The sequence below is a fragment of the Salvia splendens genome, chromosome 13 (assembly GCF_004379255.2).
Source record: "Salvia splendens isolate huo1 chromosome 13, SspV2, whole genome shotgun sequence".
NCBI lineage: Eukaryota > Viridiplantae > Streptophyta > Magnoliopsida > Lamiales > Lamiaceae > Salvia > Salvia splendens.
This window is the reverse complement of record NC_056044.1, coordinates 34,139,649-34,209,473: the sequence shown is the minus strand read 5'-3', so window position 1 is coordinate 34,209,473 and position 69,825 is coordinate 34,139,649. Positions and strand designations below refer to the sequence as shown.

General features: G+C 36.2%; 9 protein-coding genes and 1 pseudogene across 27 annotated transcripts; 6 read left to right on the top strand and 4 right to left on the bottom strand.

Annotated features, from left to right (window-relative positions):
* Nucleotides 1-3,302: 3,302 nt before the first annotated feature.
* Nucleotides 3,303-4,436, top strand: LOC121760951 (receptor-like protein 48). The gene has a single exon (XM_042156538.1). It carries the CDS (start codon nt 3,303-3,305, stop codon nt 4,434-4,436), a length of 1,134 nt encoding a protein of 377 aa, XP_042012472.1.
* Nucleotides 4,437-7,815: 3,379 nt separating this feature from the next.
* LOC121761059 (receptor-like protein 7) lies at nt 7,816-10,732 on the top strand. 2 transcript variants are annotated; one of them, XM_042156644.1, is made up of 2 exons: nt 7,816-7,873; nt 7,960-10,732. In XM_042156644.1, coding segments are annotated over exons 1-2 (2,583 nt in total). In that variant the 5' UTR covers nt 7,816-7,871; the 3' UTR covers nt 10,541-10,732. The 2 variants fall into 2 exon arrangements, with proteins under 2 accessions (XP_042012578.1, XP_042012577.1); XM_042156643.1 differs by having other exon boundaries at nt 7,818-10,732.
* Nucleotides 10,733-15,097, bottom strand: LOC121761060 (receptor-like protein 7). Of its 8 annotated transcripts, none has more exons than XR_006041910.1 (3): nt 11,807-15,097; nt 11,136-11,253; nt 10,733-11,045 (listed from the first exon to the last, which is right to left on the bottom strand). XR_006041910.1 is itself a non-coding variant. In XM_042156648.1 (3 exons), exons 1-3 carry the CDS (start codon nt 14,796-14,798, stop codon nt 10,963-10,965), a joined length of 390 nt encoding a protein of 129 aa, XP_042012582.1. In that variant the 5' UTR covers nt 14,799-15,097; the 3' UTR covers nt 10,733-10,962. The 8 variants fall into 8 exon arrangements, 3 of the variants coding, with proteins under 3 accessions (XP_042012582.1, XP_042012580.1, XP_042012581.1); XR_006041911.1 differs by having other exon boundaries at nt 10,733-11,253; nt 11,807-11,868; nt 13,001-15,097; XR_006041913.1 differs by having other exon boundaries at nt 10,733-11,253; nt 11,807-13,997; nt 14,073-15,097.
* Nucleotides 15,098-20,077: 4,980 nt separating this feature from the next.
* On the top strand, nt 20,078-23,103 carry LOC121762139 (receptor-like protein 7). Of its 8 annotated transcripts, none has more exons than XM_042157928.1 (3): nt 20,078-20,139; nt 20,226-20,482; nt 20,545-23,103. In XM_042157928.1, exons 2-3 carry the CDS (start codon nt 20,276-20,278, stop codon nt 22,909-22,911), a joined length of 2,574 nt encoding a protein of 857 aa, XP_042013862.1. In that variant the 5' UTR covers nt 20,078-20,139; nt 20,226-20,275; the 3' UTR covers nt 22,912-23,103. The 8 variants fall into 8 exon arrangements, with proteins under 8 accessions (XP_042013862.1, XP_042013858.1, XP_042013863.1 ...); XM_042157929.1 differs by having other exon boundaries at nt 20,081-20,126; nt 20,203-20,482; XM_042157930.1 differs by having other exon boundaries at nt 20,125-20,139; nt 20,203-20,482.
* Nucleotides 23,104-23,435: 332 nt separating this feature from the next.
* LOC121762140 lies at nt 23,436-27,239 on the bottom strand (annotated as a pseudogene).
* Nucleotides 27,240-31,015: 3,776 nt separating this feature from the next.
* On the top strand, nt 31,016-41,229 carry LOC121759922 (homeobox-leucine zipper protein HOX9-like). 2 transcript variants are annotated; one of them, XM_042155497.1, is made up of 18 exons: nt 31,016-32,614; nt 33,293-33,452; nt 33,905-33,993; nt 34,079-34,169; nt 34,227-34,337; nt 34,598-34,711; nt 34,807-34,890; nt 35,098-35,250; nt 35,344-35,418; nt 36,238-36,344; nt 36,864-37,026; nt 38,170-38,352; nt 38,500-38,580; nt 39,162-39,284; nt 39,593-39,897; nt 40,172-40,277; nt 40,447-40,596; nt 40,832-41,229. In XM_042155497.1, exons 1-18 carry the CDS (start codon nt 32,376-32,378, stop codon nt 40,985-40,987), a joined length of 2,490 nt encoding a protein of 829 aa, XP_042011431.1. In that variant the 5' UTR covers nt 31,016-32,375; the 3' UTR covers nt 40,988-41,229. The 2 variants fall into 2 exon arrangements, with proteins under 2 accessions (XP_042011431.1, XP_042011432.1); XM_042155498.1 differs by having other exon boundaries at nt 31,017-32,614; nt 34,239-34,337.
* Nucleotides 41,230-42,327: 1,098 nt separating this feature from the next.
* Nucleotides 42,328-48,704, top strand: LOC121760009 (endoplasmic reticulum metallopeptidase 1-like). Its single transcript, XM_042155609.1, has 14 exons — nt 42,328-42,439; nt 42,630-43,011; nt 43,408-43,646; nt 44,081-44,237; nt 44,499-44,576; nt 44,799-44,873; nt 44,965-45,084; nt 45,652-45,804; nt 45,899-46,424; nt 46,523-46,679; nt 46,991-47,100; nt 47,239-47,351; nt 47,666-48,023; nt 48,107-48,704. The coding sequence occupies exons 2-14, from the start codon at nt 42,670-42,672 to the stop codon at nt 48,412-48,414; spliced, it is 2,736 nt and encodes a 911-aa protein (XP_042011543.1). The 5' UTR covers nt 42,328-42,439; nt 42,630-42,669; the 3' UTR covers nt 48,415-48,704.
* A 535-nt stretch (nt 48,705-49,239) lies between these two features.
* Nucleotides 49,240-51,811, top strand: LOC121763061. Of its 2 annotated transcripts, none has more exons than XM_042159116.1 (3): nt 49,240-49,608; nt 50,296-50,614; nt 51,373-51,811. In XM_042159116.1, exons 1-3 carry the CDS (start codon nt 49,458-49,460, stop codon nt 51,641-51,643), a joined length of 741 nt encoding a protein of 246 aa, XP_042015050.1. In that variant the 5' UTR covers nt 49,240-49,457; the 3' UTR covers nt 51,644-51,811. The 2 variants fall into 2 exon arrangements, with proteins under 2 accessions (XP_042015050.1, XP_042015048.1); XM_042159114.1 differs by having other exon boundaries at nt 49,243-49,608; nt 50,296-50,689.
* Nucleotides 51,812-54,618: 2,807 nt separating this feature from the next.
* On the bottom strand, nt 54,619-57,728 carry LOC121762411 (auxin response factor 18-like). Its single transcript, XM_042158288.1, has 4 exons — nt 57,332-57,728; nt 55,672-56,783; nt 55,015-55,589; nt 54,619-54,919 (listed from the first exon to the last, which is right to left on the bottom strand). Exons 2-4 carry the CDS (start codon nt 56,734-56,736, stop codon nt 54,847-54,849), a joined length of 1,713 nt encoding a protein of 570 aa, XP_042014222.1. The 5' UTR covers nt 56,737-56,783; nt 57,332-57,728; the 3' UTR covers nt 54,619-54,846.
* Nucleotides 57,729-65,094: 7,366 nt separating this feature from the next.
* LOC121760257 (GATA transcription factor 8-like) lies at nt 65,095-68,161 on the bottom strand. Of its 2 annotated transcripts, XM_042155903.1 has the most exons (4): nt 67,900-68,159; nt 67,210-67,252; nt 66,609-66,861; nt 65,095-66,186 (listed from the first exon to the last, which is right to left on the bottom strand). In XM_042155903.1, exons 3-4 carry the CDS (start codon nt 66,855-66,857, stop codon nt 65,470-65,472), a joined length of 966 nt encoding a protein of 321 aa, XP_042011837.1. In that variant the 5' UTR covers nt 66,858-66,861; nt 67,210-67,252; nt 67,900-68,159; the 3' UTR covers nt 65,095-65,469. The 2 variants fall into 2 exon arrangements, with proteins under 2 accessions (XP_042011837.1, XP_042011838.1); XM_042155904.1 differs by lacking the exon at nt 67,210-67,252 and having other exon boundaries at nt 67,900-68,161.
* Nucleotides 68,162-69,825: the final 1,664 nt, after the last annotated feature.

Genomic DNA, 69,825 nt, shown 5'->3' with positions numbered 1-69,825 from the left:
CGCCGCCCAACCCTAATGGCGATCTGGACGAAACCGCAGTCGCCTGCGTCAATACCGCACTCTGCCGACCAGAATCCTCTCTCCCACGCTGCCACTCCGCATATGGTGGATCCGGGTCAGGTCGCGGTGGAGGTCGCGCGACCGCCGAGCGTCGCTCCGTCGCTTCAAGCCTTGCCTCCAACCTTGCCAACGAAGCAAGAACGTGTTCGAACACCAGCGCTGGTGTATCCAACGCCGGAGTCGACGCAGAACGTGACTCCCCCGACGATGACACCGGCGGAAGAACCCGTCATCGACTCTGTGAGTCCAGTCGCACGATTCAACATGAAAAGTGAGTTCGACAATGAAAGCGCCAGTTGTTAAGGATGTATTCCTTAACCTCGCACAAATTCCTCCGTGAGGTCGCGGGAACGTTTGCCCGTCGATCGCACACGACAAGAACTAGGATCAATTCCTCCGTGAAGTCGCGGGATTCTTTGCCCGACGATCAACGACGATAGAAACTAGGGTTTTGGATTGTAGAAGAAAGGAAAATAGCGTGAATTATATTATTTCATGAATTGAATAGTGAGAATGACAATAGTTCTATTTATAATACTCCTATGAATAACCTAACTTGGTGAACAAGATAATAACGATATGGAAAAATATATGATAATATAATAATAGAGATATAATAGATATTTCCGAAGATATACTTGTATCACACCACCACCGGAATTAGCACGACGGCGGCTCAACTATCAACAAGGAGGATATCCTTATCATCTGGTGGTGCTTTCACTTTTGTACTCATGTCACGTCCAAAATCGAGGAACCAGGGACCGATGAGCATGTCCTCATATCGAAGATGTTCGGGATGATCCCGAGATGCCAATGTTGGAGGAGGTCCACGCAGGGGAGCTACCGGCGTCTTAAATGATTCAAATATTGGCAGCGATTCATTATTTCATAATGACTTTGGCAGCGATCCATTATAAGGATCGTTTTCTTGATAAAACTAGGAAACCAAAATAATCTTTCACGTAAATCTCGTGTTACGTTTTTACCCTGTCGCAACAGAAATCTATGTAAATTGTGTAACTGAAAGTAAACCTATGATATGAAGCCGAAAGAGTAACGTATGCACATAGTAAAATTGTTTATTAAATGGCATAATTTTATAAACAAAATTGTTTATAAAATAGCATAATTATAATGATAGGATAAACCTCCTATCGGGCTGATCGGCGTCCGTGGATCGACGATCAATAAATGTCCGTCGCGAGAAAGTGCCTGTCGAGTAAGACGGTTTTCTCACTTTGGAGAAGAGAATGAACGATAATATTGATATTCTTAATTGATTTCTCAAATGATTACAATGACTCCTATTTATAATGCTAATAACTAACTTGATGAACAAGAAAATAAAAATATTGAAATACACAAATCCCTAATTTTACTAACTAAATAAATGCTCGTATCATATAATTGGTCAAGTCTTCATAGCATAGTCATCTTTGAAATGTCAAACTTGGCTTCTTATCTATACTTGTCACCTTAAATAGCATTGGCCCAAACCCTCTTATTAAATCAACACGCTATAACTAATGTACAAATGCATGGACTTTGAAATTATAGTGAAGTATACATTGTTAGTTTCATTTAAAGCAAAATGGTTACATGTCACAATTGTTTCAAAGTCATGGTCGTTGTAGACAAGGGTGGACGCCCAAATTAATTTTGGTATGGACTATATTTACTCAATTTTGAGATAATAATTTCCCTTATTTCATTATGATGATAGCTCATTGGGTCTGTGTGGAGATCATTTGTCACCTCCTCACAGAAGAGACTAATATGGATTTAGGCCTACACTCAATATAAATAAAATATTGAAAAATTCGACGATATTATATGTATAAATTTTTTATTTAGGGTTGCATAAAAGATCATTTGTCACCTCCTCACAGAAGAGACTAAGTCTTTACTAGTAGACCACTGCGATTTTTTATTTAAAGCCACCTGCACCTAATCCTCATTTGTTTGGTAGCCTTAATAAGGTCAAGACATCTGAATTATATGGACTTGTTTGACAGTTTGGTAGATAAGATGATGCACATGTTAGGCACTTAAAGCCCATCTATTTTATTCAAGAACTATCTATTTGTGAATTAGCTGTGTGAAGCAGTGGCGGTTTCTAACTTTTCTTAGTGAATACTTGGTGAATTAGTTGTGGCCTCTTTTTTATTCAAGAACTATCTACTTTCTGAAATGTACTTTACAATATGGTGAGGCCTCTTTTTTCAAGCAGTGTGTTCACTTAACGTTATTCTTATAACTTTTTAATCGAATTTAATTATTTTATATACGCATGGCGCGCGGATGATTTTGATCTTTTACAATTCAACTATTTAGAAAACGATCCTACAAAATGTAAATAAACTAAATGAAATGGTGGAAGACCTCAACTATTTGGAAAATGATGCTACAAAATGTAATTAAAGTAAATGAAATGCCTCAAGTCACCACCACAATGAGTGAATAAAATAGTGGAAGACCTCAAGTCAATTGCTAAGTCTTTCCAATTCTATAAAGCGAGTGCACTAAATAACATGCTCCCTCCGCTCAATGTTATTTAAATAAAATAACTTCGTCCTATGGTTCAAATAATTTGGGATAGAGGAGGTAATACAAGTTACGATTCTAAGCTTTAATTTAATTCACTCCCTATTAATAAAAATATAATTTTTTTATAAACATATAGGCTAACAATATAAATTTAGCGTCCTATAAAAATTGACTATTTTTGGTATTTTTGTCCTCTCCATAAAAATAGAATTTTCTATTTTTTGGTAAAATAATTTTTCTGCTCTCTGTTTGGTCTCCCTTCATTGGTGGGACTTCAACTTGGACCCAACCAATTTAATGGTACTTTTCAACTTGACAACTTGAGAAGCCTTCCCAATCTCACATTCCTTGATCTATCTACCTTCTCAGTAGATATTGGCAACGTCAATTCAAGTTCATATGGAGGTCTCCGATTAAAAGTGTTACTCCTATCTTCTTGTAACTTGTCTCATTTTCCTGATTTCATCAAAGATTTGGATCTGCAAGCGTTGGATCTCAGAGCCAATAGTCTCGCGGGGGAGGTACCTAGTTGGATTTGGGGAACACATCTTTTGTTTTTGGCTCTTTACTTCAATCATTTGACAAATTTGCAAAAGCCTTACCATATTCCTTCTTCTCTTCAAACCCTATTCTTGCACTCTAACCAGTTTAGGGGTGAGTTGCATCTGCCCATTCCCCTTGATTCTAGACTCATGGCCTTGACTCTTGATAATAATAGTTTAAGTGGATCAATTCCAACCTCCTTCTGCAATGCTAGGCACCTTACTTATCTTGACTTGTTTAGAAATAAATTGAGTGGTTCCATACCCCCTTGCCTATTTGAAAACATTACGTTTCTCGATCTGTGTCAAAACAACATCAGCGGCCCCATTCCAGATAGTTTTCCTTTGCATTGTGGTCTACAATTTTTTGATCTTAACAACAATTCTTTAGAAGGAAAGATCCCAAAGTCCATTGAACATTGCAAGGGGTTGAGGTACATGAATGTTGGCAACAACATGATCAAGGACACGTTCCCATGCAGGCTATCGTCGACCTTGAATGTTCTTGTTTTGCACTCCAATAGATTCCATGGGGATTTAAGATGTCACAGCATTTGGCCAGGTCTCAAAATTCTTGATATATATTCAAATCATTTTAGTGGAAGTCTGGAATCAATCAACTTCTCCAGTTGGACGGCTATGGTAGTACGATGTGATGAAAGATCGGCACAGGGCCCTTATCATCGATTCTCGAGCTCTGGCGTCACATTAATCATGAAAGGGAAAATGGTAGAGCTTTACGAGATTTGGTTTGATTTTAGTACCATTGATTTTTCTTCCAATAGTTTCTATGGGAAGATACCAAATGCAATTGGTGATCTTACTTTACTCCATCATCTTAACTTCTCCAACAATGCTCTCAATGGAAGCATACCAGAATCGTTTGGTCGGTTGAGTAATCTCGAATCGCTCGACCTCTCTGTGAATGAACTAGCAGGGCCGATCCCAGAGGAGCTTGGAGAACTCACATTCCTTGAAGTGTTGAATCTTTCATACAATAATCTGGTTGGAGAGATCCCCAAAGGCCGTCAAATGCAAACATTTTCAGTTGAGTCCTTTGAAGGAAATCCAGGGCTTTGTGATTTCCCTCTCAGCTCAAGTTGCAGTCCTCGTGATGACAACCACAGTGGCTTATCAACACGAGAACATGATGATTTGGAAGAGAAGAGGGAGATTGAGTGGGAATATGTATGTGCTGCAATCGGATATGTTGTGGGATTTGGAGGCATTGTGTGGCCACTTTTATTCTGTCGAAGCTTCAGAGAGAAATACTACAGCAAATAGATGAGGTTGTTGAAGAAGTATTGATTTCCAGAGACATGAGAAGAAGACGGGCAGCAGAAAAGAATCAAGTAGGGAGACATTAGTGTTAGAAATGTTATCTATATCATGTAAGAGCATCTAACTGTGTGCATGCTTTTCATCTTTAAGTTCGTGGGTTTGTACAAGGTAATAAATTTGGAATGGAAGTTCATTAAATATACCACTTTTACCAAATTCCAACACTAACAAAATCTCAATCTTACACAAATTTTTGCAACATTAACTAAAATACCCCAAAAGATGCAATGAAAACTCACATCATTCACACACATAAATGGAAGTGAGTGCTTGCATAACTGAATATGTTGTGCCTTCATGTTCATGGTGAATAAAAGCAACACAGTAAGAAACCAGTGATCGATGCCAAAGAAACAGAATCATCAAGAAAGAAATTTGATCATCAATATACCCATTTTGTAGCACCAATTACATCCAGTTCTATCAGCAGCTGCATCGGAAGACATTATCCAGAAAAGGATAAATGATGGTTCGTATATTTACCCTTTTTTGTGCCTTTTATGAGTTGGGGGAGATGGATTTTTTTTTCATTATTCTTTGACAAATATGGGCTTGGCCCAACTCCAGAATTTCGAACGAGACTAACTAAAGCATAATCCAGCCCCATCCAAAATATATCCACATAGGCGGTGTTCGGTTTCCAAAATAAAATAGCACCAAGATACAATCTAGGATTGAGTTGTGAGATTATTTTAGTCATAGGGGGTTAGCTATGACTAATTATCCCATGATTATCTATCTAGGATTGAGTTGTGGGATTGAATCTCATGAACCAAACACACTACAAATTTAATCCCGGAAACAATCTTGCAAACCGAACACCCCAATAATTTACCAAGTTAGAAGGGATCAGGCCGGGTCCACTGGTTAAATGAGGTAATTAGGGCCAATCCAGTTGTCTGATACAGACCAAACGGGAGAACTCATCCCAAAAGACTAGCCTGGTAGGAGAGAGAGTCCATTTAGTCTATATACCCCACATCAGTTGTTCTCACAACCGATGTGGGAATTGAGTCCGTAACATTCGACCCTCCTTTTAAGGGCCAACGTCCTCACGTTGGTCACGGCTGGTTCTTTGCCAGGCCACCACTCCGTGGGCCACCTCTCCGAGTTCTCGTTGGTCACGGCCACGTTGGTCACGGCGGATTCTTTGCCCGGCCACCACTCCGTGGGTCACCACTCCGAGCGGCCCCAAACGTACTCGTTGGTCACGGCGAGTTCGTTGCCCGGCCACCACTCCGAGCCGTTTGAGCTCTCAATGAAAGCACCAATTGATACAGACCAAACGGGAGAACTTATCCCAAAAGACTAGTCTGTTAGGAGAGAGAGTCCATTTAGTCTATATACCCCACATCAGTTGTTCTCACAACCGATGTGGGAATTGAGTCCGTAACATTGTCCTAAATCCTGTCCGGGCCAATGCACTTTCCTGCCCGACCCAAAATCGACCCAATAATTTATAGTGGAATTGGCTTTAGTAACTGGGATAATTCGAAACCTCAATTTATTATACCAATTAAGTCATGTTTCATCGCTAAATATTTAGAAAAGCTTAACCTCACTTATAATTATCACTCACTCTAAATCGTCTCCTTCGAGCATTTCATCGAACAGTCTCGTTGATTAAATCCAAAGGCTACTTTACTTGTAAAGCCTTCCCAATCTGACATTGCTTTCTCTATCCTGGAATAGCTTGTCAGTTTATACTGGCAACGTTAATTCGAGTACATATGGTGGTCTCCAATTAAAAGTATTATACCTAGGTTCATGTAACTTGACTGATTTTCCTGATTTTATCAAACATTTGGATCTGGAAGAATTGAGTCTCTCAATCAATAGTATCGCAGGGGAAATACCTAGTTGGATTTGGGGATCAAAACTTGAGCATTTGGACCTCTCCTTTAATCTTTTAACAAATCTGCAAAAGCCTTATTACATTCCTGCTTCTCCGTCTTACGCTTGTACTCTACCAGCTTAGGGACAAGTTGCATCTGCCCATTTCATTTGAATCTAAACTCGCAAAGTTGTTTCTTTCTGATAACGATTTAAATGGACCAATTCCAACCTCCATCTGTAATGCCACACAACTCATTAATCTTGACTTGTCTGGAAATAAATTAAGTGGATCAATTCCAACCTTCCTCTGCAATGCCACACTACTCAGTTTTCTTGACTTGTCTGGAAATAAATTAAGTGGCAGCATACCCGCTTGCCTATTTATAAACCTTCAGTTGATCGATCTGAGTCGTAATAACATCAGCGGCAGCATACCCCTTGTCCCACTTGAATGGATTAGAGTGCTCGATCTGAGTCAAAACAACATCAGCGGCAACATTCCAGATACTTTTCCTATGGATTGAATGGACACATGGACATTGGATTCACTTTGCAGCTCGATGTTGAGTCCATTAATACTTTAATCCCTCAATCTTTTATTATATACTATAAAGGGTAGTATGATCCATCTCAGTTCTATCTAAGATTTTGTTTTGAGAGCTAAAACAACATCTTATATGATTTTGATCTTATTTCACAATTGAACACATGCTACAAATTGTAAATAAAGTACTATGAAATAGCTTAAGTCATCATCGCATGTAATAAATGAATAAAATATCTCAAATTATGGTCGTATATCACAAGTCTTTCTAATTTTCTTTGCTTTTTTTCGTGGAAAACCGCATGCCATCTTTTAAGACATTGCAAAGTTTTTCTCCAATTAAGACTACTAATGTTTCAAAATCCATTATTCCAAATTGACTGACCTAGAAGACCTCAAGTCAATTGCTAAGTCTTTCCAATTGATTGCACCAAATTTACAAGTAGTTCAAAAATTTGCTAAAGTAATACAAGTACTTATATATCCTTTTGTTCCATGTTATTTGAAGGAAATGAATCAAGTTATTTGGGATAATTCAAAATAAAATACGACTCAAATAACTTATATAAGTTACTATTCTAAGTTCCAATTTAAATAACTCCATATTCATTAAAAAATAAAATTTTCTATGAACATTTAGGCTAACAATAAATAATGGTAATAATATATAGAAAAAATTGTTTTCATGTATATAGCCGTGTTTGTGGTCTTGTAGAAATTAAAATATTGAAATATCGTTGTGTCATTAACCACTAATCTCTTATGGCCAATTAAAAGTTGTAATCGTGTTTGTGGAAATTCCTGGATTAAGACTTAAGGACCTCAAATCAACTCAGTATTGTGACCCACATATCACTTCTCTATCATTGTGGAATTTACTGTTTACATATGGATTGTCTATTTAAACCCACATTCACATATCTTCATTTGTGCACAAAAAAAAAAAGAATTATCAATATCTTCTTTGACAATGCTTTCAAACTTCTGGTTGCTCATTTATGTACTAACTTCGTCCTTCTTTTTCACTTCTCATTCATATAATAACAAATGCCTTCGTGATCAGGAAATCTTGTTGCTTCAACTCAGGGATGAGTTGATCTTCAATCCTACTCTTTCGACAAAACTGGTGCGATGGAATGAAAGTGGCAAGTGCTGCTTGTGGCATGGTGTGGAATGTGATGCTTCTGGCTATGTCGTTAGTTTGCAGCTTGATGATGAGGCCATCTCTGGTGGAATTGGTGATTCATCAAGTCTCTTCAGATTTAAATATTTGCAGAAGCTTAACCTCGCCTACAATGACATCTACTCGACTCTTCCCATTCCAAAAGGTATCGGCAATCTGACCTATTTGACTCACTTGAATTTGTCAGATTCTGGTTTTAGTGGACAGGTACCCTTTGAAATTTCATTGTTGAAGAGATTGGTTAGTCTCGATATCTCGGACAATTTTGTGAATCTTGAGCACCCAAATTTGGAGATGCTTGTCCAAAATCTAACAGTGCTTAGAGAGCTCTATCTTGATCTTGTCAGTATCACTTCCTTGCATGAAAGGAAAAATTGGGGCCATATTCTATCATCACATTTACCCAACCTCACCTCTTTGAGCATGGTTGGTTGTGATCTGATTGGCCCTTTGCCTAAATCCTTTTGGCAACTTCATTCCCTTTCTATTCTTCGACTAGATGTGAACAATCTTTCAGCCGTTGCACTTGATGACTTGTTCATTAATTTTCCAAGTCTGACCACCTTGACTCTTCGTGACTGCAGTTTGAAGGGTTCTATACCATCCACCTTTGGTAACCTAACAGAGCTGATTCATGTCGATTTGTCATTTAACTCCTTGACAGGCTCACTTTCTCCTGCTATATTTGAAGGTCTTTCCGAACTCGTTTATCTAAATTTGGGGTCCAACTCATTCTTTGGTAACATTCCCCGCTCTCTTTTTGCTCTCACTTCATTGTTGGAACTTCATCTTAGTGACAACCAATTTAATGGCACTTTTCAACTCGATAACTTTCGAAGCCTTCCCAATCTGACATTGCTTTCTCTATCCGGGAATAGCTTGTCAGTAGATGTTGGCAACTTCAATTCGAGTTCATCTGGTGGTCTCCAATTAAAAGTGTTACACCTAGCTTCATGTAACTTGTCCAAGTTTCCCGATTTCATCAAATATTTGGATCTTGAAAGATTGGGTCTCTCAAACAATCATATTGGAGGGGAAATACCTAGTTGGGTTTGGGGAGCACAACTTGAGCATTTGGACCTCTCTTTTAATCTTTTTACACATATGCAAAAGCCTTACCTCATCCCTGCTTCTCTTCGATCTCTAAGCTTGGGCTCTAACCAGCTTAAGGGCAAGTTGCAGCTATCCATTCCACTTGAATCTCAACTTAAATACATACACATTGCTAATAACAGCTTAAGTGGCGAGTTGCAGCTACCCATTCCATTTATGTCTAATGTACAGGACTTGGTTCTTGCTGATAACAATTTAAGTGGATCAATTCCAACCTCCCTTTGCAATGCCACACACCTCCGCTCTCTTGACTTGTCTGGAAATATATTAAGTGGCAGCATACCCCCTTGCCTACTTGGAAACATTTTTGCACTCGATCTGAGTCGAAACAACATCAGCGGTAACATTCCAGATGATTTTTCTATGGGTTGTACGCTACTATATATTAATCTTAATAATAATAGTTTAGAAGGGAAGATCCCAAAGTCCCTCAGTAGCTGCCTGTTGTTGTACATGGATGTTGGGAACAACATGTTGAGCGACACTTTCCCGTGCATGCTAGCACCGAACTTGCTTGTTCTTGTTTTGCACTCCAATAGATTCCATGGGTACTTAAGATGTCACATCAATTGGCCAAATCTCCAAATTCTAGACGTATCATCAAATAATTTTAGTGGAAGTCTAGAATCAATCAATTTCTCTAGTTGGACGGCTATGATGCTACCTAGCGATGGAAATTTGAGAGGCGGCACTTATAAGTCTATCGTGACATTAACTATGAAAGGGCAAGTCGTGGAGCTTCCCTACATTCGGTTCGACTTTTGTACCATTGATTTGTCTTCCAATAATTTTTATGGAAAGATACCAAATGCAATTGGTGATCTTACCTCACTTAATCAACTCAACTTCTCCCACAATTCCCTCAATGGAATCATCCCAAAATCATTTGGTCAACTGAAGAATCTCGAATCACTCGACCTCTCAGTGAACCAACTAGCAGGCCCGATTCCGGAGGAGCTTGGAGGGCTGACATTCCTTTCAAAATTGAATCTCTCCTACAATAAGTTTGTTGGAGCAATCCCAAAAGGGCGGCAAATTCAAACTTTCTCAGCTGATTCATTTCAAGGAAATCCGGGGCTATGTGGTTTCCCTCTCGACATAAACTGCATTAATACTAATGTGCCACCACCGGGATTTGATGAAAATGGGGAAGAGAAGAGGGAGATAGAGTGGGAATACGTGTGTGCTGCAGTTGGATATGTTGTGGGAGTAGGAAGCATCGTGTGGCTGCTTTTATTCTGTCGAAGCTTCAGAGAGAAATACTTCGGCAAAATAGAAGAGTTTGTTGAAGACATGTTCATTGCTAGAGACATGAGAAGAAGACGTGCAAGAAGAGCAGCAGCAGCAATGAATCGAGTCAGGAGGCAGTAGTGTTGGAAATGTTGCATGTGTTTTATGTAAGAGAGTGAAATAAAAAGGGTTTTAGCTTAGCTTATGCGGCATCCTTTGTGTTTGATTGTGTGCAAGTTTTTATCTTAAAGTTTGTGGGTTGTAATGATATGAAGAATGGAATGAAACTTCAAGTCATTCCTATGTATTGAATATCAGCCTTTTTTGAGTTAATTTCATGGGATCAAAACTAACTTCACACAAACTTGACGTAACAAATGTAATACCTAAATCTCCATGCAACAATCGAGCAACAGAGACAAAGGCAATCTGGCCTCATTAGTCCTCATTCTAAATGTGCTGCCCTTCATGTAAATTGTGTAATCTCTGCCACCATCAAAGAAATGCAAAAATTATTCCCTAAAAAACTTCCACCAAACCTCTGCCACAAAAAGAGTCTCTCCTTAAGAGGAAGGATTGAAGGACCAAAACTGTACTCTCATCGAGCTTTGAAATTTTTCAAAAACTTCTTGTATCTTCGTATTTCCTGCACCCAAAAACAAATACGCGACCATGAGGCAAGATAAACATCACAAGTGACAATTTGGGAGAAATGTAGTTAATGAGAAGAAGGCACCTTGTCCGACACAGACGGGCGAGATTTTCTCCAACGCGCTCATGAAATGTACGTCTTTGATCGTCCGTTGTCTGCTATTACTTGTATCTTCTATCTCAATTTTAGCAGCTTTGTTCATCTAATGTTGGTTTAAATCGAAAAACACTTAGTTAAAATGATCTCTCGTCAAGCTATTACATGAAGATAGACATAATTCTTTTAGTTTGCGACCACCATATGAACTCGAATTGGTGCTTCCAACATATACTGACAAGCTATTGCTGGATAGACGAAGCAATGTGAGATTGGGAAGGCTTCGAAAGTTGTCAAGTTGAGATACTAAAATCATTCCTTTAATAAAATAGTGCCTGCGCAGGCAAACATCATCCCCCATCATGTACCATATCTGAACCATCATGTGAAACGAGAATGTGGCCACAAACTCGATCACTGGACAGGCCGACCTAGGGGACGGCTCACGATCCCCATCAGTGCACTAGTCCGAATAGGGACTCACTCCCTAGTCAGACCCGAATTCGTTAACCATCAAAGTCTAGTAGGACATTATCCTAGTAGACAATCAGATAGGCAATTTAAAACATAAAATACGGCATGACATACTATTTAAAACCACCCTTATCTCACCATAAACATATTATTTCAATTAAAAGAGTTTAAGTAATAAAGCCCACCTCAAAAGCTTAGAATTCCCTTAACAGCTTCTCGTTCTGACTTTAGCGGCCGTGCGAACCACCTTTTCGGAAAATACATAAAATTCATATTAAACTCGGAAACGACGATAATTAGAATGTATGCACTCTAATCAAATTCCTTAAATCTTCTTTCTCGGTTTCCGTGCATTTTCGGTTATTCAGCGGCTGCCCAAGGCGTCGCGTGCGACGCCGGTCGGCCGCTTACGCTAGTTCTTTCCCCCGTTGGCTCCTCGTATTTTCCATGACGTCCAAATAAATTTTCAAAAATTACTTAAGCGCATAATTAATTTATCGCAACTATATTCCCTCGGACTATATTTATTTCGGACTTAGGATAGAATCATTCCTTAAAAAAAAACTCTCGGGAATTAACTAAACATTGTTCCCAATTTACCTTTAATTACCGGCCCAAAAGATTAACTACTTAGCCCACCTTATTCCTCCAAAATTAATTAGGAAGCCCCGACAATTTAAAAGTGAGCCCAATAATTTAACTTAACCTCCAATTTTAAAAAGGCCCAACAATTAACAAATTAATCCAAGGCCCAATTAACTAAAAAAACAACATGGCCCAATTCTCTCTATCTTCTTCTTCCACTATACTCTCTCTCTCTCCCTCCTTCTCTCTCCCCGTCTCTCTTTTCCCCTGCCGTCGCCACCCCACGACGGAGGCACACCGCCGTCGCCTTCTCTCCGGCTCGACGCTGCTGATCCGGCCTGCTGTTCGCCGGCGTCTCCACTCCTCGACGGAAATCGCCGCTGCAGCGAGGAGGGAGGACGCCGTTTGCTGCCATCGCTGCTCACTGCCGTCGCTGTGCGGTCGCTGCCGCCGCTGACCGCCACTGCTGCTCCGTCACCGCCTGAAGTCAGCCGCCGCTGCTGCTCCGTCGACAGTTGCTGCTGCCACGAGGAGGAGCCGCTGCTGTCACGGGCAGCTCGCCGCTGCCGGCTGCTTCCTCTTCTCCGGAAACACTCCGAACCACCCCGAATCAACCCACAACACGTGTTATGAATATAAAGCTAAGTTCTTTCTAAGCTTCGGTTATGTACGGCGATCGTTTGGAAGGTTCTACGTTGATTTCTACTTAGATGGTTATGGAAGAAAAACAAGGCTATATGCATCATGCAAGGCTATATTAAACTCATGCTTTGAGGGTGGAAAAGATAATATACCTCAAGATGGTTGAAAATGGTGGAAGAATACACAAGATGGTGGCTCAAGCTTCCTCCTTCCCTCTCGGCACTCTCTCTCGCCGCTTCTCCTTCTCTCTTCTCTCTTTTTTTTTCGTTGAGTGTAAGTGGTGAGTGGGTTAGAGGGGTTTAAGGAGGGTGTAGTGGGTGACTCTTGGAATGGTGGAGTAATGGTGGGAGATGGAAGGGGTGAGAAATTGGAGAGTCTCCTCCAAGAACTCACAAACCGTCGGCCATAAAGGAAAAAGAAGGAAAAGGAAGAAGAAAAAGTTTTGGGCTTGGTCCCACTTAATTTAAAATTAAAACTATACTTGGGCTCTACCAAAATATTTTAGTTGGGCTCAAGAATAAACTAAATTGGAAGCCCAAGTAAAAAGAAATACTACTATTTGATTGGGGTTTAGAGAATAATTAGAATCCAAATTATTTTGCAAATAATTGGACTCTAATTAAATATGAAAAGCCCAAAATGAAACCGTACTTAATATTTTTCGTATATCTTCTTCGACCAAACCTCGATTTACGTGCATCAAGCACTATAAAAAGTGCGGGCGTTACAAGAGGTCCAAAACATCAAGTTGTGTTCCCCAAATCCAACTAGGTATTTCTCCCTCAATAAGGTTTTTTGAGAGATCCAGTGTTACCAGATCCAAATGTTTGATAAAATCAGGAAAACTGGACAAGTTACATAAAGATAGACATAATTCTTTTAGTTTGCGACCACCATATGAACTCGAATTGGTGTTTCCAACATATACTGACAAGCTATTGCTGGATAGACGAAGCGATGTGAGATTGGGAAGGCTTCGAAAGTTTTCAAGTTGAAAAGTGCCATTAAATCGGTTGTATCTAAGATCAAGTTCCAACAATGAAGGGAGAGCAAAAAGAGAGCAGGGAATATTACCAAAGAATGAATTTTGCTCTAAATATAGATGAACGAGATTGGAAAGACCTTCAAAGAATGTAGAAGGAAGTGAACCTGCCAAGGAGTTAGATGACAAATCAACATGAATCAGCTTGGTTAGGTTAGCAAACAATGCAGAAGGAAGCGAACCTGTCAAGGAGTTATATGACATATCGACATGAATCAGCTTGGTTAGGCTAGCAAAGCTCGTTGGAATAGAACCCTTCAACCGGCAGCCAGAAAGAGTTAAGGTGGTTAGACTTGGAAAATTGGTGAACAAGTCATGGAGTGATACCGCTGAAAGATCGGTCTCATCTAGACGAAGAATAGAAAGGGAATGAAGTTGCCAAATGGATTTAGGCAAAGGGCCATAAAGAATACAACCAACCATGCTTAAAGTGGTGAGGTTGGGTAAATGTGATGATGTAATATTGCCCCGATTTTCCCTTTCATGGAAGGAAGTCATATTGGCACCATTAAGATGGAGCTCTCTAAGCTCGGTTAGATTTTGGACAAGCATCTCCAAATTTGGGTGCACAACAGATATGGTCTTGAAATAAAAGGCATCACGGCTGGAGATATCGAGACTAACCAATCTCTTCAAGAATGAAATTTCATAGGGAACTTGCCCACGAAAACCCGCATACGACAAATTCAAGTGTGTCAAATAGGTCAGACTGCCAATACCTTTTGGAATGAGATCAAAGTGGAAGTCATTGTTGGCGAGATTAAGCTTCTGCAGATATTTAAATCTGAAGAGACTCGATGAATCCCCAATTCCACCATAGATACCCTCATCATGGAGCTGCAAACTAACGACATGGCCAGAAGCATCACATTCCACACCAGGCCACTTGCAGCACTCGCCACTTTCATTCCATCGCACCAGTTTTGTCGAAAGAGAAGAATTGAAGATCAACTCATCCTTGAGTTGAAGCAACAAGGTTTCCTGATGGAGAAGGCATTTGTTATTGTAAGAATGAGCAGTGAAAATGAAGCATGAAAATAGTATACAAATGAACAACAACAAGTTTGAAAGCATTGTGATTTGTGAAAGAGGATATGGATAATTCTTCTTTGTACAAATGAAGATTAGGTGCATGTGGCATCAAATAGAAAATCTCAGTGGTATACTTGTAAAGACTTAGTCTCCTCTGTGAGAAGGTGACACATGATCTTTTATGAAAACCACTACGTTTAGATACCCTAAGTAAAAAAATTATTTTTTATACGTATAATATTGTCGGTATTTTATTTATATTGAGTGTAGGCCCTAAATCCATATTAGTCTCTTCTGTGAGGAGGTGACAAATGATCTCTACAAAGACCCAATGAGCTATCATCATAATGAAATACTACAAGAAATTATTATCTCAGAATGCCAAACTCAAAATTGAGTAAATATAGCCCATATATTAATATACCAAAATTAATTTGGGTATTCTACAACGACCAAGAATTTGAAACAATTGTGACATGTAACCATTTTGCTTTAAATGACAGACTAACAATGTCTACTTAACTATAATTTCAAAGTCTATGCAGTTGTACATTAATTTTAGCGTGTTGATTGAATAGAGTTTGGGCCACTGCTGTTTAAGGTGACAAGTATAGATAAGAAGCCAAGTTTGAAATTTCAAAGATGACTATGCAACAAAGACTAATAGGTTTACTTTAAAGTTTAAACTGTTTCTAGCATGATAAAGTGAGAGAAAATTGAAATAAATTCCAAGAGTATATATGTTTGGAACAACAAACCAAATGATCAAATCAGCCCTAAATGTTTATCCTAAGTTACAAGTAACCCTTTGGATTTAATCTTTCCCACAAAAAAGAACATTAGTGTTGCACAAAGTAATCAAGTGATCTTCACCAAACGCCAATTCTTCCCACTTAACTAAAAATAGTAGAAACTCCGGAAGCATTGAGAGCAGAGAGTAAGCTCCTGCTCATCAACGATACTGTTCGATAATATGAAATGCTCGAAAGAGACGACTTAGAGTGATAATCATAAGTTAGGTTAAGCTTTTCTAAATATTTGCTGATAAAACATACTCCCTCCGTCCCAAGATATTAGACTCATTTATCTTGGCACAAGAATTTAGGAAGTGTTGTTTAATGGTGTAAGTGGGGTTGGTAATAAAGTAGATTTTTACCGTAAATAGAAATGACTCAAATATGTTGGGACACCCCAAAATGGTATACAAGTCTAATATCTTGGGACGGGGGGAGTACTAACTTAATTGATACTAGTATAATATTTTTCTATAATACTATCTCCATCCCACAATGTTTGTCCTAATTTGATCCGACGCGAGTTTTAAGATAAGATTTCAAATGGGACAATATATGGGACAAACGAAAATGGTAAAATGAGACAAATTTTATGAGACAGATGGAATAATAAACTGAGGTTTCGAATTATTCCGGTTACTAAAGCCAATTCCACTATAAATTATTGGGTCGGGTCGGACCATATCTTTGAGGTTGGACAAGTGTATTGGCCCGGACAAGATTTAGGACAACTGGGTTGGCCATAATTACCCCATTTAACCCGTGGACCAGGCCCAGTCCCTCCTAACTTGATAAATTATGTGGGTAAACCATATTCTGGATTGGGCTTTATTACGCTTTTGATAGTACTGGTTGAAATTCTGGAGTTGGGCCAAGCCCACATTTGTCAAATGTTTAATATGAATCATTATTTTAAAAATAACTTACTCAAAAAAGTAGCAACATTTGAATTTTGGGCTAAAAAATCTAGGGATATATTTTGGGCTTTAAAAATGGAAATATGTAATTGAGTATGAAATACGTGATCGTCATATGTCACAAGGCATCATATCAATTTCCTTTGTTTTTTCTAATGGAAAACTACAAGGAATCTATTAGTAAGATTTTTCCTTAAGCAGGACAAGAAAAGATTCTAGAAAGAAAATGAAGTGATATTGTCTTTACTAATTAGTCCATCAACTTAGCAAAGATCCAAAACTGACTGACTTAGCTAGAAGACATCAAATCAATTGCTAAGTCTTTCCAGCTCTAAATATTAGTTGCACTGAATTTAGGTAATTCACGATATTTGCAAAATAACTATACAAGTTCAGTGCAATAATTTATAGTACGATTTTCACGATAATAAGTTTTAATTTGAACTACTTCTTATTCATAAAAATATACTCCTAGTAGTAATAATTTTCTAAAATCTTTTAGGGTAACAATATAGTACATATTGGTGATTATAGATATTTATTATAGAAATGTTTGTATGCAACATATAGATTAATTTTAAATTATTTAATATTTATGAACCTATTTTAATGCAAAATATCTAAAATAATCAATTATGTATGTTCAATTTTTATGTTTATTGATCATATTAATCCATCAATTTATCAAAGATCTTTCCAACTCTACAAAGTAGTTGTACTAGATTTACAAGTAATGATGATTGCTAAATAACATTATATATAAGTTCAGTTCAAGAAATTTTACTGTTCCCACAATAAGAGGTTTTAATTTCAATCACGTCATATTCATATAAAAATATAATTTTCTATAAACTTTTAGGGTAACAATAAATATTGGTAATAACAGAAAATGTCGCTTTTATTTATCTAACCGTATTTGTGGAAATTACAATATTGAAAGAGATCCTTTTTGTCTCATTAACAACTAAACTGTCATGACCAATTCAAAGTTCTAATGCCATATGCAAGACGTAAGGATTGCTTGGCTGAGATTGTAAGTTTTTTTTATATAATTAATTAGTAATTATTTTTTTGTTCTGAGTTAGTTAGTGCAGCTTAGATATTAAGAGCATCCACAACCGTGCTCTTGCCAGCGGCACGGTTGTGGGCCCGGCCCCACTTTTTCTGTCTGCTCTCTGGCAAGAGCACAACACCCACAGCTGTGCTCTTCCGCAAGGACGAGCACAATTCAATTTAAAATTCAATTAAACAAAAACGTTTCCATAATATGAAAATTCATTAACAAAACCGAAATAACATTACAAATTACAAATAAATTTAAAAAGACATAATTAAAAGTCTAAAATTAAAAATTACATAATTAAAATCCTAAAAATTAAAAAAACCACTACTCGTTGCCGAATAATATTACAAATTATAAAAATAATAAAAATTGCATAATTAAACTTCTAAAAAATAAAAATTACATAATTAGACTCCTAAAAATTTAAAATTACATAATTAAAATCCTAAAATTTGAGATTGAGAGAGTTGTTTGGTATAATGTCATTTTTTGTGTGTTTGAAATGAGAGTATTTAAAGATGAAAGTATGAATTTTGGGGTAAAAATAATGAAAAAAATAAATTAAAAGTGTGGAAAAAATGGATATATTTTATTAGGAAGTGGAAAAATATTTTTTTTATTAATTTTGAATTTTTCAGATTTTTTCGATTTTTAAAAAATATAAAAAAATGGATAAATCAACGGGCCAATCAGAGCATGCCACGTCGCCGCCCCGTGCTCTTAGCTAAGAGCACGTCCGTGCCAGCGGCAAGAGCGCAGCAGCGGCGGAGCGTGTCCTTTCCAGCGGCACGGACGGACGCCTGCTCTTCCGCCACCGTTGTGGATGCTCTAAAGCCACGTATCACTTCTATCATTTTCTTCAAATCTATATCATTTAGGTCTACCTGTGGAATTTTAAAAATATGGAGTGTCTTCATTAACAAAAAGAACTTATTGTAGTAGTTATATCATATGCTAGAAATAATAAATTAAAGTGTGAACGTCGATTTTGGTTCTAACTAAATATATGATCAAAATACGAATTTGGTCCAAAGCATTTACTTTTTAAAAAACTGATCCATAATAAATGAAATTCGTCGGAGTGGTCCTTTTTTGACGGTACCATCAAAAAACTAACTGTCATGTCACTGTGTAAAGTGTAATTAGTGTTGAACGCTAGTTTTTTTATAGAAATTTTCATCTGTTATGGACCTGTTTATCAAAAAGTGGATATTTTGGACCAAATTCGTATTTTGATCATATGTTTAGGACCAAAATTGACCTTTATTCTAAATTATATATTTCTTCTCATCTCTCCTTACTATATTCAATTATCTATTTTATTACATTATGTTCTCTTTACTTATCTACTTTACAGATTCTTGATACGTTTATTATTCATATATCTTTCATGTCTTGCATTATTATTTAGTTGCATTATTTAGTTAGATATTAAGGAGTGTATATCTTTTGTCTTGCTCATTAAGTTAGTATCCACTATTATAAATAGTGGATATTGTTATTCATTTCAATCAATCAAGAAATATCATATTTTTCCTACTTTTTCCGTCTTCTTTATTTTTGTGCAAACCCTAGTTTGGAGCTGATCCCGGGGAAAGCCCGAGACGTCCACTTTTATCCCTCCGTCGTCGACTTCTCGTCGTCGCCGGAATCTTGTTAAGGGAGTGCACCCTTAACAATTGGTGCTTTCATTGAGAGCCCAAACGGCTCGGAGTGGTGGCCGGGCAACGAACTCGCTGTGACCAACGAGTACGTTTGGGGCCGCTCGGAGTGGTGACCCACGGAGTGGTGGCCGGGCAAAGAATCTGCCGTGACCATATGCTCAATCTTGAATTTTTGGGTTGGGCCGAGCAGCTAATTTAGCTAATATTGATGTTGGACACATGTTATTTTTGAAGGAAATGAATCAAGTTATTTGGGATAATTCGAAATAAAATACGACTCAAATAACTTATATAAGTTACGATTCTAAGTTCCAATTTAAATAACTCTATATTTATTAAAAAATAAAATTTTCTATGAACATTTAGGCTAACAATAAATAATGGTAATAATATATAGAAAAAATTGTTTTCATGTATATAACCGTGTTTGTGGTCTTGTAGAAATTGAAATATTGAAATATCGTTGTGTCATTAACCACTAATCTCTTATGGCCAATTAAAAGTTGTAATTGTGGAAATTCCTGGATTAAGACTTAAGGACCTCAAATCAACTCAGTATTGTGAACCACATATCACTTCTTCTATCATTGTGGAATTTACTGTTTACATGTTGACGTCTTTAGTTTTTAGTGCTCAAGTGGTGGTCCTAAAAATATATCCAACTAAACTGCGATTGTCTATTTAAACCCACATTCACATATCTTCATTTGTGCACCCAAAAAAAAGAATTATCAATATCTTCTTTGACAATGCTTTCAAACTTCTGGTTGCTCATTTATGTACTAACTTCGTCCTTCTTTTTCACTTCTCATTCATATAATAACAAATGCCTTCGTCATCAGGAAATCTTGTTGCTTCAATTCAGGGATGAGTTGATCTTCAATTCTACTCTTTCGACAAAACTGGTGCGATGGAATGAAAGTGGCGAGTGCTGCTTGTGGCATGGTGTGGAATGTGATGCTTCTGGCTATGTCGTTAGTTTGCAGCTTGATGATGAGGCCATTTCTGGTGGAATTGGTGATTCCTCAAGTCTCTTCAGATTTAAATATTTGCAGAAGCTTAACCTCGCCTACAATTTCTTCTACCACACTGACGTCTACACTGGTCTGGCCATTCCAAAAGGTATAGGCAATTTGATCTATTTGACACACCTGAATTTGTCATATGCTGGTTTTGATGGGCAGGTTCCTTCTGAAATTTCTACCTTGACGAGGTTGGCTAGTCTCGATATCTCCGGGTATGGTTACATCATTCCCGAGAAGCCAAATTTGGAGATGCTTGTCAAAAATCTAACAGAGCTTAGAGAGCTCTATCTTGATGATGTCAGAATCACTTCCTTGCATGAAAGGAAAAATTGGGGCCATATTATATCATCACATTTACCCAACCTCACCTCTTTGAGCTTGTCTTATTGTAATCTGTTTGGCCCTTTGCCTAAATCCTTTTGGCAACTTCATTCCCTTTCTATTCTTCGACTAGATGGGAATGATCTTTCAGCGGTTGCACTTGATGACTTGTTCACCAATTTTCCAAGTCTGACCACCTTGACTCTTAGTGACTGCAAATTGAATGGTTCTATTCCATCCACCTTTGGTAACCTAACAAAGCTGATTCATGTCGATTTGTCTTCTAACCACTTTACAGGCTCACTTCCTTCAACATTGTTTGCTAACCTAACAAAGTTGATTCATGTTGATCTGGCAATGAACTCATTGACAGGCTCACTTTCTTCTACATTCTTTGAAGGTCTTTCCAATCTCCTTCATCTATATTTGTTGGGAAATTCATTCTCTGGTAACATTCCCCGCTCTCTTTTTGCTCTCCCTTCATTGTTGGAACTTGTTCTTAGTAACAACCAATTTAATGGCACTTTTCAACTCAACCACTTACAAAGCCTTCCCAATCTCACAGTGCTTGGTCTATCCGGGAATAGCTTGTCAGTAGATGTTGGCAACTTCAATTCGAGTTCATCTGGTGGTTTCCAATTAAAAGTGTTAGACCTAGCTTCATGTAACTTGTCCAAGTTTCCCGATTTCATCAAATATTTGGATCTTGAAAGATTGGATCTCTCAAACAATCATATTGGAGGGGAAATACCTAGTTGGGTTTGGGGAGCACAACTTGAGCATTTGGACCTCTCTTTTAATCTTTTTACACATATGCAAAAGCCTTACCTCATCCCTGCTTCTCTTCGATTTCTAAGCTTGGACTCTAACCAGCTTAAGGGCAAGTTGCAGCTACCCATTCCACTTGAATCTCAACTTCAATACATAGACATTGCTAATAACAGCTTAAGTGGCGAGTTGCAGCTACCCATTCCATTTATGTCTAATGTAGAGGACTTGTTTCTTGCTGATAACAATTTAAGTGGATCAATTCCAACCTCCCTTTGCAATGCCACACACCTCCGTGTTCTTGACTTGTCTGGAAATATATTAAGTGGCAGCATACCCCCTTGCCTACTTGGAAACTTTTTTGCACTCGATCTGAGTCGAAACAACATCAGCGGTGACATTCCAGATGATTTTTCTATGGGTTGTACGCTACAATATATTAATCTTAATAATAATAGTTTAGAAGGGAAGATCCCAAGGTCCCTCAGTAGCTGCCTGTTAATGTACATGAATGTTGGGAACAACATGTTGAACGACACTTTCCCGTGCATGCTAGCACCGAGCTTGCTTGCTCTTGTTTTGCACTCCAATAGATTCCATGGGTACTTAAGATGTCACATCAATTGGCCAAATCTCCAAATTCTAGACGTATCATCAAATAATTTTAGTGGAAGTCTAGAGTCAATCAATTTCTCTAGTTGGACGGCTATGATGCTACCTAGCGATGGAAAATTGAGAGGCGGCACTTATGGCAGCATGTACAGCTCTATCGTGACATTAACTATGAAAGGGCAAGTCGTGGAGCTTCCCTACATTCGGTTAGACTTTTGTACCATTGATTTGTCTTCCAATAATTTTTATGGAAAGATACCAAATGCAATTGGTGATCTTACCTCACTTCATCAACTCAACTTCTCCCACAATTCCCTCAATGGAATCATCCCAAAATCATTTGGTCAACTGAAGAATCTCGAATCACTTGACCTCTCAGTGAACCAACTAGCAGGCCCGATTCCGGAGGAGCTTGGAGGGCTGACATTCCTTTCAAAATTGAATCTCTCCTACAATAAGTTTGTTGGAGCAATCCCAAAAGGGCGGCAAATTCAAACATTCTCAGCTGATTCATTTCAAGGAAATCCGGGGCTATGTGGTTTCCCTCTCGACATAAACTGCATTAATACTAATGTGCCACCACCGGGATTTGATGAAAATGGGGAAGAGAAGAGGGAGATAGAGTGGGAATACGTGTGTGCTGCAGTTGGATATGTTGTGGGAGTAGGAAGCATCGTGTGGCTGCTTTTATTCTGTCGAAGCTTCAGAGAGAAATACTTCGGCAAAATAGAAGAGGTTGTTGAAGACATGTTCATTGCTAGAGACATGAGAAGAAGACGTGCAAGAAGAGCAGCAGCAGCAATGAATCGAGTCAGGAGGCAGTAGTGTTGGAAATGTTGCATGTGTTTTATGTAAGAGAGTGAAATAAAAAGGGTTTTAGCTTAGCTTATGCGGCATCCTTTGTGTTTGATTGTGTGCAAGTTTTTATCTTAAAGTTTGTGGGTTGTAATGATATGAAGAATGGAATGAAACTTCAAGTCATTCCTATGTATTGAATATCAGCCTTTTTTGAGTTAATTTCATGGGATCAAAACTAACTTCACACAAACTTGACGTAACAAATGTAATACCTAAATCTCCATGCAACAATCGAGCAACAGAGACAATGGCAATCTGGCCTCATTAGTCCTCATTCTAAATGTGCTGCCCTTTATGTAAATTGTGTAAACATCACAAGTGACAATTTGGGAGAAATGTAGTTAATGAGAAGAAGCACCTCGTCCGACACAGACGGCGAGATTTTCTCCAACGCCCTCATGAAATGTACGTCTTTGATCGTCCGTTGTCTGCTATTACTTGTATCTTCTATCACAATTTTAGCAGCTTTGTTCATTTAATGTTGGTTTAAATCGAAAAACACTTAGTCAAAATGATATCTCGTCAAACTATTACACTCCTTGTGTTTAGGAGAAGACGGACAAATTTCAGCAACAGGACAGAAACAAGGGTTTAACCAGATTGGAGAGATCAGCGCCACTAAAGTTGTCACATCTACTGTCCTTGGCTAGAGCCATGAGGTCCAAATTGGGATCAATTCGCTTATACCGACGAGCAAGGGTTTTTAAGATCATTCCTCGTTCGTCTGGACTAGGGAGGGGAACATACATAAGCTCTCCGAACCTTCCTAGTCGAAGCAATGCAGCATCAATCGCTTCGGGCCAACCAATATTAGAATTGTCAAATAAGGGCAAAGAAAGAAATTTGACAATCCATATAGTACCTATTTGTGGCACCAATTACGTAAACACCGCTTCTCGGATCTGAGCCATCCAGTTCTACCAGCAGCTGCAACGGAAGACGATATGATACGTGCAGATATATGAGAATATCCCTCATATCATTATTTGGTTAATTAATGATTTACCGTATCTTTTCATATATGATTAGGATTATTTTCGTACTCATCAAGTTAGGTATTTAGCATTATAAATAGGAGAGAATGTTCTTCCTTTCATTCAATCAATGAAATAAGATATTTTTACGCAATTTTCCTTTCTTCTTCACAAAGAAACCTAATTCCTAAGGTAGTTGATCGACGGGCAAAGACTCCCGCGACTTCACGAAGGAATTGAATCGAGTTGAGGGAATTACCCTTAACAACTGGCGCTTTCATTGACGAACTACCCTTAACACGATATCTGTTTTAGATGAATATTTGGAATGAACAAAATTTGCACTAAGCACTACTATTTGCTAACCTGGGTCAGGGCTTGCTCAACGACCCGTCCCCCTTCCCGACCACGCTTTGTTGTCAGTGCATCCACCTGATGGAAGTAGAGAGGAAACAATGAAAAAAAGGCTTCATATACAAGAGAGGTCATTTTGGCTTATGCAGTACCAAGGAATTTTTATGGTAAATTACACCATGTTTCAGATTCAAATTTAGTAACTTTGAAAAAATTACCAATGCTAACATTCTGTTTTTCGTTAGAGACAAAAATTGTACCATGATGTAGTAGAAACATTATATCAAACATGGTGGGACTAATAATACATCTAATAGTAAAAACTAAAATAAAGAGAACGGGAGTACCTCATCAAAGAAAATTATGCACGGAGAACATGTCCTTGCTCGACGGAATATTGTGCGGACTTTCGACTCGGTTTCACCCACATATTTATTTAAAATTTCAGGACCCTTGATAAAAACAAAATTTTAGTAAAACAGTATTTTTCTCCCATTTATATTTATGTAGCATACTAACTTAAAAGAACCTTAATGTGAATAAAATTGGATCCTGCTAGCCTTGGCAATCAACGTCTTTCTGCAACCAGGAGGGCCGTAAAGCAAAAAGCCAGTTGCTAAGTCCACCCCATAATCCTACAAGTAGGAAAAGTTTTACAAAACAGCAAACTAGTACTGTATGATTTACTATTTTGAAAGACAATTAGGAAACAATCAAAATAATCAGATCGCATAACTCAATTTACGCAGCTGAATAAAGTAAGATTACGAAATAAAACAAGTTTACCGCATAATCTTCAGGAAACTTTATAGGTCTAACTATATGACTGTCAAACCAGCCGTCTACAATTCTCTTCTCTCGTCTACAATTCTCTTCTTTGCAAGTCTACCAGCCGTGTCAGCTAGCGCTGTCAAATCTGCTCCAGCAAAACCGGGAGCCAATCTAGCTATTTTGTGAAGATCTATATCACCTTCAACTCTACGATTCCTTGTTAGTGTGGAGAGTATTTCAATCCGGGCAGCTTCATTAGGAAAACCTAAGGCAATTTCACAAGCAAATCGCCCCGGCCTCCTCAATGCAGGGTCCACGGCGTCTGGCCTATTCGTTGCTCCAATCACAAGTACATAGCCTGGTCTGTTATTAGAGCTTGCAGAACTAGCAGGTGTCACTCATCCATGCTTGTCAACAACTGTGCCAGGATGCGTTTCTCCATTTCCCTCTGTGAGTTATCCCTTTTTGAAGCAATTGCATCAATGAAGACTATAGATGGTGCTGTCCTGTATGCTTTTCGGAACAACTCTCTTATGTTCCCTTCTGATTCACCTACAAAGATTCACTGTAAGTTTCTGCACAACAGAAACTTAAGAAAAGTGAACTAATTCCATATTAAAATTAGATAATTGGAATATCAAATTTCAAATAATAAATTAATGAAATTGCACTCTCACACCTAATACACACACCTAAATACACTTGACATACACTCACAAATACATACACTTTCACATATACACACACCTGCGCACACATACATACACCTGCGCGCGCACATACATTTAAACACACACAGCACACACACATACAAACACACAACACACACACACACATGTGTACACACACCTGTGCAAACACACACACATATATAAACACACACACACACATAAACACACACATGTACACACACCTGTGCAAACACAAACACACACATGTACACACACCTGCGCAAACACACATACAAATACCTGCACACACTCACATACACACACACAACTACCCAAACACATAACACACACCTTCACGCACATACACACACTGCATAATTTATTTGAATTCAAGTTCATATAAATTAATACCTTTGTCCCATTAAAAATGAAAGGTAAAAATGAAAGGTTTTCCTTTTTGGATTGTTCCATTAAAAATGAAATGTTTCCTAAAATAAAAAACAACATTATCTCTACTTTTTCATATATCTTACTTTATTCTCTCCTCATTAATTCACAAAAACACTCCATGAAACATCATGCCCAAAAGCAAATGTTTCATTTTTAATAGGACAGAGGGAGTATATCAATATTCTAATTCCAATTCAATTCCAATTCCAATTCCAATTCCAATTCCAATTCCAATTCATGTACTGAACGGGCCCAAAGTGAATTAGTCCATGGAAATCCATACAAATACAATAACCTAAATATAGCAACATTGCAACAATGACAAACAAAATTGAAAGTTTAACATATGTAAACTTGATTTCATACCAGAAACTCAGGACACCAATTCAGCGGCACCAATTTTATAAAATGGCACTCCCGTCTCATTGGCAATGGCTTGAGCCAACACAGTCTTCCCACAACCCGGTGGCCCGTGCAATAAAATCCCCCTCACGGACTTCACCCCGAGGTGGTGATCTAGCTGCGGCTGACACAGAATTCCTCAATCACTTCACTAATCCCACCTAAATCCTTAAACATTGGCCCAATAGCCACATTCTCATCCTTTCCACCACTATGATTGCTCTCATTTTTATTCACATTCTTCCTATCATTCCTATTCACATCATGACCTAATTTAGATTCCTCATTCATCAAATTCACCACCTTCATACCCTTGTTATCCATCACTTCCATCTCAAAAGACTCCTTAAGTTTCTCCGATTTCCGACGCAAACCCTCCCTCAACACCGACTTCATCAAATCAAACTCCGGCTCGGCCTTTCTCCCCATACACGGCGTCCTCGGACGACGTCGACGCCTCTTCATCAGTAGAACCGCCGCCTCCCGAAGAGTCACACGACGCCAGCATGGACGATGAGCAGACGTCGATCGAGTCGTCTATCTTCCTTCGTTTGATCACGACTGGAGTATCGCCGTCGTCGTTGGAGTGGTCCATGTCGTTGTTGCTTCTTCCGTGAACCGCAATCACTCTTTCCACCTGCTTCGTGAACGGCGGAGCAATGCAAGTATCAATTTATTTTTCTGCATTCTTTTATTCTGATAAATTAGAATTAGGGTTTCAGTCTTTCAGATAAAAGACAACCAATTTAACCATATGATCATCATATGAAATCTATAAAGTATAAATATATATAATAAAAGTTAATTATAAAAATACAATCAAGTAACTTTTGAAATTAAAAAAATGTACATAAATATATTAATTAAAAATTTGGAAAAAAAATATGTGCATATTTTTGTTTTTATTGTGATCATTTACACTAAAGTATTTATATTTGTTTTAACTTTAAGAATATTCAACGTTTACAAATATTAATAAATTTATAGAATTTAAGTTTTAGTGAAAGAAAATAAAGAATGTTGATATGTAAATTGGGGTATGTCTGAAGTGTGATAATGCAACTATTAATGAAAGCAAATACTGCCTCCATCTTCTCTTTAAAATAATGCAACATTTTTTTGGATATGAAAATTTTTAAAAACATGTTACGAGCTACCTTCTCTTTAAACAAACTGCCTCCATCTTCTCTTTTTCTCTAATACGCGAACCTGCCTCTATCTTCTTTCTGCTCCATATGCTCTAATGTCAGCCTCCATCTTCTCCGGCCATAGAGCATGTTCATTGTTTAGCGTTGGCGCCATCTTCTCCATCGTCCAATTTCGAGGATATGCATGAAGGCCGATACAAAGCTTTTCCTTTGTAGTGCATCCATCAGTTCATAGATACTGGTGTCGTTTCAAGATTGTTATTTTCTCATCAAAGACCTTCATTGACATGCGTGAGGCAATACGAACTGTTGATTGTCACTACTAGTTCATAGACAATGTTTATCAAATACTGCTACCCCTGATACTTCAAATATTTGTATATCGTTGGAGTGTGTAGGGTTGCAAACGGTTGATCATCCAGCCCAGCCTGGCCCAGCCCACTTGCCAAGTGGGCCTGTGCTGGGACGGCCTAGCAACAATAATAAAAGCCCAACCCAACTTGCCTCAGACATGGGCCTGGGCCTCAATATAGGCGGGCCTCACCAGCCTGGCCCACTTGATAACTCTATTTTTATCTTATCATTTCCTTAGCCTAGCTACTCCAAATAAAGTTAGACTTTTATTTGGATATACATTATCCAAATCTTTAGGCATTTTCTATATAGAAATAAATTTTATATAAATCTAATTAGATTTTCTAAATATAATTAAATCTATCCAGATCCTTTAAATATGGAACAAGATTTCAATTAATCTAAATTAAGAAAATATATTCTTAATATTTAAAAAGAAAATTTTAAGATTGAACACTTCCATGTCAAAAAAATGTATCCCTATTTCATGGAATTAATTAGGATATTTACATCCAAGAATTGAATTTATCTAGCTGTACTCCCTCTGTCCGCGAATAGGAGTCCCGTTTTTCCATTTTAGTCCGTCCGCGAATAGGAGTCCTGGTTCACTTTTACCATAAATGGTAATAGGGTCCCACCTTCCACTAACTCATTCCACTCACATTCATTTAAAAACTAATATATACAAGTGGGACCCATATTCCACTAACCTTTTTTCACCCACTTTTCTTAACATTTCTTAAAGTCCGTGCCGCCCATAAATGGGACTCCCAATGGCGGACGGAGGGAGTATGACTTAAATTCGTCGTGCGGCTAGATCAGACCACAGCAACCCGACTCATCGCCGCCTTGCATCTCCACCCACGTTGTGCAAGTCTCACAGTCGCCCACATGGGCATGTTGTGATACCGCTATCACGCATCGTTGAGGACAATATCAACTCCGCTTAGTTGAGACACGATTATATAAACTAACAATATTATCCCTTCTCGTATGTTGATTACCACTACATAAGATGTCATGATATTAGGTGACCAAAAACTGCACATAATGACAAATCAAAGTAGCATATAACTAACTTAACGATTTTTTTGTAGTGATACTAACAAAGTGCATCTTCTTTATTGTGGTTCATCATATAATAATTTCAAGGTTAAGCGTTAGCCTAGGCAATTATAGGATGAGTGATCCCATTGGAAGCTTTTCAAGCAGTTTACTGTTTATAAGCGAGGACAAAACATGCTAAAACTGACTTTATGTCTATAAATTTGGTTATTAGTAATAAACTCTTCTATATGATGATATATTGATATGGAATGTAGTTTTAGACAATATTTCGGCTTTGAGTTCATTCATGGCTCACTTTTAATTTCCTAGTTAATTGTTTTACGCATGGTTGTTAATTTGTTATTTATGTGCGTGCTGATTAATTAGGTACAAGGAAATATTTGTTTTGTGAATTTTCAATCGATTCTTATAGTGCTAGTATTAGATAAGAGTCACATGGCTAGAGACAAACTTTTGTTCATCGCTTGATTAAATTTGTATTGCTCTAATTTGTAGCGACTAAATTCGTTTGAAATAATATTTTCTATAGTAAAAATTGTGAAGATTAATATTGGAGTACTATTTTTTGTGAAATAAATTATAAAGTTTTAAAGATATAGATATTTGTGGAAAGTTGTCTATGTTAACATCCGCTTTTATTACTTCAAGTTTAATATATTATTTATATATTTTAGAAAGGTATCCTATGCGCTAATAAATTACTCAAAGTTCGCCATTAGGAATTGCATTTTTTTTTCTGGTATGAATTTTAAGAAAATGGGGTGAAAAAAAAGTTAACGGAATATGGATTTAATTGTATATACTAGTTTAATTATTTTTTTGATATATTTATATTAGCTTTAAATGAAATGTGAATGAAATGGGCTAGTGGAATATGAGGTCCTATTACTATTTATAGTGACTGAGACTCGTATTCACGAATGGAAAGAGTATTTATTTTCGAGAGGTATCTTATGCGCTCCATCCTATATGCCATACTAATTTTCACTTTGTTTTCAAAATTAATATAGGAATGTTGCATTTAATGTTTATTCATCCAAAAATTCTGTTTTAGATTCGCCACTTGTCATCATTTGTCGTCATTGTAAAACGTGAAAGAAATTAATTTGAAATCTATATATAGTATATGATTCTCCAATGACACTATGTAATATTCTCTTTCATTCCAAACTAGCCCTATTTTACAATCACCCAAAATCATAATTATTGGGTGGTTTGTGAATAATAGAAAACCACCGTTTAACAAAATAAATATATTTAATGTGAATAATAATAAAGAAAATTATTAATTTGCAACTAATAATATTTGAAATTCTAAACTATAGCAAAAAATTAATTCATAATTATGCATACTCACTACTATGAAATAGATGCAAAAACTTTTAATTTAAAATCGAGAAGATTAATGATAACTAAAATTGACAAATTACGTTGATAATGAAATGCAAATGTTTTTTTTTAAACTTTTTGTAGTACTATATGAGTAGATAACTTTTATTTTGTTTTATTTCCAATATTTTGTTTTTCACTTACAAATAGTATAATACTATAATTCATAGTATATACTCTCTCTATTCGCCATTAGGAGTCTCATTTATGTCCGGTACGAGTTTTAAGAGATGTTAAAAAAAGTGGGTAGAAAAAAGTTAGTGGAATAGGGGTCTCACTTGTATATATTAGTTTTAAATAAAATGTGAGTGAAATGGTAAAAGTGAATCGGGAATCCTATTTGCGTACAGACTAAAATGGGAAAACGGAACTCCTATTCGCAGACAGAGGGAGTACTATAACCCAAAATTTGCAGGAATTACGAAACGACCCCTATAATTAGGAAAATTTCAGAAAACCTCATTTTCCCGTTCCCAGTTTCCCACCACATCCCTCAAATAAAAAGGGGCCAAATTGAAAATCTGCCCAATCATTTCATTTCACGATACTCAAAATTGAATTAGGGCTTTGTTTCGTTTTAATTTGTAGAGTAATTCATATGAAGCATGATTTTCTAATGGCGGTGAATCGAATAGTCCTCCACAGCTGTAAAATCATGTGTCTGGGTGAAGTATCTGTATTTTTTTCGTATAGATAAGTGTACATATTGAATTTGATAAATATATGATTTTGTATATGACATTATGAGCTCACTACTTTATGGTTTTCTGTTTGTAATGAATCATATCCTTGTGTATGCAAATTCAGAAATCACTGATGCATTTAAGTATAATATTATTGCAGAATAGGTGGGATTGTGTATTTATTTGACTGAAGGAGTTGAATTATGAGCATATGTTGTTATTATAGTATGGTGATTTCTATAAATTTATTTCTTGTGTTAGTTAGCTAGAGTTGCTCGTACATGATTACCCTTCATTATGCGGATGTCGATGCACACACTGGAAATGCGAGAAAATCATGCCGCGTAATTATAGCTTCTAGATAGGGATATTCCATGTGTTTATTTATCTTCCTAATTTGGATTGTGGCTAGAGAAATTTCTATGTCCGTATCTAATAATTGCAAATTCACGCTAATTGTGCTTATATGTGTGCTTAATGTGTATGTATGTAAGTTTGTGTATAGTAAACTACCGTCTTGTAATAATTAGTTTGAGGGTGGAATCAATGTGAAATGGTTCATCTGTTGATTACCAATGTAGAATTCAGTATGCTAATAATGTGAATGGGAATGGTGAATATTTATAAAATTTTATTTTGTAAATGGTAATGGTGAATATTTATGTAGTTTTATTTGTAAGGGGTGCTATACGAAAAGAGATTTGTAACAAATTAGAATTTTTGTAATATTGTTGAAGATTGGGAAAATTTTCACATTCAGCACAGCAAATTTAATGGTTTTAAATAAGTTTTTTACGGACTAAAAAAATCAGCGACTAGTCTTACAGATGCCTTATGGAGATTAGGGGGTTCAAGGACCCTTTCTCATAATGCAATGCATTTTTGAATTGGACTATTAAAAATAGTATAGGTTGTTCAGAATAGTTCAAATATTTCGCTAGTGAGCACGGAATTTGGGTCTTTTGGCTATAAAGCACCTACTGCTACAACGGTTTATCGCATCTTTTGAAACCGGGGGTCATACTTTTTATTACTTGTCGTTACGTACTTTTAACAGGATTATAGCTGGATCTGACAAATCATATTTTTTCATTCAAAATCCTGGTTTCGGAGATGTATTTATGTGCTGCATTCTAGTTTTAGAGTTATAGTGTTTTGGTGGCGAAAATGGCTAGAACAGAAGTGATAGTTGATGAGAGTATCCAGAAAGGCAAGGGTGTGAGGAAAAGGCATGAAGAGGGAGGAAAGTATGCTCGATACTCAGAAGATCAGATTGCGGTTCTTGAGAAAGCTTATGCTGTGTGCTCAAATCCAACCCATTTCCAGCGGCAACAGATGATGCGTGACCAACCTGCTCTGAGGGGCATAGACCACAAGCAACTTAAAGTCTGGTTCCAAAACCGCAGGTGAACTTTTTATTTCTTTTTTTGTCTCATTATTCATATTTCCTTGTAAACAAATTTCTGATTTTCCCCCTTTATCCATCTCATTCATGATTCTTATGTGGTTGTGATTCATCTATGCTTTTGATATGTTTGATGATTTTAGAGCAGTAGTCAGTTGGTTATGCTGATTCAGATGAGATGCTTAAATGCTGGCCAATCAGCGTTAAATTTTTCATAATACATTTATATCATTGCTGACTACCTTTATTAGTCATCAATATATTCAGTGGTTCATTTTAATCTATCTGGCCATTTGTATATTATTCTGAGTATATATCAGAAAATCACATACCTCAAAATATTATTAAACCAAAAACCCTCCCAGTTAGACTGTAAAAGATAACTTCATCAAACTTGCCGAAGCCATAAACATTTCTAGGATGCAAGGCCAGTACAGGTTACATAGCCACCTGCATTTATAACTTGCCGTCAACTCTAGAAAAGCAATGTTACAAAATCCGAAACATATCTTTAGTTCAAATGTTGAAATTTATTTTGAAATAAGTTCAAGAATGTTTTTCTGATTTGGTTTCTGATTTGGTTTCTTTTAAAGGACTAAATGGTGTTCTGTCCAGTTTCTGTCGAGAACAAACTTGACACAGGTTATAATACCTCTTTTTTCTTGTTTTCTCTTTTCAGATGTCGTGAAAAGCAGAAGAAAGAAAGTGGTGATGTTGCAGCAGAAAACAGGCGTCTGAATGAAGCGAATAAGATGTTAAAGGAAGAGAATGATGGTTTGAATCAAAAGATGATCATAATAATAAGTGAGAATGGGGAATTGCGGCACCAAGTCTTCAATGTATGTTATTTTTTACCTACTCAAAACATCTTTAAAGTCAGCATTTGTTGGCCCAAAATTCAAGTACATGACCACTCATAACAAATTAGTAATATTCCTGATACAGTATTTGCATATACTTATGTAATCAGTTTTTGCATTGAAAGTTGTCCTTTCTAAAGTTTATACATGATCTGGTACTTATGAAAGTATCAGTACCAAATCCTTCTAAATTAGGAAATGATCTTAATGAAATCTATTCTGATACATCTCCATTTGACTTGCAAAATAAATCATGTTAGTTATGAAGTATTACCTGTTACTATCTTGCATTATACAGTTCTATGAAGTGGAAGCCAATTTGTGAGCATAATAGGATGCATATGTGATTGTCTTACTTTATTTGAGAATTTTATTTTGTATGTAAAGTATTTGGAAAACTATCAGCTGCTTATCTAAAAATAACTTTGCAGTTAACTTCTATCGTTGCCACCTACCATATGCGCCATCGGCCTGAAGCTAGTAATCCCCAGGAGGTGTCTGTCATTGTTGATGAGAGAGGGTACTATCGAGCGCCACTAGAATTTTTAGATCTAAATTGCCATCATTTTAATACTGATTGCACTTTTAATTCTATGATCTTATAGCCTTGTCTCACTGGCTGAGGAAACTAGGGCAGAGTTCCTCTCTAAAGCTATTGGAACTGCTATTAATTGGGTCCCTGTTCCATGGCAAAAGGTTTTGGCTCTCAGTCTATTTTTAAATCATATCGATGTGCTTTTTGATCCATTAAAGTTTGTGTTTCAGCTACAAGGTCCTGTTTCAGCCAGCATTGTCTACATCTCATCCTCTTGCATTGGAGTAGCAGTACGTGCATATGTTACAGTACCACTTGAGCCTTTCAAGGTTAAGCCCTGTTATAGCAAGTAGCACTTGGTAGATTTATTTTAGATTAGCTTCTTGGTATCTATTCCTCATTATTTCATCTCAATTAAGTTACTGCAAAAGACATCATGAAACTGAACAAGAGGGATGCTCAAAAGCTGTGCTTTTAACCCAGAGATGTTTTTCTATATTACTAATTTGGCATGACCCGACATTGATCCCATTAAGAGAACTTCAATTTAAGTTTGTAATTTTCTTTGATTCATTTGCTCTATATGCAGATAATTGAAATCTACAAAGACCGGACCTCCTGGTCTCGACATTGCCGTAGTATGAATGTCTTTGCTCGGCGTACTGTAAACAATGGGGGAACCATTGAACTGATTCATACACAGGTAAGCAAAGTAAATATTCACTAGCATGGAGGATTATATAGCAAAATCTTATCTTAAACTAGTATTTTTACCAAAACATTGACCTTTGTGTTTAGTATTATGCTCCCACTATGGTGGCCTGTGCTCGAGACTTCTGGACAATAAGATACACTTCTCTGTTGGACGATGGCTGCTTTGTGGTAAGATTGATTCTTTGTAAGCAATAGTATTATTTGTGCATCAATAAAGTGACTCACAAATTAGCATTTATATCAACAGTTGACACCAAAATAAGGTGTAACCATGGTATGCATATCACATGTAATGGATACATTAACTGTCTTTGTCGTGCTGGATATATACTTTCTCTTGTCATGTTCTTAATTCTTCTTATGTTTTCTTATAAGATATGTGAGAAATCGGTTTCTACTTCTGATGCTGCCCCAAGCTCACCAGCTGCACTAGAATTTGTGAGAGGGAAGTTGCTGGCTAGTGGCTGTATGATTCGCCCTAGTGAAGGGGGATCAACCATATATCTTGTTGAGCACTTGGATTTGGAGGTATTATTCATTTCTTCATGTAACTTGCTGCGAATTACACGTTGTTACTAGCTTCGGTGAAGGATATATATTGATGGTAGAAATTCCTTGCAGGCTTCATCTGTTCCAGAGGTAGTCCGACCTCTTTATGAGTCATCTGAAATTGTGGCGAAGAAGACGATTATTTCTGTAAGTTAATTGTTTAATACCAAAGTGTTCTGTTATATTATAGTATTGAATTACTGTTGTATTTAAAATAATGACAAATCAATGTAGCCACGATTTAAGTGAAATTGTGGCCAATTATTTAATTTCATCTTCTCCTTTTGCTCAGAAATTGAAAGTTTGCTATTAGTATTAGATGTAAAGATTTTATAAAATATTCTTATTAGTCATCTAACGAAAAAAGAGAGATTGCTTGATGAATTTAAAGATCGCCACAGTTTTTACTGTATTGAGAAAGTTATAACTGGACCAACAATTTTTAGAAACTTGGCTAAAATACAGAACTTGCAAAAGATTTTGAACAGTTTAGTCTGTTAGGCCTAAACATATAAATGTCTTGTGGCTAATTGTGTATCTTACTTAGCACAAACTCAAAGCCCATCCATATATTGTATTCTTACAAGTCATGCAGTTCTTTATTATGTTGCAATTGAGATTTTGACAAAGGGAGTTGTAAATGAAGAAAATGATGCTTCACTTGTTGGAACTGAAAAAAATAAAATAATAAATGCATTTTTATTTTCTTTTGTTACTAGCCGTTACGTGGAACTTTCTATTCATTAACATTCTCCTTCATACCTTATATATAACTCTATTTGTACATTAACAAGAAGATGTCTCTTTAAAGGCAATACATTTTTTTCTTGATTTGCAATTTTTTCAAGGTAGTATCCCTTTGTAATCATCATATATTATGATGTACCACAGATAGTATGTCAATATCATTGCTAAAATAATTGCAAATTATTTGAGTTTAATTCCTTTCTTCCTTTTCTCATGAAGGTACTCACCCATATTCAAAATGTGGTCAATGAGAATAATGGTACACAGACACTTGATCCCTATGAGGAGCCCACTTTTCGGAGGTCTTTTAGCCACAGACTTAGTAGGTAGGACTCTTGAATCTACGCATGTTAAATTTTTATTCTAATTTATATGTTACACACAGCACAAGAAAAGGGATCCTGTACCATCCAGTGTTTTATGTTAAACAAGGATAATGTATGAGGCTTGGGGCTTCTGTAAAGATGCTAGAGATTTTAGTCAGTATCACAAAGTAATTATATTTTGACAAATAAAGTCATTTGATCAATCTCATTTTGGGTTCAGACTCTTCATCCTGAAGCAGATTTAATGTTATAAACCTCATCTAATCTTATGCTATATTGCTATACCATATAGCCGTGCAGTTACAGATTAAAACACAACATAAGTTATAAAAAAGAGGATGTAGGCATAGCTACTGTTATCTTTTGATTTTTGGCGGGTCAGAGTGAGTCTTTTATTTTTTGGCCACATTTTAGAAAGTCAGTACTTGGGGATTTTTCTCCATATTTTGGAGAAGCATGTAGGAGGTGGATATCACAATTTGTATGATATTGCTTAATATATGTTCTTGTTTTATTTAGGGGTTTCAATGAGGCTGTCAATTGCTTTTCCGAAGATGGGTGGGCAATAATGAATCCTGATGTCTCGGATGATCTCATTATGTCCATTAAGCGAAAGCAGACTTTTGGAGACTCTGGGAATTGTGATAGCATACTTTGTGTGAAATCCTCTCTGCTACTTCAGGTGAGTTACAATAATTTTCCCATAAATGTGTAATTTAGCATTCTACATTCCAATATCCTTTGTGAATATATGACTAGAACACACTCAGCCCATTTGGATTATGATCTGACCATTTTAACTTGCTATTTTCTAATGACTATTTGATAAGTCTCCTGTGAAACTTTGTTCTTTTGATTAATGATGATGACATGAAATTTTAATCTGGTAAAATCAAGATTATTATGTAGAAGCATGTAGAAACATGTAAAAACATGTAAATAGTTGTTGAATAAGTTGGATATTTATCCTTATGAGAGCTATGATAGAAAAGGTCAACATAAGCAATATGTTAATAATTTACCCCCACAAGCAGAGCGAAAGATGATGAAATGAATCAGAGCATTTGTGCTCTTGTACACTTTATTAGAGATTTAATACAGAAAATACCAGACCCCATACAGAGAAGCAAATTACATGGCTAAAGTGATCACGTTCGGTTACATGTTTATTACACCTGAATGTGATGGATGATAATCCATGCCAAAAATTTACACAGCGAAAGTACATAATCATCATTTGTAAGAGAAGATATGGGAATAGATTTTGATAGGTTTATACATGTATGAAAATACTCCCACATTGTTATATTCCTGTTGTCTCGTATTAAGTATTCTATAGTATTGAACGTTTGATACTAAATGAACTTTTAGCTAATCATTTGACGGAGAGTACCTTAACACAAGAAGGACCATAAAACATAATTTGTGATTGCAGTAGATCCTCGATTTAGTCAATAAGCTTCAACATAATTCTTTTGTACTTAAAAATTAGTATGATATACTCCCTCTGTCCCAAGAAAGTTGAGTCACCTCATTTTTTGCACTCGTTTTAAAAAAAATCGTAATAAATAGTTAGAATGGATAAATAGTAAAGTAAAACCGAAAATATTGTAGAGATGACTCTTATCTACGTTATTCTCGATTTTACTTTACTATTTATCCACTCTAGCCATTTATTACAATTTTTTCAAAACGAGTGCAAAAAATGAAGTGACTCAACTTTCTTGGGACAGAGGGAGTATGAGATATTCTAGCTGATAAAATCGTATTCATGAATCTTTATCAATCATTTTGTAGAAACAACTATAAGTATATTTTGTTACAGAATGTTTTCCCTGCAAGCATGCTGAGGCTTCTGAAAGAGCGCCGATCAAGTTGGATGAATTTCAACTTCACTTGCCACCCCGTAGCATTTTCCAAAGCTGCCGGCTTTGCCCTTCCAGGACTGGGTACTCATAATTTATCTGAAACTACAGTTTTGCTTGGCCAGACCAACCATGAGGATGAGGTTTGCTTGAATTTTATGATGCTTTTACTACTCAGTATATTCTAATAACTGATATTTTTTGGAAATGGTGGATTGGAATGATACTGGTATTTACTGAGTAGTCTATAATGTTTCAATCTGTCTATTTTCCTTGTACTCCTATGCCAGGTACTGGAAATTGTACGATTTGATAACATTTTGGATCGTCAGCAGCACAATTCTTCTTCAGGGGATTTGTATCATTTACAGGTTAATACATAATCTTCTTGTTATTGATTATTCTTAACATTGTGTTCCCGGAAGCAAATCCAGATCTCTTTGTTCATTGGTGGTGAATTTTGTCTTTTCTATTCTATGTTTAAGTGCATATATGCATCACTTTTGGGCTTTCATTTTAGGATTATCATTAGTTATAGGCCCTGTTAAATGTGAAAATAATTCCACAATTTGTCACAGAGAGTTCTGATAATTTTTTTGACGATTCCTTTTTCCAATACCTCTTTCTTTAAAGTACAGAGAAACAGTTGTGAACATACTTATTATATAGGTTGTGAATTTAGGCTGACATGCTTGATGTCATCAAACAAAATGATTGCCCTTCAAAGCAGGAGGTGAATCACAACCTTGAACTAGAGGACTATATGTGACGACTGTAGTAGTCCATTATCTATATCTGAAAATTATGATCAAATTCTAAAATCCATATTTGATCTGTAGCTTAGTGAAAAACAAGCTATTCCTCTTTCTGAATTTAGTGCCTAAACCTGAAATGGATTTGTAGTTGAAATGATTGGTAAGTGAGTATAACTTTTTTCTGGCTATTTGTGCAGATTAGCAACGGAATGGAAGATAATGGTTTTGGGACTTGCTCAGAATTGATCTTCGCCCCAATCGACAGGAATATACCTAATGAATCTGTTCTACTAGCTTCTGGATTTCGAGTATACTCCATGGTAGGCTCAAATAAGTTCTGTAACTTCTGTTCCCTCTTTTTCTTGCTCTTCCATTTTTCTTTGGTTTGCTATCTTGCTTAATTTCTTCGTCCAGTCTTATTCATTTACAAGACATTATTATCTTTCTAAATGTCTAAAAGTTTATTGCGTTCTTTGTAGAGGAATGTAAAAGATAGGTGGATTTCAAAATTCTAGATCTCTTGTCCGGTTGATGCTCATATTGTTTGTTTTCTTTTGGTGTCAATTACATTGGTTTTACTCTAATTTAAACATTTGATCATTCTATTTTCCTACCAACCACTCTGTAGGGCACAAGTTCACACTCCAATCTGGCATCGAATGAGAGCATTAACAACCCGCTCACAATGGTCATCATAGCGTTCCAGTTTCCATTTCAATCTCATCTTGTGGGAGATGTTGAGGCCATGGCGCGAGGCTATCTTCGACATATAGTCTCCTCTGTAAAGGAAATGTCTCTGGAAGCGATGCTGCTTGGAGCAACTCCTGCTCCTGAAACAAACTCTATCGCAGCAAATCCGGCCATGGAGTACAATGACACTCCAGAACTGGATTTCACTGTCAACCTCGCCAACTTGATGTGCCAAAGTTATAGGCAAGTTTTTGAAATGTTTCTGTCGGAGAAATCCGAAATTGTGATTTATAAAACCCAACTCTATACAATTAAAGGAGTATTATGCCCTATTTGATATCCTGGGCTTAATCATCAGCATACAAATTAATTCTGGCTGACCAAACTGCATTATTTTCTAGTTCTAACAATACTACCATGTTTGAGGATTTCGCTCATGATTATGCTGCATTTTCATAGTTTTTGGCATTTAATAATATGCTGGAATAACAGTTTGCTTCCTATTTGCTTCAAACAGATTGAGTTTAGGTGTGGATATGCTTGGCCTCAACCCCCATTCTACTGATTCACTGCTAGAACAGATGCATAATCACCCGTGTGCCATCCTCTGCTTCTCACTGGGGGTACGTTTACACTGGAATTTTTTTACCATGGAAAGAATCGTACTGAGATGGCATAGTTTGTATACCTCGAAGTTCAGTTCAGATTGTTTGTATTATATTTGAATGATAAAATATAGATTTACCTGCATTCATGGCAATAAATTGACAAACTGCTCCTATGTTCTTGCAGTCGGTCCCAGTCTGCATCTACACCAATCCAGCTGGGTTCACCATGATAGAGACCACACCGAACAATCTGCAGGTGCTCTCACTGGATAGAGTTCTTGGTAGCTCGAATAATTTATACCTGTATTCCGTCCTCCCAACCATACAACAGCAGGTACAATCCAGAAAAAAACTGCCACCCTATGTTTTGATTACAAAACCTTTGCTCATTAAACAAAATGGTTAATTACCGGAAATAATATAAACATTTGCCCAAATTTATTCACATGATTTTAAAATGCTGCAGTAAATGTTCGGTTATTTCCGGGCAAGTTTGGTCATAGAAATCGCTCTTACAGTTTGAGTTTGAGATGTATAGTTTTTGACTCGTGACACTCAATGAATTTCAGGGTTATGTGATACTTCCGCCTGGAAACACTCTGTCGATGATGAACCGGATCGTTTTGTACGGAAAAGCTGTGGTGTGGCAAGTGCTGGGTGCAGATGGTTCGGTTAATGGCCTCGGATTAGCTTTCATGGATTGGTGCTTCCCTGATATCTCTTGAGGCGCTGTGTTGTTGCCGAAGTTTTACTAATAATTTCCGTCTGAATTGGTGGAGACTTATATTTCTATTTTCTGAATTTGAACTACATTAGAACCTAAAACATCATAAATCATTTCATGCATGAATGCATGAATGACTATTGAATTTGATCTATGTTATATTCTGCCAAATTGGTTTCCATATGATTTTGGGTTTTGTTCTATCTTTCTGGGAGTGCGAGATGGATCTCGCCCTATTGGTAAGATTCAAACTCGTGACCTATTAGTTATTGGGTTTCTTGACGTATTATTTTCTTGATGATTTTAATTTTGTTCTTTTTTTTGGAATGTTTTAATCTTTGTTGAAATGTGAGTGTGAGGCTTTTCGTGCAAAACTATCTCATTTTGAGGAGGGTCAAGATTTGGATCAAAATTCATATTTAATGAGCTTATTTGTGATTTCAAATGCTAATGGAACCACAAATACCCTTCAAATGTGTTTGGATTCGAATCTTGACTTATTTTACTGAAAGATGAGGTCTCACGAATTTTAAAAATTTATTAAGTTTTTGTACTCTCTTTAAAGTGGGAGTTTAGAGAAAGTAATACATAAGATTCAAATTCTTGATCTATTAGTTATTGAGTTTCTTGAAGTGGGAGTTAGAGTATTTTCGTGTAAGACTGACTATAGGAGGATCAAGAATTTGAACAAAATTCATATTGATTTCAAATACCAATGAAATCACAGATACTATTTGATACATGTAATGTGTTTAATTAACTTGTTATTATGGCATAAACTTCAATTCAATCTAGTAGTAGAATATTTGAAGGAACTAGATATGATTACTTAATTCATTTTAGCCGAAATAATATTTATAACCTTAAAAAGTAGCGGCCCAACTTTTAGTATGGATAAATCATTAATTATCAATAATAGAGAGGAGATATACAATTATCAATAATAGAGAGGAGATATAAATACATTAAAATAACCGGTACAAATATTTAAGACTCCATTATCATTAGGTATTTTTTGACTGTTCTATTTTTTACAATTATTACTATTATTATTAGGTTATTGTAATTTGTAAAAAATTCTATCCATAAACTATAATTATAAAAAGTATAGTAATAATTTGTAAAAATTCTATCCATAACTATAATTATAAAAATTATTATTATTATTATTTATTAAAATTATTTCCATAAACTATACTACTAATATTAGGATTTTAGCTCTTCCCTATATTTATTTGTTGATATTTCGAGAAATAAATAAATAGAGAAAAAAATAAATTAAAATAGGTTCTATGAACTAGTATGATGAACTCGAGGAGTATACGACGTCGTAATGAGAGTTTTGACTTCGCAACTTATATTCCACAACTCCGAGCCAACAACGAACTCTACTAACCGGAGCTCTCTCTTGATTTAGACAAAAAAAAATTCCACTGTCACAATCCCAATTCAGGTATTACTGTTTTCTCATGTTTGAATGATCTATACAAAGCACAATCCCATGTTTCAAAATTTTAAATTCTTGCCAATGTTGCCATGATTTTGTTAACACAAGAATTCAGCTCTGGGTTTTCTATTTTCAATATTTCTCGCCATGATTTTGATATAAAGCTGCAATCTTTATTCACAATTCATGATTTCAGGATTACCTCAACTGAATTTACTGTAAACTGAGTTGAGGGGATGAGACAGAGGGGTAAAGGTGCTTCTTTGAAGCCTAATTCAATTAGTTCTGCTGCAAATCATGAAAATAGTGGCGGAGAAGGGGAAAATTCGTCGAGGGATAAGAATGTGGCTCTGATTGCTAAGAGGTCAAGTTATGTAGTGTTTACATTGTTTGTGTTGGTCATATATGGGTCTTGGGGTGTGTATCACTACCAGTTTGAGAGCCTTCCTGCGCCCTTGGCGCTCGAGCATGTCGGGAAGAGGGGGTTCTCGGAGCATGAGGCCATGAAACATGTCGAAGCTCTGGCTCAATTGGGCCCGCACCCCGTTGGTTCTGATACTCTGGAGAGTGCTGTGAAGGTAGTTTCTTGGCATCTCATTTAGCGCTGTTTTGTTGTTTCGAATTTTTGTTATGCATATGCCGTATTTGTTGAGTTATGGAGCCTGAAAGTACTGATCATCCAACTTGTTTAGAACTTGATTTGAGACTACATGTTTCTCATTCTATAGTTTAATTGGCAACATAGATTTCTTGTTTTTAATCATGCTGTGACTAACCGGACTACTAATTTCCATGTGATTTTCTTGCTTTAGTGATTGCGTTGATCTAATTTCGTAACAATAGTAAGTAGATGATGTATACTAGAAAACTTGTTTCTAATCTCCAGAGTTTTTTTGCTAAGATCTTGAGAGCTTCAACCTGTTTTGCATTTGGGAATTTAATGCACAGCTTCAATTTCTCATTTTCTGCTGCAGTATGTGACAGAAGCAGCAGAAATTATAAAGAAAACGGCTCATTGGGAGGTTAATGTGGAGGTTGATCGATTCCATGTAAAATCTGGTGCCAACATTATGGTTGGTGCACTTTTTAAAGGGAAAAGCCTTGTTTATTCAGATTTGAATCACGTTGTATTGAGAATCACGCCAAAATATGTATCTGAAGCAGAAGAAAGAGCAATTCTGGTGTCCTCCCACATCGACACTGTTTTTGCAGGGTACATTTGCAATATGCTTTCAGTCTATATCATGTCTTGTAGTTTCTCCCGAGATATGGTTTTCTAGTGTTTCTCGTATTTGTTATCTTCTTTTATACTCCTAATAAACATCCCTTCCTCTAAAACTCACTAAAAGTCTATTCAAAACTGGAAATAGCTCGAGGGAATTTGTGATATATTATCTGCATAGATGTTGCATCCATCGATCCATCCTAATTGAATCCTAATTATGATTAAATGTTAATTGGGGGTTGATAAATCCTACTTAGGGTTGGGGGTTTGCCTTTCATGAACGATTTTAGTATTAAGTGGTGACTATTAGAAATTTGATTCAAATATGTAGTATTATTATTCGTTTGTTTTGAATGATGGAGTCAGAAAGATAGCAGCAGAATTGCAAATATTCACTTCTTGTTTTGCCATTCGATTTTCAGGGAAGGGGCTGGCGATTGCAGTTCATGCGTGGCTGTTATGCTCGAGCTTGCTCGAGGAGTTTCACAGTGGGCTCATGGATTCAAGAATTCTGTTATATTTTTATTTAATACCGGAGAAGAGGAAGGTTTGAATGGCGCTCATAGCTTTGTCACTCAGGTTCGTTAGCAACCAAGCTTTCTTCGCATTCAGCTAATACAATTTATAGATAATTCACCCACCACCTTAATAAATAGAGGTAGTCCAATTTCATTTGCCAAAATTCTTCCGAAGAATTTTTTATGACGTAAAGGAATATGAGAATTTATGAAAATTCTGGTTTTTATGTAAAATGGATGAGGTGTATAAGTTTTTGTGTGGAACCTGAAGTTTCAATTCTCTGGAGCAATAGTAATATCAACGAAGCGTTAATTTATGCAGCATCCTTGGAGTGATACAGTAAGAGTAGCTGTCGATTTGGAAGCAATGGGCATAGGCGGCAAATCTAGTATTTTCCAGGTATAATATATACTTGAGAAAAACACTTATTCTTATCTTCGTTCTACCAATGGTTCGTTGTAACTATATATCTATCGACACATTCCTATAGACTCACTCGTAATCTATGTAAATTATAACATTTCTCACCTCGATCGATAAAGACAAGTTATATTGCTTTCAATAAACTCACTCCTTAGTGGATCATATTCCTTTTTGATGTGTTGATTGTTTTTTCAACAGGCTGGTCCTAATCCTTGGGCAATCGAGAACTTCGCTGCCGTAGCAAAGTACCCGTCAGCTCAAATCGTTGCTCAGGTTTGTTGGAAAATGGAAATACTTTTGGAATTATCTCATCTGCATACCCAAAATTTGTGCTTTCTCCTTACCGTATATCTGAATGCTGCAGGATATTTTTTCTTCGGGGGCTATAAAATCAGCGACTGATTTTCAAGTCTACAAAGAGGTCGCGGGGCTATCAGGTCTTGACTTTGCATACGTAGATTATACTGCTGTATACCATACCAAGGTAATATGTCAAACTATGCTGCAACTACGATTAATTTAGGCTTCCTACTAAAGACGTAGTAATGCATTCTTTATTGTGACGGAAACATAGCATATTTTTTGGGGTAATTGCAAAATAATTACGAACTTATATTCATTTTGCGATTTCAGTCTCCTTTATAACCTTTGCATATTAATACCAAATGTCTGGAAATACGACGTGGGCACCAGGCTGGAATAAAGGACGTCATTTAGTGTGCAATAGAAAGCAAAATTGAAATTTACATTAATCGAATCTTATCAAACAAAATTCTTAGTTGCATACTAAACACTGATGTTTAATCTTTCTCTATGGGATTTTAGTCAATGCCAGTGCCACACGTCATCTTTTTGGTCCATGTAGACGTTCACTTCATCTTTCCCGTGGCCAGAAAAATTAGGGAAAGCCCCATTTGCATATATTATAAATTGCAAAGGTTTGGAAGTGAGGTCAAAATTGCAAAAATGGATATAAAGTTCATGATTTATTTTGCAATTTCCCCTCTATTTATTACAACGCGAGCTTGAGTAACGCCACTTTCTAATGCAGAACGACAAGTTACAACTATTGCAACCTGGTTCTCTTCAACATCTTGGAGAAAATATGCTCGCATTCTTGCTTCGTGCAGCCGCCTCTCCTAGCCTTCCAGAAAACAAGGCCGTGGAATCCAACGAGGATAAAGCAATATATTTTGACATTCTGGTATCTTGATCGCCTCTTGTTACGCATATTTCTTCACTAACACTTTTATATATACGCCACTCTAAATTATTGTCTGACTCGTGATTCCTAATAGGGAACATACATGGTCACGTTTCGTCAGCGCTTCGCCAACATGCTTTACAATTCGATAATCATGCAGTCCCTTTTGTTATGGACTACGTCGTTGTTGATGGGCGGTTCTTCTGCTGTCATATCGTTGGCCCTAGGGTGTTTGAGTCTCGTGCTAATGTGGATATTTTCCATTAGTTTTTCTGTAGCCGTTGCCTTTGTTCTCACCATCATATCATCCTCACCCGTGCCGTATGTCTCCTACCCATGGCTGGCACTTTGTCTCTTCGGTGCGCCTGCTCTCCTCGGAGCATTCACCGGTCAACACGTCGGTTATATTATCCTCGAATCTTATTTGGCCCGTACTTTCACCGAAAGAAGGAGAAATTTACCTGCTAATTTGCGGACCACTTTGGCGGAGTTAGATGCAGAGAGATGGGTCTTTAAATCTGGTTTGGTGCAATGGTTCGTTCTCTTGATGCTCGGAAATTACTACAAGATCGGTTCTTCTTATCTAGCTCTTGCTTGGCTAGCGTCACCTGCATTTGCTTGTAAGTTTCCTCGACAGCCGAGGCACATCCCGGCAATAACTATATCCTAATTGTGATTATACCGTTCCTAATCAATCTTCCTCTTCTGGTATGTCTAGATGGTTTTCTCGAAGCAACATTGTCTCCAACAAGGCTGCCAAAGCCGCTCAAAACCGCGACAATTTTAATCGGATTGTCCGTGCCCCTTCTACTGTCTTCCGGCATGGTTATTAGGTTGTCAGCTACTATAATGGGAACCTCCATTCGTTTCGTAAGGTAATGGCTCTGGGATCTCTCTCAATATCATTCTTTTCATTCTCTTCTCGTGTCTCGTTTCCTTCATCGTATAGATGTGTTGAGACACGTATTAATGAATTCCTGCAAGTGTCAAAAGATAAAATGACCATTTCAAGATTAAGTTTATATCTTGAAAGGTTTTTGGCATGTTGATTCATCTAGTTTAAATGTGCATGATAAATTCTTGTTTCCGAGTCGTATCCTTTTCTTCCGTCTTTAATTTATCAGCTTGTTGGTTGGCGAATGCTCTTTTTTTACGTAGTTAGACTTGCTTGTATTAATCGTTGCAGGAATCCCGGTGCTAGCCCCGACTGGCTGGGAAATGTCATTCTTGCTGTATTCATTGCTGCAGTAGTATGTTTGACGTTGGTGTATCTACTGTCGTATATTCACATATCAGGTACCCGATACACTGCTATTTCGCTCGTCTTAGCTTTTGTAAACGGTTTTCCATCCGAAAAATATATTTTTCTATCACAACAAGGATGGTGAAATTCTGAAAGGTTTATACTAATGATCATATGCGCTTCTTCTCTAGGTGCAAAAGTACCGCTTGTCGTTGCTACGACTAGTCTGCTCGTGCTATCTCTAGTTGCCGTGTGGGGAGGCGTCGTTCCACCTTTTACGGAAGATATAGCTAGAGGTGTCAACGTAAGTGTTTATGTAACCATCAAAGAATGTTAATTTATTTTGATAACGAGTCCATCTAGAGTATAGCCGAGACGACACTGGAAAAACCGAATCTTAAGTAGTCGGTTCGGTTTCAGGTGAATTGATCCAAAATTGAACCATTCAGCCGAAACTGAAGCAACTACTTAAAGATTTGGTTTTTCCTTAGATTTGGTCGAAATTTCAAAAAAAATCCGACCCATCGGTTTGGTTAGGATTTTGACGGACCGATCACGTGGTAAAGTGACGAAAAAGAAGAAGTAATCATAATATCCTAACATTTTCTTGGTGTCCAGGTCGTACATGTCGTGGATGCAACACGAGTAAACGGTGGAGATCTCGAACCGGTCTCGTACATTTCAATGTTCTCGACGACTCCCGGAAATTTGATCAAGGAGGCCGGTCATATCGGAGAAGGATTTGCTTGTGGGAGGGATAGATTTTCAGATTTCGTTACATTTTCCGTCAACTACAGTTGCTGGACGGAAAAAGATGCCGGAATCGGCTGGCTGAAATCTGACATTCCGTCGATTCACGTGGCAAAGGATACGAGGGGAGAGAACCGAGAGACTCAAGTTGTCATCGACACCACAATTTCTACGCGCTGGTCTCTAGCGATCAACACCGGAGAAATCGAGGACTTCCAGCTGAGAGGTATATGCTCTCTCATTTTCAACTCTACAGACACATCGCGCCATTCATTCCGTTTCTAACACATTGTCTCGTCTCGTATACAGATGCAGACTCCGATGAGCTGATCCCGCTTGGTGAGAAGAGCGGTGTGGATGGATGGCACACCATCCAGTTCTCGGGCGGGAGGAAGGCGCCTACCAAGTTTCACCTCTCGTTGTTCTGGTCGGGGAACAGCACTCGGACAACCAGTGCCGGAGACGAGCAGCTCCTGAGGCTCAGAACGGATGTGGACAGACTGACACCGCCAATGGAGACCATTCTCCAGAAGCTCCCACGGTGGTGCTCCCTCTTTGGGAAGTCGACGTCTCCCCACACGTTGGCGTTCCTGAGCAGTCTACCGGTGTCGTTCTAGGCGATTAAGAGAGATCAGCAGCCGCTATAATCGTCACACGGACCTCGTTTGAATCGATCGCGATCGTTATCGTGTCGACACGAATGGTCATGCTGAGTGAATCACAGAGAGATCGTTATCGAGTCGACACACGAATGGTTGGGAATGATGATTCTTACTTGTTTTTACATCAGATAGTGAAGAAAAAAAGAAGAAAAATAAACTATTTAGATGAGTTGTTTTAGTTTGTTTAGTGTGTTTTTTATAATTTCTTCAAATGATCAATAATAGTTTTTATATATTTCTATTTACTCCAAAGGTGTGATGACATAAACTCCTAACCTATCTATGGGATGAAATGAAAGCGTCTTACCAATTAAGTCGTCGTCGTGATCGTCTATTATATTTTCGACACATTACGAGTAGGTACATTTCAAAGCTTATTTCAATAAATTTTATATCTCCAAACTTCCTTCTCATACCCTAATTCTCAGTATAAAATCTTTATTAGTAGTATTACTTTCAATGCAATAAAAGTGTCGATTTTTTCATACAGAGATTTTCATTTCACAGCTGAAACACGATTAATCTTAACAGCCACAATAATCAGGTAGAAATCACAGTAGCCTTCAATTAAAAGCAATAGAACTTCAAGTTGGACCAAGATTTTGAATCGATTAGTGATGATTAGAACTCTAAATAGCCATCAAACATCAATCCAAATTTTCAATCAACACAAGTAGAGCCGAAAAAGCAATCAAAGCTTAATCAAGAAATGTCTTTTTCTCAAGCAAAAAAGATATTCTTCTTAAATCTATGAATAGTAGTAATCTGTTCAGATATTTTTAAAAGAGCAGTAAAATTGGACAGGTCGTGAAGATTTACAAATTTACAATTGTCAGTTATCTACCAAAACCAACCGCTTCAGCTAAGCCCTCTCTCTTTATCTCTTGAAGAGGAAGAAGAATCCCAAAATCTGGGGTTTTTAGATAGTTTAGGAGAGATTGCTTTTGTTGTGGGATTTCCCTACAGAGAGAGAGAGAGATTGCAAGACTTGGTGAGAAATGCAGACAGTAACAACAGTAGTGAATTGCAGCAGCTTCAGTCCCAATCTCTCTCTCAAAATCAAGAATTTCAAGCCTCAGTCTTTTTCCACTTCTTCCAAGATTTTGAATTGTGAAATTCCCCACTCTCCTTCACCTCCACACTTGTTGGGTATGATCAAAATCCAATCTTTTTATCTCCCTCTTCATTGTGGGGAAATCTAATCAACAAAATTTTGAGTAAATTCCTTCTGTTTTGTAGTTTTTGACTGATATTTTCTTGATTGCATATGATGAAATTGCATGTTGTCATTTATTGTGTGGCTATTTGATGCCTGGCTTGATATTGTATTACAGATTTTGGGATTTTCAGTGTTTTGATTTTTAATTTAGTGGATTAATATTGTCTATCTGTATGAGCAAAATTATACTACCACTGAATTCAATTTAGAAAGCTTAGAATTGCAAAAAAAAAGTTGTTACACATTGGTTAGAGCTCGTGAAGATGTCGAAATCAGCATAATTTCGAGGCTTTATTCGATTTTCATGCTTTTCTATGGTTTAGAACTCTAGAAAGTAGACAGAGTAGTGAGTTTCTTTGATGGTACTGATAATAGAGTTTGCTAGGAAGCAAGGTGGAAATGTTCGTTCGTTCGTTGTATAGAGCAGACGAGCTCGTTTATGTCCTGACTTATCTGAATCTGTTTTAGCAAAGTGATGTGTGGTTTTGGAGATTCTATGATTGGTGAGAATCAAGAGAAGAGATGTGTTGTTGAGGAGTTCGTTTTAAGATGTAGCGTTGCTCCATTTTCAAATGCTCGTCTCTCTAAACTCGTTTAAGAGGATATTCACTTTGCAGGGCTTTGCAGGGCAAGTCAAGTGGCTGAGTTGTTCCCGACAACGTCTCCTGAGATTGTGGTCCGGGAGGCCAGGATAGAGGACTGTTGGGAAGTGGCGGAGACGCACTGCAGTTGCTTCTTTCCCGAGTACTCGTTCCCTCTGGACTTTGTGCTGAGATTCGACAGGCTCGTTGGCATGCTGTTTGGGTTCTCGGTGCCTAAGGGCTGCGAGAGAACCTGCCTGGTCGCCGTGATTGGTTCTGGTGAGGACGAGTTCTATATAGGGAGCGATGATTTCAAAATCGGAGGTCTTGAGGGGAAGATTAGTCTGAACAAAGGGTACGTTGCTGGAATACTTACTGTAGATACTGTAGCCGATTTTTTACCAAGAAAAGGACCTCTTCGACAGCGGAGGTAAGTGTTTATGATACTTGTCTTCGTCGTTAGTAATTGATATGTGCTAAAGTTGTTGGCTATGGATTGTTTAAAGTCGAACACTTGAATTAGTCACTGCCTTCGTTGAATATATAGCTCGATTGATTTTTACGTCTAGCCATAGATTGAGTGATTATCTGCTCAGGTCTATGGAAGTTTGGTGATCATCACTATTCATAATTTACTATTGGAAACAGTTTAGCTCAAGGTTCTCGTTGTCGAGAAGAAACTCACTTAACTAGGAAGACGAACCGGAACAAGCAAGAATTCACTATTCCCAAATCTGAATAACACGACTGACCATATTGATATTAGAAGTTACAAATGTTGTTATATCACGATGAATTGTGGTTCTCGATTAGTGTCAACTATTTCGTTGACAAACTAGAGACGAAAACCTTTAAGTATGCGTACATTGTACGCGTATGAATAGGCCATCTCGTGACTTTTTGTTGATCCTAATTTCGTATTCTCGTACATTCAAAACTGACCTACACGCCTCGTGTAATAACATTTAAGTCGCCCCAACGCATTCCTTTGCACGACACTATTCATATGTCCGATCCTCCCAACATTCCGTTTGTAGTGATCTCATGTGTTTTCCAAATTCTTCTCCAAAAAAATGTGGAAAATTGATGGAAAACTTGTTGATTTATGGACAGGAGAGGAGTTGCATACATATCGAACGTTGCTGTGAGGGAGAATTTTCGTAGAAAGGGGATTGCAAAGCGGTTAATAGCCAAAGCCGAGGCAAAGGCCAAGGCGTGGGGATGTCGCGCCATTGCTTTGCATTGTGATCTCAACAACCCGGAGGCCATGAGGCTCTACACTGGCCAGGGCTTCAAGATCATAAAGATCCCGGACGGGGCCAACTGGCCCCACCCGAGGCTTTCGGGCGACGTGAAGTTCAACTTCATGATGAAGCTCCTCTAACCCCAAACTAAACTCTCCTGAGTAATATTTAGGTAAGAAGGTTTTTTTTTAAAATATACTACTTGATTTTTATTGTAAAAAATTGCCAAAAAATGAATAACATGGAGAGGGGATAAGATGTATATATTGTACTAGTACAATTTTGGTGGTGGAATTTAGTGATTAAAATATAAGGCTCGACAAATATTATTTCTGTAAAGCCCAATAAATAAAAATTCGACTTAATCGAACATAGCCCAATATCAAAAAATGATTTTATCCAACTCTTGGGCCTTACAGAAATATTTTAAATTTTTTAAAAGCAATTTGGGTTAATTAAAATTTATATATTGGGACTTTTAATTAATAGTTGGGCTCGGCCCTTTTGGTTTTGAGTAGACACATACCAATTTTTTTTTGTTAAAAACCATTTTTTTCCACCAATTTTTTGGTAAAAGAAGGTTACCAAATCAGGCCTTAATTTTGTATTTCCCCATAAATTTAAGAATGGCAACAAAAGTTTTAATGCAGAAGATTGGAATTTGAGACTTTCTTCACAAAAAATATTCTATAATGAATGTATTCATTATGTCAACTCTTGGATAGTAGGAATTGAAGAACATACATTTCAATTCTAGTATATCAACTCGAGGAGACTTTCTACATTGAAAATATTCTATCAAACAAATGTATAAATGCTTGGATGGTGGAAATTGAACAACATATAGGTCAAGTCTTAGGCCATCCACAATAGGCGCCCAGCGACCGCCCAGCCGAGCGCCGGCGCTGGGCGGTTCGCTGGGCGGTCTATTGCAGTCGCCCAGCGGACGATTGGAGAGAGAAACCGCGCAGCGCTGGGCGGTTTCGTGGCGCTGGGCCGTGCGCTGGGCGATCCGCTCGGCGCTATTGCAGCGCCCGGATCGCCCAGCGCGATTTTTTTTTTAAATTCGAATTTTTGAAATTCGAATTTTTTAAAAAAAATCAAATATAAAAAAATATTATTTATTTATAAAAATTGTTTTCTATATATAAAAATCAATTTTTATAAATAAATTTATACTAGAAATTCGTAATAGCCCATATATATTTAATGGGCTTGCGAATTTATGAAACTCATTCTTGGTTGTCTCTCTTTTATAGAGACATCCTTGAATGTTTTATGTTCCACTTTCGATGAGGGACAAACTCATTCTTGGTTGCCTCTATTTTATAGAGACATCCTTGAATGTTTTATGTTCCACTTTCGATGTGGGACAAACTCATTCAAGGATGTTTCTCTTTTATAGAGAGATATCCATGAATGTTTTATGTTCCACTTTCGATGTGGGACAAACTCATTCAAGGATGTTTCTCTTTTATAGAGAGATATCCATGAATGTTTTATGTTCCACTTTCGATGTGGGACAATCTCATTCAAGGATGTTTCTCTTTTATAGAGAGATATCCTTGAATGTTTTATGTTCCACTTTCGATGTGGGACAATCTCATTCAAGGATTTTCTATAAAATTGTATTTTAAATTATGTCATTTTTATTTTTTTAAGATTTTAATTATGTCTTTTTTTTATTTTTTAACTTTAAGTTGTAATGTTATTTTAAATTTTCATTTGTAAATTTAATTAATGTAATTTTTTTTAATTATGTAATTTTTTTAATTATGTACTTTTTAAATTTTATTAATATTAGTGAATTTTCCCGTATATGTCTCGTAAATTAAATTTCGTATATTGCGTTATTGTTAATTATTGCATTTTGTATATATTTGTTAATAGTGATGTGGATATTATGTGGCTAGGCTATGGCTGGGCTATTTGCTTGTTTTGATGATGTGGCAGGAGGATTTTTAGTGCTGATGATGTGGCAGTGGCTAGGCTATGGCTGGGCTATTGCTGGGCTATTTCTATTGTGGATGGCCTTAGTAGTCAACTTGGGGAAAATAGGTGTCCAGAGCTTTTATCCTAGCGGCAAGAAGTTTAGACATTATTGCATGAGGTGCCGAGTTCGAGCCCTCTTGAGATCAGTTGTTTGTAATTTCATCCCCTTATAATAGGAGTTAATTTTTTTAAAAAAAAACTTGGAGAAAATAGGAGCTGATTTAGAGAGAAAAAAAAAACAAACAAACAAATCCAAACATGATTTTGTGGAAGTTGAAGAATGTATAGGCCAATTCTAGTATGTCAACTAGAAGAAAAAAAACAAATCCCAACCACTATATATTATTTAATTTTTCTTTTTAATTTCAACAGTCACATGCACCAACTAGTTGAAATTTTCTAATTCAAACTGTTGTTCATTATTCACATGTTCCTATTTGGCTGGACCAATTTATAAATGGTACTATAAGTAAAAAAAAAAATTATATCTTATTATGTTGTACCAACAAATCATTGATTGCACAAACAGCTGTTAATGCTATGATTAAAAATTTAAAACCAATCTGACACTCTGATGAGTATATTCATTATCATGTTTCTCAATAACTATATTATTGTTTGACATTTGTAAATAATTTAATTATTTTTGGTCTATTTCAACATGTTAGTGTTTCCCATATTAGTAGTAGTATATTTTAGTGAATTAATCTACTTCATTTGTCTTGAGTAATTATTTTTAGACATGTGATTTTAAAAAGTTGTATGTAATAAATTAAATTATTATAAAATAGAATAAAAAAACAAAGTATAAAAGAGACGATGAAGTCTAAGTGGAAGAGAAAATAAAACAAAATAAAATAAAAAAGATAAAATATTTTAAAATGTGATACGACTCAACTAACGTGAGATTGAAGAACAGTATTAATCAACAGAGTTCATAAAGAATTGGTAACATTTCAAGAATTATTTGATGGTAGATTTTACCCAAAATGGTGAACTGTGGTAGCATAATTAATTATTGACATCAAAATAAATCCCTCATTTCACAAACAAATTCTCTAAAATTCATCAAACATCTAAAACTAATTCTTGCATAAATCATGGCAACATAAACCCTTCACAATACCATAAAACATACTTAAATTAGTAAGACATTTCTTCTACAATCAATAATTCAAGGATTCGAGATAGAAAAAATAACATAAACCCTTCTCAAAAATGCTAAATTTTCAAAGCTTCACAGTCCATTCAATGCTCCAAGAACTTGCTTTAGAGCATTCAAATAGAAAGTAAACCTACAACTGTAGTTAACCAAATTTTATGATCTAACGTTAAAAACGGACGGATTTCTTCACTCGTTACCGTCATTGTCGTTGCTCGCATCCGTTAGAATCGTAAGCCTCCTTGCTTTCATCGCGCAATCGCTGCAAGAAGTTGAAAGAAGTCAGTAATGACAGCAACGGTGAGTTATTGATATGATAGATCGTGCAAGCACGAAAAATAGGAGTCGTGTTCTTGCCTTTCCACCGGAGAAGCTGTTCCCTCGGGCATCACATTCACGGAGCAACTCTGAGAGATTTGTTGCTCCGTCAAAATTGGCTGACCGAATAGAACGAAAGTAGGTGTATTCACCCCGTTTTTTCCTTCGTTAGGTTTCTTTAGATGCTGGACAGAGCTCTCCGTTTTCGGACAATGAGGCGAGGCGTTGGAGTTGGGATTCTCCAGGGGGTCGCCGGTGATGAACTTAGGAAGGTCGCTGCCATAATCGAGTGGCTTGAAGTCGAACGGACGAAGTCCCAACTGCAGTTTATTGAGGTGGAGATCCGACGAAGATAACACGAATTGAGCATGCCTGGCTCCCTGTATGCCGGTATAGATGTTGTCGGGTAAACAACACAAGGGACTGCTCGGACTGAGTGGATTGTTGAGTAGCATCGACAGATATTCCGAATGTTGTCGAGGCCTCTTGTTCGTTGGCGAGAGCGAGAACGAGAACGGGGAGAGAGGGATTGACGGAATACTCGATACCAACTCAACCAACCAAGGGTTAACTCGCTTAACATTCTGTAGCAAGTCGGGCTCGTCCCATGCCACCTAAGTAGAAGAAATCGAAATCAAAATCAACTCAAATTTTATACGAATTGAAGTGACAAAGAGCATAGAGCAGATTAGCTACCTGAAGGATTCGCCAAGGAGAATTAGGCCAGTGGATCGGATCATCGACTTGCACGGACGAAATAGTTCCCATGAACCAGCTAATCCGAGACGAATCTTCCGTTTCGAACGCCATCTTGAATCTGATACCGGGACACCATTGCACCCTCATCGCAGCCCTCACCACCGACGCCTTGACCACAAACTCCGGCGTGCTTGCGCGCGGATAGTAGACGACTTCGAATGGCCGGCCACCGGCAGCTAGACTCACAGCTTCAATCACAAATTCGGCCTTTACGTTACATTTCTCCTTCACATCACTCGAAAAACCATACAAACCCGACCTGCCGCCACTGGCAGCCCCCACGTTCCACCCAGACGAGACCTCAGGTCCGCCCCCGATCCCCAACTTTGCCCTACGTATCCCCACACAAAGCTCCCCATTCTCCGACCTCAAAAACACAATCGAATCCCCCGCCAAAAGCTTCTTCTGGTTCACAAAATTACTCCAACCAGTGGTCAACAAGTGCCTCCTAGGCGTCCCCCGGTAGATATGCCTAAACTTCCACACCGCACCGTGCACATCCTTCGCCAAGATCGTCTGCACCGGCGGCTCCGCCGTGTAGTCCAGCCTCGGAAATATAGTCTCCGCGCAGTACCTAGGAACAGAGAACCCCCCGCCGTTGTTCGCATCCGACTGCGTCAACGTCTTAGCAAACGAATTCGGCTTCTCCTTATCCTCCCCGTTCCTATCAAACCCCAACAATTCGACCCCGTCGTCAACCTCACATTCCCCTCCTCTCAAAGGGACCAGCCCGATTTTCGCATAAACCTCATCCGTCCCCGCATCGGCCAGATACCTAATCGACGCTACCCTACACGGTACAAGGGACGAAATCCGGGGGAAACCACGAAAATCGACATTCTTAGCAGCATGCTCAACATGGCCCTGAGGGAAGTAATACACATTGGAATTCAATGGTGGAATTTGAGCCATTCCACCAGCACAAGCATGCCATAATTGAGGATCCAAATTGTTTTCCAACTGATTCATGGGCTTCTCCAATGAATGCATAATATCAATCATAATTCTCAGCTAAAATCACACCCCCACATAAAATTCTAGCAAAATCTCTGCATAAAGAATAATACAGCAAAGATTAGCCAATAATTTTCAAATAAACACACTATTTCTGCAAAAAAAATCCCAAAAAATGACATCCCACACATAAAATTCTAACACAATCAATAGAAAACCTCCATAAATATCTGCATAAACAATAATACAGCAAAGATTAAAGACATAAGTAGCCAATAATTCAAATAAACACCCTATTTCTGAAAAAAAAAATCCAAAAAAAGACACCCCACATAAAAATTCCAACACAATCAATAGAAACCCTCCATAATTTTTTTGCATAAACAATAATAAAGCAAAGATTAAAGAAAAAATTAATCCAGATAAATACCCTATTTCTGCAAAATCAATAGAAATCTCTGCATAAACAATAATATAAGCAAATATTAATGCACAATTAGCCAAAAATTCAAAAAAAAAACCATTTTTTTCAATCAACAATTTCAATTGGATCAAACCCCAGATAAAAAATTAATCACAGAAACAGAGGAAATTGAAATTGAAACTGAAATTGAAAAAAAAAAGTAAAATAAAATGAACTTACCCACAAAGATTTCAGATTTGTGTTGTTGAATGAAATTGGAGATAAACTTGACTTGTGTGTGAGTGTGTTTTCAGGTTTCACCTTATCTAGTCGGGGGGGGAAGCAAAAGATGGTCAAATCAAGGGGGAATTGAATTGAATTGAATTGAATTGAGGAGTTAAACTTGAAGGAAAAGCAAAAGGTGAAGAATGAGTGGTTGTTGGGTGTGTAGCGCTTTTACACAGCATAAACTGTAAACTGAATTTGTGTTGAGTGAGAGAGAGGAGAAGATTTAAGAGAGATGGGGACAGACACAGACAAGAGACAAAGACACACACAACACACAGTGAGTACAGAGTGGAGGAGAGAGAGTGAGTGAGTGAGACACCTGAGATTGAAGCTTCGTTTGCCGACCAGAGGTGGCAGAGGGAATTGATTTTCACAAATGAGGTAAGAATTAAGCCTATTTATAAATACTCATTTTATCTCATCTTAATTGAGCCGTATTTTTTACGTGAAGATAATGTATTTGAGATATTATTTTCACTCGTCGCATCTTAATTAGAGTGTATTTATTAGAGATATTATTTACATCCATCAGTATCTTAATTGGAGCGTATTTTCGACGTGAAGAATAAAGTAATAGAGATATTATTTTCATCTCATCTTAAATGGGATGTTTTTTCGACGCAAAAAACAAAGTACTACGAGAAATAATTTTCATCCGCCAGCATCTTAATTGGGGCGTAATTTTGACGCGAAGAATAAAGTATTAGAGAAATTATTTGCATCTGTGGCTTTTTAATTGGGGCGTATTTTCGACGTGAAGAATAAAGTACAAAATTTATTTCCATCCGTCAGCATCTTAATTGGGGTGTATTTTCGACGTAAAGAATAAAGTATTGGACAAATTATTTTTATCCATTGCATCTTAGTTGGAGCGTATTTTCGACGTGAAGAATAAAGTATTTGAGAAATTATTTCCATCCGTTGCATCTTAGTTGAAGCGTATTTTCAACGCGTAGAATAAAGTAGTAGAGGTATTATTTCCATTTGTCGCATCTTACTGGGGCGTAATTTCAATGCGAAGAATAAAGTATTAAAGAAATTATTTTTATCCGTCACATTTTAGTTGGGGCGTATTTTCGAATCGAAAAATAAAGTATTAGAGAAAAAATGTAATTGTTTAGTGTTCAAATAAATGACTTTACTAACTTAAGACAACTCAAATCGAAGACAACTCATTTAAGTTGTGATGAAGGAAGTATTATATTTATGGGGAGTGATCAATTGCTAACTATTTAGCAATCACAAATTAAGACCAAATATTAGTCATTAGATTATGAGATCTAATGGTTGAAATAATGCCACATGGATTATATTTTAAATTTAAAAATCATTAAATAAACTTAAACGGTATTAATGTCAATTTCCTCTCATCAAAATCATCTTGAAACTTTAAATATACGTAACTTTCTCGATTTAAATTATTTTTTTACAAAAAATATATCAAATTAAAGTAATTTTATAAAGATTCCAACGAGATCTCAATTGCATATGTTCCGACGATGTTCGGGTGATGAAATTTGATAAATTATATTTCAATTTTCGTGCAAGTTGATAAGCAGATTTTATCAACAAATGCAAAAAAAATCTCAATATAGTTTATGTAAAATCTCAATATAATGTAGGTAAAATATCAATAAAACTGTGTTGATATTTTTTTGTACTAGTGTTGATATTCTCATGTCATATTGTTGATATTTGTAATACACTATGCTGATAAAAAAACACCCACGAAAATTATCATATGATAACATAATGACGATATTACCCTTTTGTTGATATTTTGTCTACTATTTATTAAAATTTGTGATCTTTAACCTCATCCACTTATTTCAAAATTTATGGGTATAGATTTAGTCTTAGTTTTAGATTATGGTGTTATAAGCATTAGAAGACCCTTATATTTATTTATTATATATACACAATATTTTTTAAAATTATATTTTAATCAAATAATATTTCTAATATATTTAAAAGAATTTTCAGATTTTTTTTATATTTCGTTTCTCCTCACATTTAGTTATAAAACTTTTGGGATTTCAACTTCTAATTTTCGGTAACTATTTCAAGGTGAGGTCGAATTTGTAATATCTCAATTTAGATTTCTAATTAGGTTAAAATTGGCAAATTTTGATTTGAAATCCTAATGCTCCCCTCGCATTCCAAATGATTTGATATGTTTTGTTGAAAATATTGTCATTAATTTCTTAATGTTAATTAAAAACTAATGTGAGGATTTTTGTGAAAGTTTTAGTAAGAGGTATTTAATTAAATATTTTAGAAGGTGTTGTGAATTCGGGATATGTACTGAATTTATAGTTCTTTATGTTAGCGAGGTACAATTATTTTTATTTGTATGTTATTTATTGAAATGTGAACTTATTACAGAATTTACGGCGTGGATAATGTACTAATAATTTCATATACATACTTGTGTGTTTCATGTGTATAATATTTTTATGTTTAATATATTGCTTTATTGATATTAGCTAATAGAACCCCCACTATAGTTTTTTTTAAGGAAAATGAAGGTATTTCGAAAAAAATTTATCAATTACTTAAATGGGTGAGAAATACTACTAGATTATCAATTACGAATATTTTTTATCAATCTATTTAAATTATTGGTCTCGAAACAAAACTCAATTTTGAGAGATGTACATATAGAATTTATATTTAAGCACCAAATCGAAGGAAATGTTATATCCGTCTTTATTAGTAATTTACTTTTTTAATGTATTTGTGAAGCATATTTACTAATTTCCAAAAAAAAATTAAAAAACAATTTATTAAAATATTGCTGCCTTTTAAACATGATGATAAGACAACTCAATGAAAAATTCAATAACTTAGGCTTGTAGTACAATAATGTTTTAATCTCAAAACGAACTTTTTTCTGTGAAATTAATTAGTGACTACGAAAGTTCAAATAACAATAATAACAACTTCGATGGTTGTCTCTAAGTAGGGGTGGCAAATCGTGCGTGTCGTGTCGTTATCGTGTCGACACGATAACGACACGAACACGATAACAACAAACACGAACACGACCCGTTAAGAAAACCTCAAACACGAACACGAACACGACACGAAACCCTCAGACACGAACACGACACGAACACGACACGAACCCATTAACGACACGAACCAATTCGGGTCAACACGACACGATAACAACACGTACACGAGATGACACGATAACGACTCGATAACAACACGACCTGATAACGGTTAAACCTATTAAAAATGAAAATAATAAGAATTAATAATATTAAAATATTATTTCTTAACGGATAACACGAACACGACACGGACACGACACGGACACGTATTGTTAACGGATAACACGAACCCGACACGAACACGACACGAACACGACACGAAATTTTCGTGTCCTTAACGGGTCGACCCGATAAGGACACGAACCCAATAAGCTCTGACCCAAACCCATTATTTTCGTGCCGGTTCGTGTCGTGTTATCGTGTCGTGTCAAAAATTGTCAGCCCTATCTCTAAGCATTGATGTGTGAATCAATGATTGACACGTGTTTGTATCATTAAATTTGTACAGTTAATAGCAATTAACGGAATAAACAATTATTTATTAGAACTATTGACCTAATTGTTGTGAGTAATTAGTCAATACACCTATGTTAAATCAACTTATTTTTCCATTCAATCCTGAAAATGATCCAATTAACTTTTAAACGTCATACTAATGGTTCGTAGACATCAAAGCAATAAAAAAAATTATATGTAAAAGAGAGATATTTCGGATTCAATCGTTATCAATTTATAGGTCGAAAATTCAAATCACCTGTATCTGAGTAGTACATATGGGTATATAGGATGAAAAAAATTGTGCACGGGTCCAATTTTATTTGAAAATGAGTGGTCTATATAATATTAGTATTATTTAATAATTTTAATTTTTTTGGTAATCATTATAAGAATCAATTATTGAATAAATAAAATAAATCTAGCTCCTAGATGATGCTCTCTAATAATCAATCTGAATCGAGTTGCATATCTCTAAATTAAAACCAACCACAAGTTAGAGATATTATATTTTAATTTTACCAAATTACATAATTTTTTTTTGGAATATGCAAGTGACAAACAACTCATAAAGAACAAGTTAATGGGCCATTAGCATAGGGGTACAAGATAAGCCAAATGGACCACCATTTTAGAATATTTAGTTTTTTCACCTTTTCATTTTAATTTTTAATTTCTAATTTTCATTAAGTGCTTAAATTGGTTTAATATTCGAGAACATACAAGAAATTATATACTTAGTTGATATGGTATTCGAGTAACATAAAAGAAATTATATAGTCGGTACTTGGTATAGCAAGTGACCTTGTAATTAATTAATTTAAAAATCAACCACTATCTACTAGGTCGATTTATCTATCGAAAAAAATACCCGTTGGCCATGATTTCTTTAAAATAAGATAATTAAAACACAATTTCAATAACCATAAAGTAATTAATATATCAATAATTAAACAATTTCCCTAAACCAATTAAATAAGTGGTTAGCCGGTCGGAGGTTAGGGTTCCATAATTTTTTATTTTGGATTGAGAATAAGTTATAATTCGTTGTTAATTACGTTGTACATGGTATATTTGGTAGTTAATTAGTTTGTTTCTTGTTGTTGTTTTACTTAATTAATTAAGCCCATTTGACAAGATTTGTATTGTTAAAACCAATTATGGATGTGATTATGTGGGAGATTAAACTAATTTAATTACCGTGATAATTTGATATTATATCTCAAAGTGAGATATCGGATAGAAAATTAGTAAAATATTTACAAACATGGCTTATAAATAAATATAACTACTCTAGAGTTCCTTGCGGCATGTTAATTACTTAGATCTGTATATATGTTTGTAGGGATAATATCTTCTATATTATGATGATAGTTGATTCTATTTCTAATTACATAATCTAAACTATATATAACTATGGCTAACAAAGATTTTTGTGACCTTACTCACAGTGTTGGCATAGCAAAAAAAACCAGCAATATGGTTAATAACAACTCGATTAATGTCACTTTATTTTACCCCTTTGGAGAGTAAATGAATAGTATCAAAATTATCACCTTTTTCCATCTACACATTTATTTTGTCTTATTATAAAGGCCATTAGCATAGGGTACAAGATAAGACAAAAGCAACCGGCAGTTGATTATCTTTAAGTTGGGGGGAAACAAATCAAATTAGTGCTACTATTTCAGGTAACAGCCACTAAATTATTGATTTTTTTTCTTATTAGAACAATATGATTAATTAAGTTAGCCAATTGGATGTTGCCGTTTCATATAGCTAGTTTCTGATTGGGTTTAAGGTCATGATTATGTTATAATTTGTTTGGTTTAATGTACTAAAACTGATAGACAAGATTTTAGTGCAAGAAACAATGTTGGCTGTGATTATAATTAATTATTAATCTATTTCAACTAAGATAAATTAAAAACCTTAGGAAATCAAAATTTCATAGGAGTATACTCCCTCCATGCATGAACAAAAGACATGTCTAGCATGAATTTTAAGAAATTATTTTATCTTAAAAAGAAAATGGGTGATAAAATTAGTGATATATAAGTTCCATTTTATATATTAATATTGTGGCAGAATGTGAGTATAAGTAGTTAGTGGAAGATTGTATCAACTTTTACAAAAAATAAAAAATTAAAGTAATTGTTTCTTTTATTTGTGGACACCCCAAAATGGCAAAATGTGTTTTTTATTCATGTGTGAAGAGAATACTATTTAGATGTTCTTTAACACACTTAATACTACCAAAGTATTAAATAATACATTAATGTATTTATCCGTAATTTAATGATGAAAATACAAGGGTATGGTTGAGTCTTAGATGCTTATTTATCTTTAACCAAAAGTCAATAGATTCGATCATTGACTTTGGATATGAAATTGTTTTAAATTATTGGAATTATTGGATCGGTTTTCTTATCTTTTGAGATATCTACAAATAAGTAAATGAATTAGTTATTAAATCAACTAAATCAAAATAATAATAATAATAATAATAGATAAAAAATAATTCTATATGTAGAATTGCAACAATATACACATACAAAGTAATACCATCCAATCAATATTCCACTAACTCATTCAGTTCATATTTAATTATAGAATTAATATGTAAGTGCGACTCATCACCATTAAACTTTTACATTTGTATTTCTTAATATTCTTAAAATCAATATTGAGTTAAGTGTAAGTTTTTTTTTTTGAAGTTGAAGTTAGAGAGGAATGACTCAATTTTATCATATGACCCAGTGGGCTCAAATCGGCCCATATAACAACTTGTCCAAATGAAAGTAGGTCTTTCATTTATTCTAATTCAATCAATACAAAAACTTATTTCATATCTATTTTGACAAAATGCAACAACATGAAAGGAATAAATTTGATTAGAATTACTTTTATGGGCAACTAAATAACTAAATCTTGCGGGTAGGATTTTTGATGATCGATATGTATGTGGGTTCGTGCACTGGTTGTTCAATGAAATGCCTGTGAGAGACCTTTCATCTTGAAACAGTTTGATTCAACACGAGAGCTACTTGATGAAGTGCCATAAAGATGTGGATTAGAGACTCAGAGTTGAAGCAGATTTTGGCACACAGTCCGATTTGGATTGATCATCATCCAGTTCATCTTAATTCATATTAGTACCACTCATTTCTTGAATAATATAAAAATGACGCGATGCCAAACGATGTGACCTCTCATGACATTGTGATTAAATAAAAATAAAACAAAACAAAAACAAAAACAAAACTAAGCTGAACCATGTAAAGTGGTAGTATTGAAATATGCTTAGGTGAACTATATGCAAATAGAAATTGTTGGGAAAGGTCAATACGAGTACAATTTTTTTTACCTAACTATCCATTTTCATGCAAATTAATGACTTTATTTACTTTTAAGTGAGCGTTACGTTCATCATGCCAAACTTGAATAAATTCTCATTGATTAATCTTCAGCCCAATATTTGAAAACTCAATTTTCCACCATAAGTTGAATGCTATTTAAATACTAGTTTCTAGTTGACTACTTAAGAGCCCAAGTAAACATCATTCATTTAATTCTAATACCGAAAAAGTTGTTATTGACATTATTATTTGTATAAATTGTAATCAAAGCTCAATTTATTATTTTATTTGAAGTTATAGAAAAAATAAATAAATATATCTTTGATTTTTAAGTATTTTATTATATATAAACCTAACGACATCAACAATTAAATCTAAAGTAATAAAATCAAAATATATGTACTACAATAAAGTAATAACATCAAGGCCCACAGGACAATGATCACAAGTTTATGTTTTCTATTAGTATTTCATTTTTAGGCCATAATAGAAACATAATTAAAATCTAGTACCCAAACTAATATATAGATTATAGTGTAAAATATCTTAAAGAGATTGATGCCATTTTCATCCTAAGAAGTCAAAAAAGTGAAAAATGGCTTTATGCAAATTGATTATATCCTAAATTCAGAGGCCACTATTTTTTTCCAGAGACCATGTACATGACCGTTTATGAAATCAAACATTCAAATTTTCATGTATAATCTCCCAAAATTTCAAACATACATAATAAATCAGTGAAGAGATAAAAACATCAAAAAGAGGGCATTTGAAATTTCATTGAAAAAAAAACAAGACAACATAAATCATAAATCATAAACCATAAACCATAAACCAATTAAAAAAATCCCTTCAAACTGCAAAAAGAATTTCCCATGAAAGGGATAATCAGACATAGCTATTCGAATCATCTAACAACATCTAGTCCTAAATCTCCCTTTCTTGTCTAAACCCAATCTACACTCTCTCATTCCTCCTCTCCAACTAGCTAAACTTATTGTCATCATCGCTATGCCCGACACCCCGATCACATACTGTACAACGAACCAACGAACAAAGAAATCGAAATAAAATTGTCTAAACAAGTACCATCGAACTAAACGAGTAGCATCGAACTGATGAAATAAAATACGAGATTTCAGACATACAAGGCCTGTATACCTTTCTTGCAACGGATTTAGGCCATGCTCGGCCTCGGGATCATCTCCACCTCTGCCTCTGAAGTCGTTGGTAGCTTGGTCCTCATTTCAACAACCTTCTTGTGCGAGTTCGAGTGCAGGGACGGAACGAAGGTAGGGCTAGCTGCCGGGCGGTACTCGGGGAACAGGCGGCCGGACTTGTAGCGGACCCCACATGCGTTGCATAGTGATTTCGGCCCCATGGGGCCGGCCCTCCACTGAGGGGTCTTCGTGATCTCGCAGTGCATGCATTTCCGGACGGGCGCCGGGTTATCGGCGAGGCTCACGGGCGGGGTTATCTTGATCTTCTTTTCCTTCTTCTGCTCGGCTAAGGCCGGTTTTGGGGGCGACTCGGCGAAGTTCTCAGACTCGGCCGGGGCAAACTTCGGGGGCGGGGAGAGGAGCTGGATGGCGGCCCGAGGGTTGAATGTCGCCGGGCGAGGGCGCTTGCTCCGAGCGCGTTGGGCTCCGCGCTGGGCAGGGGTAGGGCGGAACGGCATACCCATCCCGCCCGAGAACGAATTGCTACTGCTGTTGCTGTTGCTACTGCTGCTACTCTCCAAAACCGAAACCGGGCTCAAGGTTTCGAATTGGTGATGCGACAGCTCCTTCGGGATGGCCGGGCTCGGGTTCTCCTTCGGGATGGTCATCCCTCCACCGGAGAACGAATCCTCCACGAAATTCGAGAGCCATTCCAGCTGCAGGATATCCTCATACTGATAGAAAGAAAAACACAACAAAACAGAATCAGCCACTTATTTCATCCTGACTCGTTTTCCTTTTTGGGACGTCTCAACTAAAGCGATTCTTCTCTTCAAATGCAAATATCACTTTCTCTACTTTATTTCACGACTTGACTCACAAATCAACACACGCCACGCATTTAATAAGAAATCAAGCAAGAAGTATTCAACAAAAACTCGATTTCTCGATACATACCATTCATCAAATAAGACAAACTCTGACTAAACTCCCAACAAATTAACAACCTCAAAAGGTCCACATTCCCATCACCAAATTAATTCCAAATTTGAGCTTGATGTCACACCTAACAACTCCTAACACACCAAAGACTTCGACAATCCACCAAAAAATCAATCTTTGCAACCAACAAACAAAACAAAGGCCGTTTGCTCACCGGAACAGAGAGCTCGGCAGAGAGGTCGGAAGCAGCGCCTTTGTTCGCAAAATAAAGGTCCGTCTCCGGCAATGCATCGCTCCACATGCTCGGAACATCCTTCTTATCACCGGAGCCAACCAAATCTCCGGCGCCAACGCCAGGAACGTCACCTCCAACACATTCATTTTCAGGGGGAAACTCAATCAAGTCATCAATTTGATCAAAGAAGTTTGCACAATCAATATCATCCCCCAAATTTGGCCCCATTTTCCTGAAAAAAAAAGAAACAAATAAGATACTTCGAAATGAAAACAAGCAAAAATGTGGAAAATTTTGAACTAGAATTGATGCTAACATGCACATGACCTAGAAAAGGAACATTGCTTTGCTAAATGATTCTTGCCAGCTCAAGCACATTTTAGCATAAAATTCCTCTTTCTTTTTTTTCCAATAACATGTAAATAGTTTCACAGAGATTCTGAAAATCTTCTAAAAAATAAAAATATCAATTAAAAAGGAATAAACTTTGAAAATCAATGTGAACAGAGACTGCACCGACACTCATAAATTACCATCAATGTTTTTTTATCAAGATAAAGAAGCTTATAATCAAACAAACCTTGTTTTATTGGGAAATTCAAGTCTCCTCTTAAAAAGAATTCCTGCAGAAAAAAAGAAAGGAAAATTTTTGAGCTAACTGTAATTTTAATGAGCTGAAATTGGCAAGAAATCAAGAATTTACAGAGGCTTATTTAATTCAAACAAGAAAAGAAAAAAAAGGCAAGAATCTTCAAATTTAGTAGCTTAAAATATAAATAAAAATGAGGGTTTAAAGCAAAAAATCTTCACATTTGAGAGACCTTAATAAACAGAAAATTCAGAATATTTTTCTTACTAAAGAATCCAAAATATCAGACTTTACCATTTTCAAAAGCCATTTCCCTTATTTGGACCACAAACAAAAGAATGCAAATCTATAGCTTCAAACTCACATAAAAATCAAGATTTTCTACTGCAAAACACACACACACAGTGGGAAAAGCAAACCCCTGATTTCCCGCTTTAAAAAAAGCAATCTTTAATCCAAAAAACAAAGAAAATTGGCAGAAAAAACAGAAAATTCACCAATTCTTTCACCAAAACAAGCATAAACTCACACTCCATCATCTCTCTACAATGCCATTTCCTCATTCATAGTAAAAAAAAAAATTCAATCACCCCACATATTTTCCCGCCTTAAAAATCCAATCTTTAACCTTAAAAAATTGCAATTTTAAAAAAAAAATCAGAAATGGCAGAATTTTTCTACCTGTTGGCACAGCTCCCAAGAAAGAGAGAGAATTCAAGAACAAAAAATGGAGGAAATGAATGTATAAATGTATCTATCTGAAGCTACCTATCTATCTGTCTATCACTCTATTTCTGTGTTTATATGAACCTTCTCTCACTCCTAGACTGAGGAGAGAGAGAGAATGAAGAAAGTGATGAAAGGAGAAATGGGGAGTGGTGTGAGTGATTATGAAGAGGTAGAGAGAGAAAAGAAGGACTTAATAAAAGAAAAAGGAAAATGTTAGGTGAACTTCTTGCTTCAGAGCAAGCTGTCTTTTGCGCACACATTTCATTCCTTTGCAAGTCTTCTTCACATAGCCCACCCCCACCCCACCCCACCAAAATACATATATACGCGTATGTATGTATTATATTTTTAGAATATGTCTCATATTTGCAGGGTTGGATTCCTAATTGCAAATAATCAAATAGGGGTATGTTTGAGTATATACTATATAAGGTGTTTTGAATGGTAGTAATGTACATATCAATTATTCAAACACAAGCATAATATTTTTAATTCTTTTAGTAGTGCATGGTAATGTATTTGGTAAAAAATGATTTCATGATTTTTTATAGTTCGAGATTGAGATTCTCGGTTGACTTTGATTTGATTCAATTATTATAAAGTTTAACGATTGTACTGCTTATTTTACGCGATTCGCGTCTACAGTAACATTCAGATAAATTTGGTCGGTTATGTTTTTTAGTCGCACTCGATTAATTATTTTTTTGGAAGATTCTTATTCAGTTCGATTATATTTGATGGTTCGAAATAGAGACTATCGGTTGAATTTGGTTCGATTTGAGGAATTGAAACTGACTCGGGTTGACTTTGATTTGATTCGATTATTCTAAAGTTTGACGACAATAGTGCTTATTTTACGCGATTCGCGTCTACATTAACATTCGGATAAGTTTGGTTGGTTATGTTTTTAGCCGCACTCGATTAATTGTTTTTGGAAGCATTGATTCAATTCGATTATATTTGATTGTTCGAAATAGTGATTGTCAATTGAATTTGATTCGATTCAATGAATTGAGACGGAAACTCAGTTGACTTTGATTTGATTCGATTATTCTAAAGTTTGACGACATTACTGCTTATTTTACGAGATTTGCATCAATGGTAAAATTCTGATAAATTTGGCCGGTTATATTTTTTAGCCGCATTCAAATAATTGATTTTTGGATGATTCTGATCCTGATTCGATTCGGTTGTATTCAAAACATTTTACTTTATTCGATTTTATTTAGAACCTTCGGTTCGTAAAAGTTCATAATATTATATTTTAATTTTCGGGTTTTCCGATTTGATTCAATTCGTAATTAATATTGTATTCAATAATTAGGTTTTGGTTAGTCTTTATTTGTGTGTGGGGTGTGAGTAGGATTGGGATAAGCATGGTAATAATATTGTTGACACTTTAATGAATTTTCAATGCTGGCTGGATTCCCTTGAATTATAACGTGATATTCCGCTGCTTTTTTGCTTTTTTAATTACTTTACTAACGGTTTTCAGGTAAAAATTAGAGTTTTATGATTTATTGAAATTTGTGGTAATTATGTACTACAATCTTGCAAAATCATTATTTGAAGAATGTGTCTTGATCCTTGTAAATATTAAATCGGACTCGGAAATTATAATTTGATGATTATTCATATTTGTGTGGCTTGTGTTTTTTTTGTGTGGCTTGTGTTTTTTTTTGTGTGGCTTGTGTTATGGATGGTAAATTTAGGAAAAACTTGGCAAATCTAGAATAATTGTTAGGGACGATTATTTCTAAAATGTACTAATCCTAATTAACACTTTTGAATTGGATTTGTATAAGAGATTCTCTTTTATTTGTAGGAAAATTGTAATTAGTTCAATCAGTTAGTGTACCAATTTTATCTTTTGTCTTT

Excerpts from the sequence above, each read along its gene's own strand:
- LOC121760951 (XM_042156538.1), top strand. The coding sequence starts at position 3,303 with ATGGCCTTGACTCTTGATAATAATAGTTTAAGTGGATCAATTCCAACC.
- LOC121761059 (XM_042156643.1), top strand. The coding sequence starts at position 7,844 with ATGCTTTCAAACTTCTGGTTGCTCATTTATGTACTAACTTCGTCCTTC.
- LOC121761060 (XM_042156646.1), bottom strand. The coding sequence starts at position 15,024 with ATGCACCTAATCTTCATTTGTACAAAGAAGAATTATCCATATCCTCTT.
- LOC121762139 (XM_042157922.1), top strand. The coding sequence starts at position 20,110 with ATGCTTTCAAACTTCTGGTTGCTCATTTATGTACTAACTTCGTCCTTC.
- LOC121759922 (XM_042155497.1), top strand. The coding sequence starts at position 32,376 with ATGGCTAGAACAGAAGTGATAGTTGATGAGAGTATCCAGAAAGGCAAG. Across the intron at positions 34,170-34,226 it reads TCCCTGTTCCATGGCAAAAG|TTTGTGTTTCAGCTACAAGG; the intron begins GTTTTGGCTCTC and ends GATCCATTAAAG. Across the intron at positions 34,891-35,097 it reads TGGACGATGGCTGCTTTGTG|ATATGTGAGAAATCGGTTTC; the intron begins GTAAGATTGATT and ends TTTTCTTATAAG.
- LOC121760009 (XM_042155609.1), top strand. The coding sequence starts at position 42,670 with ATGAGACAGAGGGGTAAAGGTGCTTCTTTGAAGCCTAATTCAATTAGT. Across the intron at positions 43,012-43,407 it reads CTCTGGAGAGTGCTGTGAAG|TATGTGACAGAAGCAGCAGA; the intron begins GTAGTTTCTTGG and ends TTTCTGCTGCAG. Across the intron at positions 44,577-44,798 it reads GCAAATCTAGTATTTTCCAG|GCTGGTCCTAATCCTTGGGC; the intron begins GTATAATATATA and ends TTTTTTCAACAG.
- LOC121763061 (XM_042159114.1), top strand. The coding sequence starts at position 49,458 with ATGCAGACAGTAACAACAGTAGTGAATTGCAGCAGCTTCAGTCCCAAT. Across the intron at positions 49,609-50,295 it reads TTCACCTCCACACTTGTTGG|GGCTTTGCAGGGCAAGTCAA; the intron begins GTATGATCAAAA and ends TTCACTTTGCAG. Across the intron at positions 50,690-51,372 it reads GGACCTCTTCGACAGCGGAG|GAGAGGAGTTGCATACATAT; the intron begins GTAAGTGTTTAT and ends ATTTATGGACAG.
- LOC121762411 (XM_042158288.1), bottom strand. The coding sequence starts at position 56,736 with ATGATTGATATTATGCATTCATTGGAGAAGCCCATGAATCAGTTGGAA. Across the intron at positions 55,590-55,671 it reads CTCCTTGGCGAATCCTTCAG|GTGGCATGGGACGAGCCCGA; the intron begins GTAGCTAATCTG and ends TCTTCTACTTAG. Across the intron at positions 54,920-55,014 it reads ACAGCTTCTCCGGTGGAAAG|CGATTGCGCGATGAAAGCAA; the intron begins GCAAGAACACGA and ends AACTTCTTGCAG.
- LOC121760257 (XM_042155904.1), bottom strand. The coding sequence starts at position 66,857 with ATGGGGCCAAATTTGGGGGATGATATTGATTGTGCAAACTTCTTTGAT. Across the intron at positions 66,187-66,608 it reads CTGCCGAGCTCTCTGTTCCG|TATGAGGATATCCTGCAGCT; the intron begins GTGAGCAAACGG and ends TCTTTCTATCAG.